Raw genomic sequence first — 72089 nt, 5'->3', positions numbered from 1 at the left:
ATTCTTAAAATTATATGTTGGTAGTTTTGCAATGAAAAGTACCATCTATCTTGTTTGCTAATTTGAGGGACAAAATATCTCTGCATATAGATATCATGCTTCCCGAGAACTTGCCTTTGCATTTCATTTTTGCATCCCTCCCACCACCCCATCTCCAACCCTGCAACAGTTCCCTGGCTCATTCCTCATTGGAAGAGGGGTTCGACAGCCCTGGCCTCATAGATGAGTTGTCTCCTCAGCCAAGTGAGTTACTGTTCCAATCACATCTCTACTGAACTCAGTATTGGAGCCAATCGCATGTGTTGAATTTTAGTACCACTCATTGTAGATAATTGTGTACAATGTACAAAAGAAGTGCATTTATTTCTGCATTACTGAGAAAAGAACATTTTATTAACCTTTTATCCCAGCTTTAATGGAAAGGTTTACACGTTTATAGATGTTTAGTTCCCACAACAAGACAATGAGTGAATTGTTAACATACAATGTGAAAAGAAAATGAAACAAAAACATTAAATAATAAACCCCAAGATTGCTGGATCTAAACCCCACGAGACTGCTGACAAAAGTAAAACAGATTTGCGTGAAACCTGTAAAAGTTAATTTAACAACATAGTACAGTATGTGAAAAGAAAGTGAGAACTATCTAAACCTTTTGTATTTGAATCGCAGCAGAAAATATGAGCAAATTGAAAGCAGAAGTGCTTTTGACAGGTAGAAAGGTGCTCCTGTTTAGCACAAGTTATTTTTAAAATATGTTATTTAATTAAGAGCATTTAAGTGACCTGGTCTCAATGACTATTCAGGGAGTCTAGATCAAAGGAAAATCTGATATTGACTGGTTTTATATTACCTGGTTGGTTGGTTAAAAACCTGCCCCTGGCCTGGATTGAGGACAAGGAACATTGTTTCAGATGCAGAACCGAGAGAAGAAGAATGTGGTAATAAAACCATGCACATCATAATAGTGTTTGTTGCATTTTTATTGCCTATTGATATACTGTACAACAAAATACATCAAGGTGATAGAGAAAGTACCAATGGTGGATAACAATAACTGCCCAGCATTTTTTTTGTTTTATTATTATTAATAATTAATATTAGATGAGACGTAAAACCGAGGTCCAGGCTCTCTGTGGTCATTAAAAATCCCAGGTCATCTCTCAAAATCAGTAGGGGTGTTACCCCAGGTGCCCTGGCCAAATTTCCCCCTGGATTTTACAAATCAAGCCCTCCTAATAATCCCCATCTATGAACTGGCTTCATCACTCTGTTCTCCTCCCCACTGAGAGCTGGTGTGTGGGGAGCGTACTTGTGCATCATCCAGGTGGGGTTGCACACTGGTGGTGGAGGGGATCCCCATTACCTGTAAAGCACTGAGTGGAGTGTCTAGAAAAGTGATATATAAGTGTAGGGATGACAATAACAACAACAACAACAACAACAACAACAACAACAACAACAATAATCATCATCATCATCACTTATGTAGCACCTTTAAAAGTAACTTCTCAAAAGCACTTTACATGAAGAGAAAAGGGTTAACAAGAAGATGTAACAAAGTACAATTCCTCTCAATTAGACTGGAATAAAAGTGTAGAATGGCTTTAAGGGCATTTAAAGTATTGACACATGATCACTGATGGGAAAAACAAGTACAATTTATCCAACTGAGACATTGGAGGAATGCTTTCAAAGTTTGATCCATGTCATTTAAATGGCCTGATTTTTTCCCTAGCAGTTAACAAATGTACTTGCTGGTGGTGCTTTCCTTTAAGACTCACACCGTGCTAATTAAATGAAACCCCAAGAACCAATCTAACACAAAATAATGTTCCTCCTCAGCCTCATTTTAATGTTCAGGCTGCCCTTTAGAGAAGCGTGCTGAATAAAAAGCTTTAAGGCAGCTGTGTCTTTGAGGTCCAGTGAAGGTTTCTTTTCCAAATGGCATGTCCACAGTGGGTAATGCTTTGATTCATTATTCAGTTTTGAAAGACATAAAATCAGAAAGGAAGGAAGGGAAGTGATTTGTAACAGAACCAAAATGTTACGCCATTAAGAAACTGAAGGTACATCAGAAAACACAGCAGGAAGTGATCTCCTGATGACAAATATGTCAGATTCACTACACATGATCTGCTAACATTTTAATGTGTGCCTCAAGAAACAATTTTATATGTTTGATTTTTTTTTTAAGTTGAACTCACATTTACTGGTCTTTGACTTTTATTGGAATAAATGCTCCTCTTATACTGTAGTTCAGGAATATTTATTCCTTTTAGAACCAGATTCAAACAGTGCCATTGAGATGGAGAGAGTGAAAAATGTTGAACTTTTTTTTTCCTAAAGTCCAATAAAGTTAGTAAGTGCATTTTTTTGTTATTTGTGCTAAAATTTCCACCCACAACTCTAAAACCCTATAAGAGAAAATGACATTTTCTTCACTATTTGGACTGGTGGATTCAATTTGTTTAACTTTCTCATCTTCAAGAAAGTAGATTTGACGTTTTTAGTTTCCTGTCTCACTGTTTCTCTTCCAGTTTTGGCAAGCTTAGTTTGGGAACAATAAGTACTTTTTTAATAACTTATTTTTTAAATTACTTGCTAATTATTATTTTTTAATAACTTAATTTCTATCGATGTTACTGAGCACTGCCTCCTTTCATCGTTTTGAGTATCTCATACATTAACCTGTCTGGGTTTTACTGAAGCTTTGCATGAACTGGTCAGTTCTTATTGCAAATGCAATCCATTAATTAATTCAATTTTTTAGCAATATTTCATTACAATACATATACTATACCAATATTCACTTAGCTAGCATTATATACATTGAGGATGAAAGATGCATGTCATTCTTTCAACTCTGTGTGTCATATTCAATGCTTATCCCACTCTGCTGCCCTCCAGAAGCAGTGAAAAACACTGACGGTCAAAGAGTTTTCTGATGTCTGTTTCTGGACAGCTCAGCCGCAGTGATTCTAGCTACAGGACCAATCAAAGAAGGTCACTTGTTGAGATGAGCTGTGTGTCCTTCACACGCATTAGAGTATGGATCACAATTAACTGCACCTCTGTGCATCCACAGGCAAAACTGGAAACTCCACACATGCTCCTAAAAATGATGCTCTATTAACAACCAAGAGTCTCCTGACACTATAACAGTTCTATGAAAAAAGGACTGCAGAATTTTCAATTGACTGTGGCTGTGATTAATACGAGACAATATGCAAATTCAAAAAGTTTTATTGGCAGGGCCACTGAATGAGTGTTGGCAAATGCAGTAACAGTAAACATCTAAACACATTAATGATGTAGTTAATATTTTCTGTATTTCCTTTGTTCTTATTTGTTTTATTCTCATTATTTTGTTTCTGCGTACTCTGCTTGGCAGCTGTTATTGAAAATGGGTATATGAACTACTGTACATAATGCAATTCTAACACCAGAATACGAAACACTACCAAATGTGCTTTTTAAATGATTTGCTCTTTAACAGTCATTGCTTCAGGAAAGCCCAGGCAGCCTGGGCAGTCACTGTATAAGTATGACAAGGCAGGGCCCTGTGAATTACATGATAAAAACAAATAATATTAAATATGATCAAGTAAAATTAAAAAAATGACATTTTGGGACCCAACTGTCTTGCAAGATTTACTATTGTGTGAAAGATGACAGGTCGTGGTCGGTCCCTGCATTGTGAATCATGGCAGGGGCTTTAGTTTAATTTGAAACGGTTGAAAATCCAGGCTCTGATTGTGAATTCAGACAAACTGTGGAGAGAGACATGCCTGGGCAACACAGCAAGAAAAATCGGGACCCTTGATAAACCAAGAGGCCTCTTGGCATTAGAGGTTAGAGGTTAGAGGTGGGGAAGGAGGAGGGTTGTTAGAGCAATGTGTGCTGGGAAATAGCAGTCCACATGTACATTCTCAAGCCAGTGAGCTGACACTGAAAAGAATGTGGGCCTGTCCTCTCTCAAAATGTTCGTTGTGAACTCCACAAGAAGTTAACACAAAGACACCAATGTTTACTTCTTTTGCAGAGTAGCTGTCGTAGGAGTTTTAAGTGGATTCTGAGATTCAACTTAACATACTGAAACTGTTTAATTGCAATCAAGCCTCAGCTGTTTGCTGGTGTGTTGGACCGTATTTCATTGTTATGGCTGTGCCTGACAGTCAAACAGTTCATGCCTCATTCATTAGAAAATAAATCCTAGCATCCAGACATGAATCAGCCAGAAATTGCATCTTCTGTTTTTTTTCACACCATATTCAGCCAAATGGAAACGTCGCTGACAGCATGACATAGTAGCTTTGTAAACGTTAAAAAAAAAACAACAGAATGCAGGCGTGGACACAAATTGAAAGTCTTGCCTGTTACAGCCAGGACACTAATGCAAAAGGCATTTAAAAAAAAAAAACTTCTTTAAACCACATAATCAGATGGTATGAAAGAATTGTTTGCTGGGAATTATTGAAATATTTTCATTCCTGTTTGCATTTAGGGCACGTAAAACTACGGAATCATACTAAATGAAAATCGAACCACCAGAGTCATAAGACCATTGGAGCAATCTTAGGAAGAATAATCCATGACGTGACTGCTCTTCATCTCCCCGAGATCAGTCAGATTAGCTGTGGATCTGAGTATGTGAATGGCAGTGTATAAATATTTCTCTTTTCAGACGCACTTCATTATTCCATCCCCTGAGGGGAAGAAGGTTCGTTGTGTAGTTTTTAGACGCTGAGGGACTATTGCAGCTAAAGGAACTGCAAGTTAGAATGGATTGTGTTCTTCATCTGGGGATCCCTAATCCTGTTACAGACTTGTTGTTCTCCTGAAATACACCGATCATACTCTGGTCATTTTTTCTTATATAATCAATTGACTGTAATGCGCAATTTATGAACCTTTCGGTTTGTAAGCATTATTGGTGGGGGGTCACACTTGCTGTTCTCTTCACTGCCTCTATAAATTAAAGTAAACTTCTGCAGATATCTCAAGGCTCAGGGTAATGGGAAAAGAGGTGGATGATTAATAACCGACGAAGATAAAAAAGAAAGATAATGTATAATAGGAGTATTCTCCTCCACGTTAAGGCTGGAACTTAACAATTTGCTCTTTGCCCTGGTGAACACTACTAATCATTATTTTAGTACAGCTGTGAGAACTGGTGCATCCTGTACCACAACCAGCACATTCTCCCTACATCTCCCACTGCCACACAAAATCATTAGTCAATCCTATATTGCTGCAATCCTAGACTGAATTGAGGAATGACCATGGGAAAAGTTTACCAGCAGAAAATGCAGGAGCTTTTCCCCCATGCCACAGTGTTTTCATTTTTCTGAACGGGGTCCTTCGCTTGAGACATGCTTAATACATGCCTATTACATATACATCTTTCCAGTCATACAGTACCATTATGATGAACCTTAATCATCTCATAGACAGAAATTGCACAGTCTTGTTGAAGATATATAGGATAAATCAGTTTATCGTAGTAGTTTGCTGTGAATTACGTTATGAAAATTATGAAATTATGTTGGTGCACTATTACACATGAAGGTGACCGCATAAAACCTACAGCTACATTTGGGGGTAGGAAGGGATTATTAGGACGTTTCTGTATCATGATGTGGAGGTAAGGTGGAAAAACCCACGACCTCTGGGCAGGCTGAGGAGCTGTGCTTGACCCCAATGAAAGCTTGAGGACGTACCAAAGCAGGCAGTGACAGCCGAACTGGATAAATGCTGTAAAGGTGGGTGCAGGTTGTCGAACAGGATTTGCAATAAAAGGGCAGTCTCCACGTTATGGAAAAGATCTTGCTGCTCTGGAATCTGCCTCTGGAATCAGAGAACAGCAACCAGATACGTTCCAGTTGTCAAGGAAATGTCCTATACTGACAGGCGGAAGTAAATATTTTTAGTCTTGAACAGAGCAGACACATTCCTCAAAGTACACTGGCAAAGTAAACAACAATAATAATAATAATTCCATACACTTATATAGCACTGTTTTGGACACTCCACTCAGAGCTCTTTACAGGTAATGGGGACTCCCCTCCACCACCACCAATGTGCAGCCCCACCTGGATTATGTGACAGCAGCCATAGTGCGCCAGTACTCTCACCACACACCAGCTCGGGGAGGAGTACAGAGTGATGAAGCCAATTCATAGATGGAGATTATTAGGAGGCCCTGATGGGTAAGGGCTAAACAGAAATGTGGCCAGGACACAGGAGTCACACCCCTACTCTTTTAAAAAAAACATCCTGGATTTTTAATGACCACAGAGAGTCAGGACCTCAATTTTATATCCTTTTACTGTGCCTGTTTACAGTACAGTTACCATACTGGGGCTTTAGGACCCACACAGACCTCAGGGTGCACGGTGCACGCCCCCTTAGTTTTTCCCAGGAGTCTCCCATCCAGGTACTGACCAGGCTCACACCTGCTGTGCTTCAGTGCACTACCAGTTGTGAGTTGCAGGGTGATTTGGCTGCTGGCAGCTACTGTACACCTGTTGGAATTCTTAAGAATCAATAGTGAAACATGAAGCAGAACTATGTGGGAGTGCATTTAAAACTGATAACAGGAGGCACTTCTTTCCACAAAGTGTTGTGGGAGTATGGAACAAGCTACCCTGCCATATTGTTGAAGCAGATACCCTGGCTTCTTTGACGAAAGAGCTGGATGGGATCCTCGGATCAAATAACTGCTAAAAAACAAGCTATCCAGAAGGGCTGAATGTTCTCATTTTTATGTTCTTAAGAATAACGTGTATTGCATTTTGGAGGGAGCAATCAATAGCCTTAACAGCCACAAAAATATTTTAATTATTTCAAGAGGGATTTTATTTTGAAATGTTAAAAAACTAAAGCTAATTCTGACATTGTTTAAAAGTATTCCCACTCCTACTAATTTAATGGATTGTAGTTAGCCAACTGTTAAGTGCTTGAAGAATCTGCCAAATGTAGGTCTGAAACCTGATAAACCATAAAATGTTCCAAGTGCTTTGCAGAATTTCTTGGTCACATTTACAAAATCGTTACTTTTCCTGTGGAAAACGTTCACTTTGTTTAGCCGTCCATATCTCGGTGAGGAGATTTAGCGTGTTTTATTTAAAAGGATTTATTAAGCATTATTTCAAGGCATTAACTTTCAGAAAACAGGGCACAATTACACAATGCGAAATGGAAATGAGGGGTGTGATCCGAGAAAGGAATGAAAAATTCAGAGGCTTCCACGTAATTCATATCAAGGAGTTTTTCTCTCTTCAGTAAAACTATTCAAACCCCCCCCCCCCCTAATAAAAACACAAAGCTAAGGGACAACATAAAACACATTGTAATATCTTTGAATATCCCGGCTAGCTATTATTCCATTTTAATCCTTTGCCAAGTTCAAAGCGTATTCCATCAGTCCTTTCTGCTTCAAACACTGTATGGTTTATCCAAACCGGAATGTGTTGCAGTGATCATGTGCTATTGCAATATGCAACACATCCATGCTGACTGGACCAATCCAGGAGACTGACCAGTTCGCCAGTGTCTGGTATAGAGATGCGGTTCCCAATCCTGGTCCTCAGCACCCTGCTACACCTCCTGCTTTTCATCACACTCTGATCTTTACTTAACTGAAACAACAAGGCACTTGGCTGGAATCTTTGCAGGTGTATTTTTTTTTCAAAGGTTGGAGATTTTAAGGTACTTTATAAACAGTTGAAAGGCCAGATCTTTTTTGTTCAGATCTTTAATGTTTAGGGGATAAACACAAATTCAGAGGTCAAATTAAACATATTTTAATATTTTAAACATTTTTGGTCTATTAAAGGGTCATAATTTAATTGAGTGTCAGGTGGAATTAACACCAGCAGGTGTGTGGGGTCACAGGACTAGGATTGGGGACCCCTGATCTATAAGGCTAACTGGATTGGGGTCACAGGACCAGGATTAAGGACCCCTGATCTATAAAGCTATCTGGATTGGGGTCACAGAAACAGGATTAGGGACCCTTGGTCTATAAAGATAACTGGATTGGGGTCACGCAAACTGGATTAGGGACCCCTGATCTATAAGGCTAACTGGATTGGGGTCACAGGAACAGGATTAGGGACCCCTGATCTATAAAGCTAACTGGATTGGGGTCACACGAACTGGATTTGGGACCCCTGATCTATAAGGCTAATTGGATTGGGGTCACAGGAACAGGATCTATAAGGCTAACTGGACTAGGGCTCCAGGTCCAGCATGCAGCAGAAATCTGTAGCCTGCTTAAAGCTTGAAAATATTCCTCTTTAAGCACCACAGTGTTGAATCATGCTCAGCGCCATATCTGAATAAATAAAAGCATTTTTTAGTGTACGTGATTGCTGTGCACATTGTGCTAGAAGCTGAAGTTTCCATCAACACCCACATGTATTTGTAACAAAGACTCCAGAACTGCGTGGGAGAAAACCTGTCATCTAGTCATGTCAGTCACATGATTCCCAAACTTTAAAAATATAATATCCCTAATAGTGAAGAATATCATCCGATCGTGCAAGATATTCTTAATTTCTAGGACAGGAGCCGTTCAGATGGTGTCTTTAGAGTTTTCATTCTGGCACTGCATATTGTCTTAGTGGCACAACTGGGAACATATCTTTTGGCTGTTTCAGTTCAAAAGGAGGGAACAGCTTTTTATGAGGCATGAAAATGCAAAGCATGTAACCTTACCCTACAGGGGTTTCCGTTTCTTTACACATACTGTTACAGTTATATCAAATACGGTACAGTCACCACTAAAAGTGAAGCTTTTATTATGATGGAGGTCTATACGCAGTGTAACAGTAGCAATTTCCAGTGAAATGTCTAATAATAATAATAATAATAATAATAATAATAATAATAATAATAATTTTTTATCGAGCCTTTAGCTGCAATACAAACTAGAACTTTTTCGCAACATTTTACATAACACATCAACTTTCCCCAGGGTGTGGTGGTGGTATAGTATAGTGGCAAAGTAGTGGCGCACTGGTGCACTGGGGCTTTCAGGTCAGTTCTTGGGGTGCTGTCTGTGTGGAGTTTGTATGTTCTGCCCAGGTTCGCGTGGGTCTCCTCCCACAGTCCAGCTGTCACGGATGTCGGAAAGGACGAACTGTGGAATGGCAGGAGAGCGTAAGAGACCCTACACGTAGCGGCGAGACGGGGGTTAGCCCGGGCTCAGCTGCTCAGGAGTGCCGTATAGAAACCTGTGCCCTCAGGTAGCGGACGTGGGGCGACCTGGTGGTAGGCGGGTCTCAGGACATCCGAACGTCAATCCTGAGCGAATTTGAATAAAAGACCCAGAAATATATAGCCCCAGAGAGAGAGAGAGAAACACCGGAAGGACAGCAAAGCACCGGAAACAAGAGACAGGACAGAGTAGGAGCACCTTCTGGCTGCAGGGGGCGTGACACCAACAGCATACTTGTGGGTTGATTGGCTACTGGGAGGACTGACCCATGTCTGTGTGTGCCCTGCTATGGACTGGCATCCTGTCCAGGGCGTACCTGTCCATGCAATCCTGTGCTGGATAAAGTGGTTAAAAACTGGATGGATGGATCAATTGTTATCATGGGCTTATCATCAAGTGTTCTGCACCAGACACTGTTTAACAATTTTGGTTACATGCACAATATTAAATAATAGGAATGGATTTAATGAGAAAGAACGGTACAAAGTCTTAGGAGCAGAAATTACACAATATACAGTATTATAATATAATAAATATATATATTGTATTAAATAGGACATACTGTAATTGCCACTTCCGGTTTGAATTGTCTTGATTCTTGAATAGCTTATACTTCATTGGAGGTAAAATAACACCTCAGTGATAACGACAATAATTAAAAATTATGTGTCTGGGTGAATGTTTAATTATGAATTCCGTGGGTACAGTGTGAAGTGCATTATTGTCAAGCGCTGTAGATGTATAAAGACATTTTTAAAAACGATGGCTCTGACGTTCACCCATCAATCAAATTCCTGAAATGGAACATAATTCGCCGATTTCCATCGCCTACTTCGTGTTTCGGTTTCGCCTTCCTCTCCAGAAACCATGTAAAACTGCACCTTTTTCATGGAAAAGAAACGCTAAACATTGATAATGTTCTCGGCACAATCCAACAGCAGTATCATGCGCGTTTTTAATATGGCGTGCGGTGGGATGATCGTTGCAGTCGACTGCAATATGAAAGATACTTCCTTGTTAATAGTCCAACACTGCCTTGTGTGCGCTCATCAATCACGAAGTGAAGACCGCTTATGCGCTCCACACTCCAACACTAACCGAGTTAGAGAGCCGAGAAACTTACTTCAAGTTTTAAATGTGATAAAAGTAATTAGATTTCCGGAGTCAAAATTCTTACAGTGGTGAATAGATGACACTAATTACCACATCTTATTATTCTACAAATGTAGTTTACTCTATCTTTATTTATGAAAGAACAGCAGACGTTCTACCAGGGGGTATTGGTGCAGTATGTAATATCGGCACATTCGAGTCCCTCTTCCATTTTTTATTTCTGTCAGTATGCATGAGGTGCTGGCTAAAAAAAAAAAGGCAAAATATATTGCATTTTTAAATGGAAACCTTTTTACTGTTTTTCATTTGCAGTCAATTTGGAATGTTGGATATTCAATTCTACTCTAATAATCACTATCCTCTTAGCATAAAAGTTTAGTGTTCAATGCTTTATTGCATTTCAATTATTTAATTTAGACATCTGTGAGGGAGATGACACGTTTCCTCGACAAAGAATGGCAAATCAAGTGCAGCAGCAGTATCATTAATAGATATGTGCTGCTCGGTGGTGCTAACAGCAGTATGTCTAGGTTTATTTTATTATTTACGTGTTGAAACAGGTACGCCTCCTAAATGGCACCAATGAACGGGTCGTTTGAGTATGGCTCAGCCTCGTCCAGCTTTTGAATCGGTGTGCGCAATGCCAGCGGGGAAAAAAAAAAAAGAAAATAACGGCGGTGATATTTTTTTATTTTGAAATCCGGGAGTCCACAGCTCTTTTCCTCTGCAGTCTCTCTCTCTCCCCCCGCCCATGTGAACGAAAAAGCCTGAAGCTTTGGAGTGATTCTCCGTTGAGGCGGCAGGGTTGAAACCCGGGAAACTCCGTGAGAATGCGGGAGTTATTTTCCTTCCACAGTCCAGAAGAGAAATGAGCTGAGCTCCGTCGAGCCCGCCACACAGCTAAGTTATTTCCTGCCAACCGGAACGTTGCCCTGCGCTCCAATACTTCAGGAATTTTTAAGCACTCTTAATGTAGCCCGTGCAAAGTCCCCGAGTCTCACACAGTGCTGCCCAGTGGACATGAATGAAACTCAGTGCAAGATGAAGCCTGAATGCTGAACAAAAAGACATCATTTGCAACAGAGGAAAAAGTCGAGGCTTGTTCGGTGCTGAACAGAGAAGAAAAGGTGTCAGGTTCCACAGCCGAAACGTTGTGTTTCTTTTCTTCTCTTTCCTGTGCAGCTGACGCAGCTACAGTACCTAGTTGAACCATCAGGTTTAGTTCTTGACTACTTGTCAATATGTAATTTTCATCATTTAATTATCCAATATTGTAAACAACAAAGCATCACGAAGCCAAAATAGCCATTAGTTACATATTTTTTGAAGGGCATTTTTTTGAGAATGTGCTTTATTATAGCTTTATAGCAGGGCTGAACAACTCCAGTTCTGAAGGGATGTACAGTACTGTTCTTTAGTATCTCCAGGTTTATTTTCCAGTCCTAAATGCCTAATCTATCAAATTATGGAGAAATATGACTGAAGTGCTTTGCTCAAGGCTACAACGGCAACAATCCACCTGGACTTTAAACCCCACAACCTTCTAGTTGAGCTTCTTGATGCCTAATAACCATTCCCATTTCTTTCATATCTTCAGTTTAACCAGAACTAAAGACTAAAGCCATCATTTAAAATAATATATTCTATCATCCAGACACACAACATTTTTCATTATTTTTAAACTTGGCCTGCCTTACCTGGCATTGTAGTGAATACAGTACATATGGAACAAGCTACCCAGCCATTTTGTGTGTACTGATACCCTGGCTTCTTTCAAGAAATGATTGATAAAAAGATCTTCCTGTCAGAACAGGAGGCACTTCTATATGCAAAGGTTGTGGGAGAACATACCTTTTAAAATTTCTTTAAAATAAAACTTAGGTAGTTTTTGGTCTTATCCAAGTAGTGGGGCATTACAGACTTTTGCGAAACAATCCGTTGATCAATTCCTCTCATCCTTTCTTATGTTCTTGTGTTAAATGCTGGACAGGACACAACAGGATAAACAAAGAAACACAACTGTGATTATTATTGTGAGAAGAACACAAGAGGCCAATTGGCCCATCTAGCTCTTTTGGTAGTGACTATATGTACTAACTGACCCAAGGAAAACATCCAGCTGTTTCCTGAAAGAAGCCAGGATCTGAATCTTAGCGTATGGTTGTTTAGCTCATTCTATACACCCACAAAATGGTCGGTAAAGAAATTTCTCCGGTTCTTAGCTTTAAATGCACTTTCACACAGTTTTCACTTGTGTCCATTGGTTTATATTTTCACTGTTCATCCTGAAGAAATCAGCTGAGTTGACCTTTTCAGCCCCTTTGAGAATTCGGAATATTTGTATCGGGTCCCCTCTTCTCTGTAATCTTCAGTCTTGTAATACAACCCAGTAGATACACCCTTATACTGTATGTACTCTCTCACCAATATATGTGCAATGAACTTGAACTTGAACTTTATTGCCATATGTAACCGGTACATGTACTGATATAATGGAAATCTTACTTACAGAAAGTCTCGATTGTTAAAAAAAAGTGTAAAAAAGTGCAGACAGTGCCTCAAGACAATATACAGAACAAACAAACAGTAGACAATGTACAAGCAAACAAGTAAACAGTTTGAATGTATACAATGCAGATGTGTAAACAATGACTGGAGATGTACAATAAATAAGAAATCATAATGAGGTAGATGGTGTATAGGTGTGGTCCGAGGGGCATGGCTAAATGTGTTCTCCAATCACACTGCTTGTGGGTAGAAGCTACTGAGGAATCTGGTGGTAAGTGTCTGTGTGCTCTTGTATCTCTTGCCTGAGGGCAGTGGGGTGAAGAGCTCATGCCCGGGGTGGTGACTGTCCTCTGTGATGGCCAGAATTCTACCACTGCAGTGGTCCTCATAGAGCTGTTTAACCTCGGTGAGACCACAGCCGATGAACTTCTAGGCCATATTGACCATTCCCTGCAGTGCCTTTCTTTCTCGAGAAGAGGTGTTGCCGTATCAAACGGTGATCCCGTTGGTGAGGATGCTCTTGATGGTACAGCGGTAGAAGTTCACCAACACAGGTACAAGAAATAAAGGCACTGCTGAGCCTTCTTCAAGATAGAGTCAGTGTTCACAGTCCAGGTTAGATCTTTAGAAATCTGGATTCCCAAAAACCTAAAGCTGGTGACTGTTTCAACTTCTGTTCCATCAATACTGAGTGGGCTGTGAGTGTGTGGCCTACAGTATGTCTCCAAAAGTCCACTATAAGCTCTTTCATTTTATTTACGTTCAAGTTGAGGTTATTGCCATGACACCACCTAAGTAGCTGTATGACTTCATTCCTGTAAGTGGACTCGTCATCATCGCTGATCTGGCCTATTATAGTGGTGTCATCTGCAAACCTAATGATGCGGTTGTTGCTGTGTCTTGCTGTGCAGTCGTGAGTGAACAGGGAGTACAACCTTGGACTCAGACAGCAGCCTTGTGGGGTTCCAGTCCTCAGGGTGAGTGGTGTTGATGTTTTATTACCTATCTGCACCACCTGTGGTCTCTCGATTAGAAAGTCCAGCAGCCAGTTGCAGACAGAGTTGCACAGACCTAATCCCCTGAGCTTTGTCACCAGTTGACTGGGTATGATGGAATTGAATGCTGAACTGTAGTCCACAAACAGCTTTCTCAAATATGAGTTCTTAGTGTCCAGGTGTTCCAAGGCTGTATGTAGAGTCAGGGAGACAGCATCACCAACTGATCTGTTGTTCTGGTAGGCAAACCGCAAAGGGTCCAGGGACTCCTTGATGGAGGAGTTGATGTGTGACAACACCAGCTTCTCCAGGCATTTCATCACCACAGATGTTAATGCTACTAGGTGGTAATCGTTCAGGCACGTCACTTTTGCCTTTTTGGGGAGTGCAACAATAGTGTTTTTTTAAGCATGTGGGGACAATGGACGGTGACAGGGAGGAGTTAAAGATGTCTGTAAACACTGTGGTCAGCTGGGCTGCACGTGTCCTCAGGACGCGAGGTGGTTTCCCATCAGGCCCTGGAGCCTTATGGATTTTCACCCTGCTCAGAGTCTTCTGCACGTCCTGCTCTGAGAGTTTCAGAACAAACTCACCCTGCACACTTGGGGTCTTCTCAGCAGTGCTTCTCAGCAGTGCCAATGATCAGGCCAGTCTCTTGTATGATAGAAGAAAATGAGATGGCGAATGGGTATGTGTAGTTCTAAATCAGTGCAGTGGCATTACAGACTTTTGTGAAGCACCAAAGAGCAAGATCAGAGTTTTTTCAAAAAGATTGTCTTGTTTGCACTTCATCATACACAATCATGACACCTACTGTAACTTACATATATTATTATATGTGTGGTTATTATGTCTATAGTAGATATGATTATAACAACAATAATGTCTGACATGTACCTCTGTCCAGATTATTCAAGAAAGATGTTAGACGTTACAAATCAACCTCCATTCACTTGTACAGCTATGTTAGTAATTTAAGTTGTCTTTATAAAGGGAACATGCACATTCATAATTTGCTACACTAAAGTATTACACTGCTATTGTCACTAAGTTTCATAGAGAAAGAGGTATGGCAATATTAAAAAGATGGTAACATGATTTAACAAATCAGGCATGTTAATTACTGTGAAGAGTTAAATTGCTGAACTGCCAAAGCCAATTAAATAAGCATGCCCATTTCTTAGCCACATAACCAGGAATTCTAAGACTTAAAGAGCCTGTGCAAATCCTTACTGTAGAATGACCAAATTAGTCAAGAAAAAAAAGCTACAGATTATTTTTCTTTTTGGCTTGATCTAGGCGCAATGATTGCACACAAGAAGGTGTGATAGGGAAAAGTGCCTGTGAAATGGCGTGTGCCACCTTTACTGCATGTGGGAGTGCTTCAGAGTGTGAAAGTCCCCACAGGAATGAAGTCACTACCTTTCAAGAGCTGATGCACAAACTGGAGTTGTCATTACTGATAAAACGGGACAGAGTTGGAAGGTGTTGGAAGTTGTTTTAGGTGAGTAAGCATTAGAGTGTAGATTAAAGATGGTTCTTCTTAATAGCTGCAATATTGTGAGTACCTCATTAATTTACATAGATGACTAAGTCTTCATGTGATGGACTGACATCCCATCCATTGTATCTTGTGCCCATTGCTTGCTGGGATAGTCTCCAGCTCCCCTGCAACCCTGTATAGGATGGATGGACTAAGACTAGATGAAGCTTCAAACTGAAGAGAATGCGGGAGTCCATGAGATTAACTACATTTAAATTTCACAGAGACTTTTTTAACTAAGAAAGGGTGTAGTCTTTCCTTACTTGAAATAAACCTCTAATTAATCATTAAGAAGCTCCCACGTGATTTATTCCCCATGCCACAATGTCTTCAACCTCTGCTTAACTCTTTCACAGTGGTCATTCAAACTCACCTGTGATCAGTTGGATAAAGCTCAAGTTGTATGAAGCCAAATTTTGTTAATACCTTAACATTCCCATCTGCTGATCATTTCATAATACAGTAGCAACCAATTATACTACTGTACTACTGTTTCAGAAGGAGAACCTTCCCTCCTCAGGGCAGGATCTGTCTCCCTTGAGGTCAACTGGAATAGCTGAATGGTAGGAATTGCTGTGGACAGGTCTCCAGTATCCTGTGGATAGATCTCCAGTGTGCTGTGGACAGATCTCTAGTATACTGTGAACAGATCTGCAGTGTGCCTTGGGCAGATCTCTAGTATACTGTGAACAGATCTGCAGTATACTGTGGATAGATCTCCAGTGTGCTGTGGACAGGTCTCCGGTGTGCTGTGGACCCCCTTTCATAACTCTGGTCTTCAAGGGCTGCTGTCCAGCAGGTGGGAAAGGTCTCTTTACATCTCCAACATCTGAAAAACAAAAAAAGTTTCAACAAAGCCAATTAAGTGAGGAGTCCAGTACAGTAATTAAGGGCTCAGAGGGAAAGTAAACCACAAACATTCAGACCATCCAAGTCTGCTGTTGTTACCTCCTGATCTAATGCAACACAAATGAAAATCACGAACTTTTATAAATTCAAATGAAAAAAAAAAACGAACAACAAAATTATATTTAAAAAAAAATAATTGAAAACCTGCTTATGAAACGCAGAGGATATCCAATTTCAGAACAGACTTCAGAATGACACTTGAGCAATACAAGGATGCAGTTATGAGATGAAAATGGATGTAGGCTGATGAGTATATTTGCATCACAGTGTTTGCATGCCGTGTGAAATGACAAAACTTCAGGCTACTGCAGACTTGAGGGTCCATATGAATGGCAATAAGAGTCTAAGGCGTTCGTTCTTATTACTGATCCTGGGGAAATATGTTTTCTAGTTGTTGCATTAAGAATGTAGACAGATTCTTAGTCACATGCTCATTGATTTCTATTTTCTATTTTATCGGTGTTTTAAAACCAGGGGTTTAGAATCGGTATCAACACTGTGCCAGTTGTGCATGAGGACTACTCTCATTCCGGCACCAACTGGACCTAAGTAGAAAAGAAAAAAAAAACTCATTGTGAGACTTCTGTTATCAAGACTTTTTTCTTTTTGTTAGAAATAAGAGAGGAAATTCTTAATTAACAAGGTGAGGAGAGACTGCATAAAGTTCTGCAAGCTGGAAATAAAGTACTTTAGCTAGGGCATTTTTGAAACCAGGGACTGAGTGCAGATAAAATCTAGACAAGCATGCAGATCAATTACATGCATCAATTAACACCAGTGATTAGCACTTAGCCCTGGTGATTAATGGCCTAGTTGGAACAAAACTCAGCAGACACAGTACTCCCCTAGGACTGAAATCCGATGCTATGTTGTTGTCAATATGGTTCCAGACATGGTAGGTCTTTCTTAACTGACTTGATGAATACTTTCTCTGCATGTGATATGATACATTTGGATTTTCAGGAGGATTTTGCTACAGCTCCTCATAAAATATTCATTCTAAAACTGAAGGATTACTGCTTGGATTAAGAACTGGATAATGCAGGTGGCTGTGACTCCAGTTTGGGAGGATCAGAAGGTTTTTGGTTTTCCTTTCATCTGACCTCTTAATTAATTTAATTCATTATTTGCTTAGCTGGAGAAGTAGAAGCATTTCTTTGTTCTTTAGAAAAGGGGATTTAAAGAGGTGTATAGAATCTGCAGGATGGCAGTACTTGATAACTTTGAGTTGGAGTAGGGTTAGTGGACAGGGTAACAAATAAATTCTCTCCCTGAGGTGAAGTAATTAGTAGAGTACCACAGGGTCTGTACTAGGAACACTGCTCTACTTAATTTATATCACTAAACTAGATTCCAGAATAGTTAGTACACTAGTCAAGTTTGCATAAGATATCACAATTTAAGTGTCACAGTTTCGTCTTCAAAAGTTTAGAAGTGTAGATGGGATGACCAATAATGATGGCACAGCCACAATAGCAAAGACGTTCAATGGTGTTAATTGCGAGGAACTGTGTTCCCAAAGTCCACACCCAACAAAAAACACTGTGGAAAACACAAACTAGTCAAAGGGAAAAAAAACTTGTCTCCAATAAATAAACCATTAAACAATCAACATATTATTAACAAAAATAAAATGTCATTACTTAATTTAAGTACATAAATATTTTAAAGAAAATACTACCCCCTCTTAAAAGTATCGTCTTACAGATCAATCCACGCATGCGCAACTCTGGAACAGGCGGTGCTAAACCAGCCCGCCTTGGTTCGTCACTGTGTGGATCCTATAGGTTGCGGGAGAAGCTATTTTACCGGTGAGAAAACAAAAAAAAAGCCGTTTATTAGGAACACGTGAGTTAAACACCAGTTTAGCCATATTCATTTAGTTCATTTCACTTATAAAACAAAGAAAAACGGGTGTTTGGTTTGAGTTAATGTTTAATTTTGACCATATGTGAACAACCTTGCTTTACTCTGTGTGTGTACCCACAGAACAAGCGAAGCTGTCCCGGAATTCCCGACTACTGTAGGTAAAGTGTGTTTACGTTTGAAACCAGATGTATTGCCTTTGTTTAGATAGTGCAATGTTTGCGTATGTGTATGTGTGTCTGGATATCTCACGAGTGCCTGGTGACCTGGAAACGGAGTCTCCAGTCACAGTACGATTTACCAAACACCGAAGAAGCTGCAATATTCAAGACTGGGTGAACTCCTGACGTTAATTAATGTAGAGAAGTAGAGAGTATTACAGTACATGTTGGGAAACATTGAGAGTAAAGATGCTCCATATGACAAAGGTTTAGTTTTCTATCTTGACACATCACTTTCATCCTTTAAAAACTGTCAGGAAGCAATACAAAGGCAAGCAAAATGGTAAGATATATATATAGAGAGTTTAAACTGTAGACCTGAAATCAAGATGCTTTATGTGCAGTGTACTAATAAGAAACTGTGCAGTATTGGTCAGCATGTTCTAAAACTGCTTTGGAATCAGTCCAGAGGAGAGCAAACAGATGCACTCCTGGGCTCTAAGGAAGAGTCTACGCTCACAGACTCACAGTGACGATCTCAAGGTGGGGTTCAGATCACACTACTGTCATCTCCTGTGTCCAGCAATGTGTGATGCAAGTGATAATATGAGATCCCTAATCAAGCCTTGCCAGCATGCGTTTGAGAAGTGAGAGGACACCTGACCACATTGGGAACATGCAGACTCCCCACAGATGGATGCCTGAGGCTGATTTCTGTGACTAAACGAACTTGGGACCCTCTGGATCTGTGAGGCGGTTGTGTTAGTTGTCACACCAATGTGAAACTGCTTGCTTCTGAGAGTCAGTTGATTAGCAGTTTTGGTTTACACAGGCTGTGCTAGTCTATTAATATTCAGGAGTATTGAGTTATTGGAGTGATCACATCAGCTCATATTCACTGGGACACTTTCAAAGAAGATGGTATTTTACAATCACTCTCTGGAATACATTTGTGTGAAATATAAAAGCATTACTCAATGTTGGTGCATAATGACTGTGTGCAGTAAACTCGCAATAAGCAGTTCACTATTCCTGCCATTGAAGAGACTGAACATACATCAGATCAAAATTACTGAATAGCTCAAGGAGGACAAGGCAAATTAATCTTCTGCTCCTGCTTCTTCTTATTCTTAAAAAGCTGAATAGTTACTTTATCACATTAGTGCAAAATCAAATAAAAATAACACGTGAGGAATGATAACAATAGACTAACTTTCATAGTTATTATTTCAAGGTAACAAAGCGACAGCATCTGGTTTGGAAAAGGTTCAAGATTCAATAGAATTGAATTGAAGGGTGATTTTAAAATCGCATGTGTCTGAACATATTTCTCATGAGCATGGAGTGAGATCTGTTAACATGTTGGAAAAACAACCCCTTCACCACCCAGGTGACTTTCCTGATAGCTTGTTTCCCGACTGCCCAGATTAACTGGCCTTCTGAGACCCACATTTTTCATTCTTTTTTAATGTTGTGCCCATACTGGGGGAAAAAAATGACTAGAGCATGAATAGGTAATTTTGCATTATGTTTTTACTAATAAATATGCGATCAATTCAGAACCTCTGACCTGCATTTCATACCTCTGGGGAAGCACCTACTTAAATTACAGAAGGTGAGATATTGATTTAATAAAGGTGATAGCAATTACAGTATGTTATATGCCTACATAAAAACAGAAAAATAATGAATATACATAATATTTGGTGTAGTTTTTTTTATTCCAGGTGTGAATACTGACTTGTAATGTCTTGTAGTACATTTCTCATTAATATGAATAGATTGGACTAATAGCAGCCCCAGTGCTACAAACTAAAACTTGTAACCAAATCAGATTGGTTACCAAATATACCATCTATGTCTGTGCATCTACAGTACATGGAATTGATTTGTATTGAGACATTGTAATTACTGTGTGCATGGGGGGGAAAAATCAATCAAGAGGGAGCGAGAAAAGTTCATTTAGTTTTAAATGTGTATTTTGTGTAATTGAACGGTTGAAAGCACAGTCTCGATGTGCCAGCTGGACTCTGAGCAGTGGAAGTGGTGATGGAGAGCAATCTGTACATAGTGATGTGATCTTGAAGATTCCTGTAAGGTAAGGATGACATTTTGAGAGGTGCATTTTGTGATACTCGATGATGCCTGTGCAAACAATGAAAAAAACATGAGTTGACAGCAGACTCTGTCAGTATTTGGCGCAGAGAAAGTCTTGCCTGTGGATTTCAAAGAATATCTGTTTCATGTGTTCCCTGTTGTCATTCTTCCAGTTCAAGTTTTTGATTTTGACGCTGGACTTTCCTAGCTATGACAAAAAGTGATTTATTTTTTTAGCAATGTAACAGATATAGACAAATCTCATACTGTATGTGCAGTGACTTCAGCAATTGAAGTACTGCAGCATGAAAAGTTTATGAACTTTTTTGTCTTTTTTTTGTCTGTATAAATGCATGCTGAAACAGCGAGTTACTGCTAAATATTGATGTTTAACAGAAGTTCAGGAGGACGTCGGATTTAAATTTTCTGCTTCCTCTCTCCTGTGTATAAATACCCGCTAGCCGCCCACACCTCTGCACTCATCTGTTCCAGCCCCCCTCCTCCATCCCATCTGCACCACTGCAGCAGCTCCCTGACTCATTCCTTGTGCGTGAGGTTCGTTGTGACAGTGCTGGTATTTGTCCAGCGCTGTCATTTCCTCAACCAGGTGAGTTGACACAAAAGTATTGAGAATGCTATCCCGTATAGATATGATGGCTTGTTTTGTCTGGCCACTCACTGTTGCTGGCCACTGGATGGGAGACCTCCTGGGGAAAAATTAAGGTTACTGCTGGAAGAGGTGTCAGTGGGGTAACTGGGGTAGCAATCTGTGTGGGTCAGAATGCCTCAGTATACAATAGTGATGAGGACAGTAAACTGTAGAAAAGGCGCTGTCCTTTGGATGAGACTTAAAACTGAGAGGTCCTTACTCCCTTTGGTCAATAAAAATCCAAGGGTGTTTCTCTTAAAGAGTAGAGGTGTTGTCCCAGTGTCCAGGCTGAATATTCACCTGGTCTTTAACAATCGTGGCCTTCTAGTAATCCCTATCTATCACTTGGCTTCATCACTCTGTTCTCCTCCCCACTGTTGGCTGATATGTGGTGAGCATACTGGCACACTCTGGTTGCCGTCACATCATTTATTATAATATAAATAAATACAGAAATATACTTGATAAAGTATATTTCTACCAATATACAAGAGTTATACGAAACAAACATTAACCTGTAAAACTATCACTGTTACCAGAGGTGAATCCAGTACAGTATCTCTACATCACCTTCCTTTTCCAGATGGTCTTTCAACTGTAAAGTCTTTGAATCGACATGGAGAACAGGCTCTTACTTTATCGTTTCTTTATAGTCTCTCTACATACCTAACATCAAGATTAGCTGCCTATACACCAATAAATTCAACAGCAGGGGTAACAACAAAATTATTGAACAGGCTGTAAAATACAATGACATTTCTAGGCCATCTATAGGAAATTAAACAATTTCTTATACAAAAATAAATGCATTATATACAAAACAACAGAAGGATGTTGCACTTCACATTTAACGCAAAGTCAACAGACACATAGGAATTCAAGGTTTTACATTGAGTCACCCATTTTGCTCACAACAGAGTAAATTCAATTACACTGACAAAGCAGGATTGTTTCACAAAAATGAAGCGTCTTAAAAAAACCTTAGCAACTGCATTTTTGTGGAGTAATGTGGGTTATTTTTTTCTAGAAGCTGTTTTAGTCTCCATAAGCTTTTTTTATATATAGCTATGGTTGATAACATAGCTCACAAAAGCAGGTGATGTGATTATCACCTACAGTAAAACGTATTTGCAACCTTGCATAAATTAACCAAAATAAGGAATCTGCATTGTAATAAAAATCTTAAGTTAAGAAAAATACCAATAAAGCAATAGAACAATGTTCCAAAAACTGTTCCAAAATTTTTATTTTTTATATAAAAAGAATTCTCATAATTATAACTATTATTATAAAAGTAAATAAATATTGTCATGGTTGGGTGGCATCTTTTACTGTATTTTTTGTTTACAAATTTGTTGATGAAATAAAGATGTCTTGAAAAACAGGGATTTATCAAATTCACAAATGCCATCCACACAAATTCATATTTAGAAACATCTATGTAAGGTTTCAGGGTTCCACTTTTTTTACAGTGTAGTGTCCCCGTCACTATACTGGGACAGTAGGACCAGCACAAGGTGAGCACTCCCTCTTCCCACTAACACCTCTTCCAGCAGCAGCCTTAGCTTTCCCAGGAGGTCTCCCATCCAGGTACTGACCAGGCTCACACCTGCTGAGCTTCAGTGGGCTGCCAGCGTGGAGTTGCAGGGTGGTATAACTGTTGGTTGAAAAAGCATTAAATGAAGCAAACTTTGAATTACTACAGTAATAAAAAGGTACAGTCCATACCAAAGCCAGAGCGCTTCCCAGATTTACTGCCATTAATTAAGCATTATTTGATTAGTCTTCATTAGGTAGACTTGCAAGTACGAGACTCCCTCCCTGGACGGAACACCAATACATCTCGGGAATAAGCCCTCAACAGCATTGGTCCCCACTTCTACGGCTGGGTAAATTGGAGCAACTGGGGTAAAGTACTACAGCAGCATCCTCAGTGGGAACTTGAACCCAATACCGGTCAGGTAAGAGCCTAACCACACTGCGCCACCTCCTTTAATACCTACAGCCTACAGGAAAAATTAATACTAGACAGAAAGTGTTCCGATAACAACAGCACTTGCTACTGGCTACAGAAGAGAAACATATCCTTTTAACCAAGCATAAGAGGTGATCAGGGAGTCTCCCCCAACATGCTTGGTTGATGCTGTCTGTACGGGGTTGTGGCCTTGTCTTCTGCTCTGTCCTTTGTCCACTGCTGTACAGGTAGGTCTATAAACCCCAAATCACGTGATTGAAGTCCACCTGGTCCACACTTGAAGTATGACTGGCAGAACCATGAGATGTACCACCATGCATTCATGACGTTCATCACAGGAAGTGACACAATTGATCAGAATGCACAGGACAAAACTTCAGAGCACAGACTTGACGGCTTGTTCTACCATTCAACCAAATCAGCTCGGTGAGCATGACTGCATGCATGCAGCAGGAATCATTTAGTGATTTAACTAATAAAGAACATATAGAAGGGACAAATGCAAAGCTCTTGGAGTAAATATAATAATATTAGCATTATAATTAATATTTTAATGATAGTATGGGTACAGGAAAATAATACAGCGGGGCAACCAATGGTAGTCGAGAAAATAAAATGAAAACAACAGCTATAATGGGAAAGATAGGGGTAAAATTTTCCGATAAGACCCACACGAATAAAAACAAGAGCAGTGAGAGCTGCACAGGCTCTCCGGTTGATACCAGCTGAGCTGTGGGCACTCTGACAGTGCCTGCTTCCGCTTTATATGGGCAAGTTTCTCATTCCCCGCTTGCAGTGAGCCTGGCATATTTACAAATATATAAAAAATGAAACTGGCGATTCCACTTTAAAACAACGAAGTGTGTGAGGCGGGGGGGCGAAGGGGTCCTTCATTTTGAACCTTGCTGGAAATAGTGAAGCTGAATATGTAGGCGGCTTTTGTTAAAGTGATGTTCGTATCAGCTCTAGGAAATAGGGGACATCTATTTTGATGACCCGCTGATGAGAAAAGAAAATTGAATTTATGAAAGAGGGGAATCAGGTGAATGAGTCAGAAATTAAATTAAAAATCCAAAGAAAATGAATTGGTATGAAAGCAAAGTTGTAGTCATTAGCAATGCAGAGTGTTGGATCAGACTATAAATTAACTACAGTAGCTTGTGTCCATTTACGTACAGAAGGAATTTACATTCCTATAATCTCTCTTCAAAATGAAGGGCATCTGGATGATGATGAGTAAGCTTGAATGTGGAATTATGTAGAGATCAGAGTGTGAAAGAATCTTCATTTCGGAATAAGAAATTTGATTTTGGTTTCAAAGTGGAAATTCAACTCACTGTACATGAAGGTCTATCACAATTTGTTTTAATAAGAAACCCTTGTTTGTTTTTGGAACGCAAAGTCTGAAATAATTATATAATAGAAGTATAATAAAAGAAGTACATGTGTTTAGAAGGAATCTAAGTAAGCTTAAGAAAGCAGGACATGATCCACGAGACATTTTTCTCCTACTGTATGTTTCAGAGTAGAGCACTTTAAAGAAAGACTGGTCAGCCTTACATTGGGCGGGTGGATACGTTATTTTTCTTGTTTTACCTGTGATCTTAATTACACAATCCAACTCAACCCCTCATTTGTAATTGGACATAGTTAGAAATGAAGCCATTTTCTATCCTTCAACCTGATGGAGATCGAAAGAAACATATACTGTATTTGTGTCCTTCAGGGAGCAGAACTGAGCTCTGAAATGAAAATGTAGAGCTGCCAGACGTAAAAAAATAAAATGAATAACCTCTTTCTCCAAAATATTTTTTGTGGAAGAATTGCAATAGCAACAGTACAAATGATCTTTGGGTAATTCACCATTTTCACTTTATTATCCTGATGGAAGATTGCTTCTGCTCACAGACAGATTGCTGTACTGGATATGTATGGAAAAAAATGTGGACTTTGGAGCCTTTATTTCACTTTGATGGGTCACAAACAGCAATGTGCACAGAGCCTTATTCCAAAGGGGCACATTTGCTTTATATTGAATTCATGCTATACATACTGTAACACTGATCTTTAAGCAAAGAGGCAGAACCCTTCCAATCCACTTCAGTGCTTTGATACAACCACCTCCTTAATTGCAGTATTGATCCTGCGGATTATTAATTAAGCAACTGAGAGGCCAACTGCAGCAAAACTGTGCAATGGAGTAGATGAGAGTTGCTGTCCTGGATTATGTCATGATATATTTGCATCTAAAATTCGATGCAAACTCTATGCGGCAGTCTTGGACATTATATTTCAGGGACAAAACCAGTTTACAGAGAAAAAAGGGTTTATTCTCATTTCTAGAAATGTAAGAAAGCGGTTTATAATGTAAAGCATTTGGGAGATATTTTCAGATAAAAGCACATTCGCCCGGGTGCTTTACATTGAGTGTTTTTGTTTATGTTAAAAGTTCGAGCTTGGCGATACATTTGTTGTAAGCACTGGTCGCACTGGGGTGTGTCAATCCTGCTGTACTCCCTGGTGCAGGGTTGCACTGATAGGCTGCAGGATCTGGAAATGACACTGTCACTTCCTAACTTCAGAGCACTGGCAGTGCCATTGTGATTGCAAATAAGACTAAAAATGTCCCTTTTTCTGAGATAGTTCTGTCTTTACTGTTCTCAATCTCCAGCACTCAACAGCCACAGATTCTTCAAGATTTCATTTAAATCAGCAGTGGAAGCAAGTGTTTGCATAGTTGGAAATGTGTAACTTTTCACAGATGTGAAGTAGGCAGTTCCTTCCTTTCATTTTCATCAAGTGCTTAGTCCAGTACTGAGCTGCGGTAATCCAGAGCCCAGCTGGACAGGCAGCGGTCACGATGTGGCATCGGTACTCCTGAATGGGATGCCTATTCAGACATGCAAGTGACTAATACCAGACTCAAGTGCAGAGCTGCTATAACTTGGTTGGCTGCAAAAGTAACGGTTAATTCCATGCTAATAAAAACAGCTGTTGAGTCTTCTTGAGGTGTGAAAGAGATCTCCCTTCACCTGGACAACCTTTCTCACCTGTGAGTCCATTCTCACCTACCACCTGCTGTGGCAGGAAACCAGAGCACCTAGAGAAAAAAAAGGAAAGCATGACAACTCCGTACAGAAGGTATTTTAGGCTGCACCCAAAAGTTGTGAGGCAACATTGTTAACCTGCACCACTACCACTGTGCTTCCCTACAGCAGGTACAGTAATTAAGATCAGTGAACGCTGCAGAATTGAGGCCAATAAGCAACAAGGCTGTAAATTTACTTAGGGTCACCTTGTTTGATTATTATTTTGATCTAGACCAGTGGTTCTCAATCCTCGTTCTGGGGGACCCAGTATCCACAAGGCTAATTTATTTCAATTTGCTACTTGAGGCTTTTAAAAAAAAAAACTGCTTTCAACTCTTAAAAAGCTGAATGAGATTTGGAATTGGCGTGAGCCCTGTACCAATGAGTGAGTATCAGGACTCAACTCATTTAAGTGTGTGAGAAATATAGCAATTGGACTTAAGCAGAAGGAAAACACTGACTGACTGTGGGCCAATCTGTTTGGTTCTCACTCGTGTTGTTTCCACTGTAATGTAGTTATTGTAACAAAGTGGGAGTCAGAAGAGCACTGGTAGAAGCCGATGCCCTGTCTGAGTGTAAGGTTAGAGATCCCACCCAAAAAACAAAAACAGAAAACAGAAAGGGGGAGAAACCAAAAGGAAAAAAGAAAGATGTGCCTCTGCTGCTTTGCAAGAGCGGCGTCCAGGTGAGAGTTACCCTATTTACCCTTGTAGAAAAGGGAGCGTGTGGCCCATAAAAAAGAAAAGAGGACTCAACCTGTCCCGGTGGAGATGCAGGGCAGGACAGGCACAAAGAAAAAGAAAATGAAATGAAAGAAAAATGACGGCCTTACGCTCCCGTCACAACCCCCTCCGGGACTGTCGCTGGAAGGTTGTCCCCTTGCGGGGGTTTGCTTGTCCCTGCAGTAAGGTGCTCGGTGTGTCTTAAAGGGCCCCCACAGCTGCGGCTCGTCCTTAATCAGCCAGGACAGCTGTGGTTGCTATGGCAACACATCCCCGATAATCCAGGGCTCCGCCTCTACACCGAACAACCCCCCTCCCGTAACGACACAGTGTGTCTGATACAGTGTTGTTCCCACTGTGGGTGTGTCTGATACATTGCAATTCCCTCTGTGGGCACGTCTGACAGTGTTATTCCCAATGTGGGCATGTTTTATTCAGAGTACTTTACACTGTGGGTGTGTCTAAGTGTCATTCCCACCTGTGTCTGTTCATCATGAACTGATGACCTATTAAGAGCGGTTTTGTCAGAGAAATAAGAGTAAATGCTTTATGTGGTTTTGAATGGTAGAGCTATTGGAAATAATACACTTTACACTGTTTTTTTTTTAATTCAACGATTGAGTGCAGAAGAAAGTGTAATCCAATAAACAGATCAGTTTAAATTTGTACTATAAAAATCCATATATGCAAATTCACATGGCAGAGTACAAGCTGGACAGGACACCAGCCCATCACAGGGCACACACAAACACACAACAAGTTGGTTAACCTGCCAATATGTGTTTGGACTGTGGAAATCCACCCAAATGCAGGGACACTGTACAAATTCTCTGTAGAATGCACCGCTGGAATTGATCCCAGGACCCCAGCGCTGCAAGACGGCAACACTAACCACTGCACTACCATACCACCTGTCTTTCTATTGAATAGTCACTACTTACCAAAAGGCCTGGGTGCTCTCCTCTCACATTTCTTATGATCTGGTCTTCTAATTTAGTCAGAGGTAATGTCTGACCGATGTCACGCTAATTTTTATCAGAAAAGTGTGAACTCCTCAGTGTACTCTCTCATATAGAACACACACAAGCAAAAGAGGATCCTAAGAGATGTAAATAGTTAACAAAGCTGTGATCTGCTGGCAGATCTTGACTATATTTTCAAACACACTCAGTTTTGTCAGCCCACACTGATTTTAAACTTCATCAGAGCACATTATAGCTTTTTTACTCACATACATTTTGGTGAATTATTATAGGGATTAAACACATACAAATGTAACACATAGCAGATATAATTATACATCTGGGCCATGAACAAGCTGAAAAGTGGAAGTGCTCTTTGGTTCATGAAAAATAAACAAGTTGTTTTGATTATCGGAACATAATGTTATAGCTGTAGATTCCATTCGCATTCACGTGCAAGAATCTAGGGTTTGGAAAAGTTAAATGTGTCGGAAATAGATCACAAATAAATATAACTACAACTCTTAGCAGTAACCTGAATATGCTTTTTGATCATGACATGCTGTTTTGCTTTGTCCTTCAATAATACATGAGTTTAATTTTACAAGTACCACGCAGCATCAAAATGAATAAAAACAGAACGCACCAACAAATGTGTTGCTCACACATTTCTTATAGACAGGGGTGGGGACACCTTATATTTCAGGCAGCCTGCACATGTTTCTGCTGAAATTCCCCTCTTTACTCTTTGTGCCGAGTCCAAGGTTCGCCTGGTGAGCCATCTTAAAGATTTTAAAAACTGCAATCGATTCACCCTCAAGTTATCTTTGGTTTAGGATTAAAAAGGGTCATGTTGCTTAAGCGTAGTAGGTCATATCTTTATGCATGAGCCGATAAACCATGGTTTGCATCCTTGTCAGTGCCACATTTAATTTTTGAAAACACAGTGCAGTTTTCTATGTGACTCATCAGTATGGCTTTTTTTGGGGGGGGGGCTGGCTAATTTCTGGTTACAGCATACTCTGCTTTTGGACTCAATGCCAAACTATTACTGTATGAGATAATAAATAATACAAGGGAAATATGGAAGTGTTAGGTATTTGCTGGTATTAGCATGTAATTTACCATTCATTCTGATTGCAGGGGCTCCAAGGAATTATTCTTTGAGTTCTTTTGTGGTGTTTTTACAGTGAGCAATCTGTCATGGTGTGGGTAGTGACTGTTTGGAAGGGATGAGTTGGAAACATTTGATAATTTCTGTTTGGCAGACGAACTATACGGCGTTTTTTAATAGCCAAACATGTTCCAGAAAGGACAGTGTTGAATCTTAATGGTGCTCCATGTCTTACTGTTTGTGCAACACAGAACATAGAGAACAGAAAAACACCATCAAGTACAACGTCTGCCCAGTTCGAACTCAGGTGTATGATTCATAACTCTTTATAGGCTTAATAATACAATTACTGTATATAGGGATGGAAAACAAAATTAACAATTTTGTCACTATTTTACACTAATGTGGGTTTAATTAGTTGCAACAGCACATCTACAGGGACAGTGAAGCTAAAGTTTTACCTTGTTTCCAGCTGTGAAGGTTTCTATTTTAAACCCTGATCAAATGAAACCAAGCGAGATATTTAAGATACGGGAAAAGCTAAGGTGATTTGCATAAATGAAACAATAATTACATCCTCAGTCAAAGAGGGCTTTATCATGTTGGGAAAATTTAACAGAACATTTTGCTTAAAAACTTGTTGTTTTATGACTTGCCCTAGTTTATGGTATTATAATTTCGATGTCCGGCTACACAGACAGGACAAGAGCTTCTGTGCAAGAGTGCCATGTGAGCAACGGGGTTTTTACAGATGCAGTCTTTCGCTTTCTCCTCCCGATTTCTCTGCACTAGTTCCAGTACTCTGTACTGCTACAGTGCTTTGTTGAAGCCTAGTAAAGGATCCCAACTTACAGGGTAAAAATAAGCCCGCTGAGACACAGCAGATTTTTGAGTTCTTATAATCCCCCTCCCCAGAGATTCCTTTTGATGGTGCTGTCCCTACTCTGCCCAGAAGCCTTGGAAATGGACACTGAAGTAGGATTCACACCCACCTCAGCTCTGTTGAAGACTTTTATGATCTGAAGAAGTCACAGAATGGCTGCTGAAATGTCGGGGTTGCCTTTAATTAGTTTGAGACTCGGAGCTCCATTTCCTGGCCTTCGAATTGCCAGACTTAACAGACATCAGCTTGCTCGGATGCTGTTGAACGTTTGCAGAGTGCTTGGCCACTCTAGTCAGGGAACACCTTTGATATCGGCTCTCTGTGACACTCAGAATCTCATCTTAGTTCACTTGTACTTAATTAGGCCATACTGAATGCCAGCTCTGTATGGGAAAGCTACATAGTGGTTAAGATTATATTGTATGGGATAGTGCTCAGTTTAGTCCCAACCTGCCTATTTCTTACTGTTTGCAATATAAAACCAATATAAAGCCCAGCTGTTCTTTTGAAGGATATTATTTCAGTGCCATTGTCCTGTTGAGCTCTGCAGTCAGCCTTGGTTAAGATGCCCTCTGTTTGATGTTGCTAACGTACTCAGATGGTGGAAGCGCCTATTCAGCACAGCTTCACTGTGAACGCAGTGACTGGCCTTTGAAGTCTGATTACTGCATGTGGACCGTGCTGTGAGCTGTTGAATGGCCAGAGCCATGAGCAATCTGTGACACACTGACACCTGGCAGGTAAGCCTCTACAGTAATTCCTCTTCATGTGGTTTTGCCCTTTTGTATGTCATGGCAGTGTTTTCAGTAACCTCAGATGACACTCGTGAGATAGCTTTATGCTTCTCAGAGCAGGCTTCCTTTTGAATGCTGTGTTTTATATGACAGGTGTTAATGTAGAAATTAACTGTTATCATGGGATGTAAACAAACAGGTGTGACCCGTTTTTCACAAACGTCTCTTCACTGTAATGTTTAATACCACAAACTGTGTAGGAAGAAAGAAACTACAGTTTCTAAAAATATTAGTTTTGATCCACAAGGTCATAATATCTGGCAAGACGCCATTCTTGGTTCATAATGCAACAGCAGCCAAACAATCTGCATGATCCAATTGCAAGCAGCGGAGATTAACGTGATCCGTCTTCTCTTGTTGTGACCACCAATTGGCTCCTCTTTAAGAAAATATAAATTTCATTCAGATTTATTTTTAAAACACAGCACACTGCTAATCAAGGAAGTAACAAATACCACTGAGTAGGTAGTGAAGCAGAGCGTTGCATTTTTCCATTTCTGTCAAAGATGAAAAATTATTTTCTTCTCCTGGGGCTTTAATGCCATGGTATCTCATCCCTAGGCTGGCTGACACTAGTCCCCTGAGAGCAGAAGGGATGTAAAAGCAATGATTTTATGCCTCACCATGGATTTTATGTCTCTTTTGTTCCTTACATAGAGGAATAACAAGCTTTAAACAAAAAGTACATTAATGTGTGTCACGAGTCTCTGTTTAGTACCTGAATAATGCAAATAATCGTGCAGACGAGACAGACAGAACCCCCCAAAAAATGTCTCATGGTGTAATATCTCCTTCTGAGACATTCTGACCTTTCAGCGACACCTCTGCCTGCTCTCACTTGCTTTAAGAAATGTAGCACCTACAATCATGTGTTAAGCTAGAAAATTAAAACCCATTAAAATCATATAAGTGTGGTGAAAGTGCCAAATGATATCCCAAAGCACAGATCAGACAAATACGTTCCTTATTCATTGAAAAAGCATGAAAAAGGTTGCCTCCTTTCATTGTGTTTGTTTCAATAGTTTAATTAAAAACAATAACAGCCTCTCAGAATCATAATATTTTCCTTGTCGCTTGTTAAATAATAGAGTGTGTTTATTTTTCTAAGTGTGGTAATGAGGATGAAGCTACTGTCACAGGCAAGGAACAGATGATATGTAGATTTTCAGTAATTGCTAGTTAAAAAAGGCTGTCAGCAGAGGTTAAATTTTCCACCGTCAAAACACTTATGGATAAAATTATTGGAATGCATGCTACAGTGCATGTACAAAAATGATTATTCAGAATCAAGAGAAGTACATTTCCAACAACACTGCACACACTGACAGACAGTGAAGTGCTAGCCACTTTTTGGAAAAGCACTTTTAGTTTTCACACTTCTAAAGTTTCTATAGCTGTGCAAATATTCTGGCTCGTTCGGAGCATTAATTAAAGTCGTAAAAATACCTTTAAAAAAATAAGAGATGATCAGTTAAGTTATGTAAATATGACTGTACACTTAGATAGATGCTGTTGGATTATCTTTTGCAAACGAAGACGTTCAGTTAATTTAAAACTGCAGACAATGACATTTGTCACCCTGAATTTGCCACAGAAGACAGTGATCCTGAGACACTGCGTCAGCCAAAACAAAAATAGTAAAAAGGTTAAGAACATGATTCTGTAAAAATAGTTATATTACAAATAATTCACTTGGTTATGTTATCAAACACTTGAATGGTAATATGGAATTTTATTTCGTTATCCACTGTGACAAAGCAAAGAACTCAGTTAAGATGCATATACAGAGTATGTACATACTGGTACATGGATTCATACCCTGCGTCTTAAAAAAACACTTATTTCTGAATACATATCGGAGGTTAATTTATTTATTAGGTTATTTAATACATTTCCTGATGTAAGCAGATGACTGTTACTGTGAGATCATGTAATTAAATAACAAATTAGATAGTTAATCAAAATGAAAAAATCTTATGTATGAAAATGTATGGATGCAGGCACTAGTCATGGTCTCATCATTCAGAAGGACATGCCCATATGACAACCGTGTTGCTGGTGCCTATCTTCAGTGGAAACAAGCTGTTCAAATGCTGAATGTTTAGGTGCTATAGTATTGGCCTGTGACTGTGCCCCTGACAGACAGTCAGAAGATACTTCTCCACTTGTGATTTAGACTCGGTTTAGCATATCTGTCTCTCAATCAGGTTAAATTGGTTAAACCTCACCTTTCACTGCAGTGTCTTCATATAACTCAATAACCACATTGGGGCCTTTGTGATTCATAATTGTTCATTGGGGGAACAATGCCAATACAGTCACAACTCTGCTCCAACCTGTCTCACAAATGCCTGCTGAGTGAAGCAGCCTGCCATGATATTATTCATATGGCCTGTTGACCACAGGGGCTCAGCTTCCCTGGAATTCTGTGCAAGCTGGGTTGCATCAGTGTTACAGTGATGCAAGGCACAGCTTCTTACACAAAGACCAGCATGTCCCTGGCAAAGAGTCTTTGTAGCCAGTGTCTGGAGAATCAGCTGGAGATATTTGGAGAAACCCAGAGATATCCTGTTCACACCTGTAGCTCTTGTAGGGAGGTGACTGCAATCTGGGCCTCTCAGTGTCCAGCCTGCTTCAGCACTCTCTCTACGGGCTGTGTAACCCATCTTATGGGTCCTTCGTAGAACTTAGAAGTATACTTTGGCATGGGAAGGGTAGCAACAGAATTCTCACAGAGCAACCTGTAGAATTAAAGAAAAGAAATTTGGAATGCTTCCACATTTCTAAATGTTTATGAATAGTTAAAAGTTAAAGTCCAAAAGTATAGTACAAAGTATATTGCAAAAGAAAAGTGACTGAATGTTGAAGCATTTAGTTCATAGACGCGTCCTCATTATAAAGGTGTTAGTGATTTTACCTTCTGCAGCACTCCTTTATTCCCCAGACTTGCTTTCTCACTACAAGCCAGCGTCTTGAGAGCCAGGTGGAGATACTTGTATAGTGAGATACACAAAGGTTTTCTGTTCGCACCTGCTGCTCCTGTGGAGAGATGACTGCAGTCTCCTGGTCCTGTCTGCTTCAGGACTCTTTCTGCTGGCATCAGTGGCTCGTCACCGGCCTGCCTTGATGATGTGTGTGGAGCTCCACTGCTGGGATCAGCGGTGCCACTGGGGGAGAGTGAAGGGGGCTTACACAATCATCCTTGTTGCAGAAGTGTTTCACTGGAGCCACTTGACCTATTTTAGGGGTATTTAGGTAGTTACTTGGGAGGGAGTGGAAGATGTACGAGGAAGTTTTGTGTGGGATGGGGCATGCTTACTCCTAATTGTGGGATGTGTTTTGTTGTGTCTCAAAAATCAGAGAGAGAATGGTGAAGCGCGTTTAAAACCGAGAACAGGAGATACCTCTTTACTCATTGGGTTTGGAGAGTATAGAACAAGTTCCCCAGCCATGATGTTGAAGGTGATACCCTGGTGTCTTTCAAAAAAACATCTGGATGAGATCCCCTAGTCAAGACAGGGTGCCCTTTTTTTCACATAGGGTTGTGAGGGTATGGAACAAGTTATCTGTAATGATAACCTGGCTTCTTTCATGAATTGGCTGCAGTACATGCACGGATGTTTTTCACACTTGTAACCAAATGAGCTAGATGGGCTGAAAGGCAGGAGAAAGAATATTCTGGCTTCTTTCAAGAAATGGCTGGATGAGATCCTTGGATCAATTACTGTAAGTGCTAGCTACCAATCAGGCTAGACGGGCCAAATGGCTTCCTCTCATTTGTAACCTACAGTATCTTATGCTAACAAAAATTTGTTTGGCATAATGTAACACTCGGCACACGTTTTGAGTTATAGCCAGCCCCCACAACATATTGAAGGAGCCCGCTAACCTTCCGCCCCACCGCCTCACATCCTAGATCAGTCATCTTGGAAACGAATTTTGACACATCTGAGAGCATCGCATGTGACCAGTGAAATGCTGCAGATGCCGTGTTAACCAGTGCAGCAGATGGCTGTGACCTCCCTGTGGTTTAATCACAAGACAGATTAAAGAATAGCACAGGAAGGCAGTGACAGGAAAACAAAATAATGCTGCCTGGACGCCTTCATTAGAAGACCGAGCAACAGCGCAGCTGCATTTACCCCTCATAAAACACAATAAATTAAGAAATGGAAACCAAACCTGCAGCGGGATTCAGTCATGGTTTAACTTGTGTCACCCACTGAGACACTGCCTGCCACTGTCCGAACCCAATCCCCTGGGGAGAGAGGAGGATGGGTAAATAAGGCAGCTCACACATGCAGCAGACTGCTGTGATTGTGATTGCAGCCTGACTCTTGGCTGTGCTTCTCTAAGGTTGGCTACAGTATATCAGGGAGCCCTGCTATGATCGGATCAGAATGCCAGTAGAGCAGTGGAATGGTTAAAGGGCTCTCAGATTTGCTTCATGCACTTGACTGATCAAAATGTGTTGATGGGCTGCATTCTGAGATCTGTTGTCTAGCAGCCTAGTGGCAAGCAGGTCCTGACATCATCTGCATAACGTACCTTAAGTGCATGAGACATTTCTCATCTGCTGTTATCAGGAGTGACTGGTTCTGGGCTATGGGATATTTCATTCTACTGGATCACTCTGAAGGCTTTCTATTCCTATATTGATTGTAGTGTAGTGTTCTGTTATGAAATCAGGGGAGTTTGTATATAAAAAGAGGTGGTCATCAGGAGAGACCTTAACTCACTTCACATAGAGTGGGAAAAAATACCAGGGATGTCAGCAGCCAAATTGAAGTCAAATTGATGCACGTGGCTGACAATTGCTTCCTTGTCGGAACAGTGAGCCTACTACTGGGTCCATATAGATCTCGTGGTTTCCAGCAATGTAGACAGAATAAGAAAAACAGGAACCTTTGTGAAACTGTAACCTACGATATGAAAATGTATTGTGATTTATATATAGAGACTGCAGGTTGGGCAAAATGAACGTTTAGAAATTCAGAAAAGCAGATTATGGAGGAATGTTGCAGTGCTTAAGATAAGCAGAATGGGACAGGATAGATATAGAATCAGAGGAGAATGAATGGAAACAGTTTAAAGATATTCTGCCTGAAGCACAGAACAGATTTATCCCAAGAGTGAGTAAATCAAAGGCTGGAAAGCAGTGGTTTAATAAAACGGTTAAGAAAAATACAGGGAGAATGAAAACACTTTTTTCAGTGCTCTCTTTATATTTAAAAAGAAAAGCATTTGGTTAAAGAAAAGGATTCTAATGACCTGCAAGCACAAGTATAAAGGATGTTAGAATGGTGAGACAGAGACAGAAATGAGTATTGTAATGGTGCAAAGGATCAGTAAATTACAATGTATGCGAAAGATAAAGGCTGGATATTTCCAGATGATTAAAGGTAGATGGCTGATGACTAAAAGAGCACTCAGGTTCCTCACAAAGGAAACAATCCCAAACAGTCCTCAGGCTGAGGAAAGACAAAGGTTTATATTAAATAGTATTGTACCACCTGATGCCAGGATCACTCTGACACTCTGAGATAGGACAAGATTTTAAAATTGTTCAAATAAATGTTAATTTCCATTCATTATTTTTTCTCATAATCATAATCACATTACTTTTGACACCCGCTTATCCAGTTCAGAGTCACGGTGGTCCAAAGCCTATCCCGGGAGGAATTGGATGTGAGGCAGGATACACCATGGATAGGATGCCAGACACACACACACACACCAGGCCACTTTTACAGAAGCAAACTAACCTACCAGCATGTCTTCGGACTGTGGGAGGAAACTGGAGCAGCCAGAGTAAACCCATGTAACCACGGGAAGAACATGCAAACTCCAAGCAGATAGCACTCTAGGAATTTAACCTTGGGCCCCAGCGCAACAGTGATACTGTCAATGGGATCCACTACCATGCCACCCTTGTTTTTCACGCCTTTAATTATTCTCCTGAAATGCGAACAAATTCCCAATGTTCCAGCAGTGGAAAATAAATCACTTAGCTTATCAATATTACTGATTTGTTTGAACGGATTGGGTTAGGTGGGGTAATTGGATAAGGTTTGATAGTGAACAGCTGTTCAGTATTATACATTTCCTGCACGTTGGCATTTAGCACTAATTTTCATCTCGGCAAAGACGTCATGCTGAATTGACTAGGATTTTAACTGCACTTTTAAAATCCCATCCCTTCTCATGTTGTCACGCTGAGGCATATGGTCACTCGGGTTAGCAGAGATAAATCTCCAGGGCCTGGCAGTGCTCTACCGATTGTACTTAAAGAACCAAGAGATGTGATCTATAGACCATTAACAAAACTCTTTCAACAGTCACTCAACATAAGGGCAATATCCATTGACTGGAATATAGAACCAGTCCATAAAAATGATGATAAAACCGAGCCAACAGTTACAGTCCAATAAGTCTTCCTTCTGTAGCCCTGTAGAAATGTCATGCTGCACCCCAGTGGCGAATGTTAGATATTCTTAGTGGAGTTGTGCAGGAATGGCTCTAATCAGACTGAATATGTGGAAAGAGAGGCAGGATAGAGAAATAAGGAGAGGGAGGTTTCATGATGTTGCTCAAGTCCTAGCCCCCCTGAACTTTTGTCTCTACGCCCACTCCCACAAATACACGTGGTTTCCATTCTGCAAGTCTTTATGTAACCAGAGAGGAACAGTCACAGAGTGTTACTCTGCCAGTCTTTCTGTATCATTTTAGTATGTGGCTGGCCTGGGATTCCACATGACCATGCTTAACATAATGTCTGGTGATGAGAACAGAGTGATGGCGGATCTCCAAGCCAAAAAGGACAATTTCCAGTCCAAGGTTCGACAACTAAAAACAAATTGATCACTGAACATCACCTTGGTAGCAAATATTACAGTACGTTTCTCAAAGCAGATAGAAGGCTGCAGCCCTTCTCCAAGGCATGGACTTTCAGGGGAGAGAGTGGTGGTTGTTGTTCTTCATCTAACTGTGGGATATAAGCTGTCAATCTCTCCAGTCTCCAGACCTTTCAGCACAGAGGAGGTTTACCTGACCACCACCCATCTGTGTAAGTTACCAAGGTAGAGACAGGAATGTCCTGCTTCTCCTCCTGATTGCCACTGGTACCTCGGCGATTAATGTGACCGGCACTGCCCGAGCCCCAGACACAGAGCTCACTATGCACCTGGAGGGAAGTAGTGTTGGATTCCTTTCATCACCCTGGCTGTGCCTGAGTGCCTCACCTATTACAATGAAAAGGGCTTCTGGAAAATAGGAAATCTGTTAATGAACTGGACATAGCCCCTGTTATCTCACACAGATACAGCCTGGTACTGTGGATGAGTTTGGTTTTCCCACAGGGACAACTGCAGACCTCTGCATGAACTATACATTGGGACATCAGACAGTCACATCCTAAGGAACCCTGATCTCTGCACTGTTCCGTTTTGGATGTCTGGTGCAACCACCCTGACAGATGTTAGCAGATACGATGTCATCTTGACTTTGAGAACAGAGAGATTGCTCCCACCCACCAGCTTTGCTTCTGCTGTATCTGCGGGTGGGAGCTTTCAAGCAGGAAAGCACAATGCCATGATAAACACAGCTGGTTTTTGCTGCCTGGAAGTTTATCTGTGCCAAGAGCTCCTGGCATCACCTATGCATGTTCATGTTCTGACACCTGAGACATTGTTAAGCACTTTTTAATTACCTAGGGTACAAAACGTGACTTAGCTTTGTCTGATGGACTGGTTAAAAAGCAGGACACACTGTACACATAGACTGACCAGTCTTAGACTGGTACTGGTTTGCATGTCTGTTCACTGCCTGGCATGACTAGATTTGACTCTCTTTCCATTCTGCAATGTTCAGAATATTCCTGCCCATTTCAAGGATTATGTACTGTACTGAGGTCTATGAAACAGCCAATAAAAAAATGGGCAAATAAAATAAGATAAACACAACAGGAGAGAAAAAATAATGGTGCTCTTCATCTTCATAATCGTCCATTGAAATTTGATTGTTGATACTCCTTTATGTATTTCTGCATAGCTGGCTTTTTGTGCTGTCCTTCTCTATTTGTTTCCTGTAAAACAAGAACGGTTCTTTTAAGGAGGAAAGGGGAGAAAAAAGTAGTAACATTATACTGCCTCTTAGTGGATCCCTCATGTTTTGAAATTGTGTTTTCTTTTTTTCTGTCTCTGTATTACTCAGTGAGTAAAATCACTACTTAGCAGAAATACTGTATAATATTAAATGTGAGGTTGTGGAAATGATCATTAAAACTAGAGAAGTAGATTGTGTATGGTTATAAGATTCTAGGGAATAGTCAACAAGGATTTAGAAATAGTATGTCTTGCTTAAATAATGTTTTTGAGGGCTTTAGACAAGAGACAACAGTAAGGGAGGCAAAGTACATGATATGGATTAAATAAACTTGTAATTAGGTTTTTAGAAGTATTGTGAGAGCATTTCTCAAAACAAATATTTCTTCTCAAATTGCAGGCAGTAGGCATTCAAACAGATGCATGTGCTGTACTTGGATTACTAACTGGTTTAATTAACATAAAACAGGAGGAGTAAATACTGAGATTGAGATCATATAATTTTTGGAGTACCTCAGGGATTTGTATTAGGGCCACTGCTCTTTAAAATTTATGTCAATGATATACAGTAGATTCTTGTTTAGTTGGTAAACAGTATTGGGGAAAGTTATATTTCTAAAAGAATCCATTACAGTTACTTGTGTAAGGGATTGTTTTTTGAATTAATAAATCTTTATATAAATTGCTGTTAAGATGTAATATAACTTTTATATTATATAACTTTTAATGTAACTATACACAAATTACATAGATTATAGTAAGTGATGAGTTTTTAAAAAATCCTTAAGCTTCAAGTTGTTTTTAAAAAGTAATTGCTTACACTTTTTTAAAAAATCACCAATACTGAAATGTAGTCAGATTTTCAGATGATACCAAAATCTGAGGAATAGAAGGCATTGAAGTAGAAACAAATTTTGAATGATTTTGAAAAAAATTCTGCGACGAATGGGAAAAATCATGACAGATTGCAAAACAAATACAGAGTATGACATGTAAATAGCAAAAAATCTATCCATAAGTATAATATGGAAAACACTTAGCTTGTAGAATCTATCTATGAAAATGATTTATGAGTTAAAGTAGACAATTTTATATTCTAGACAATTGGGGAAGCAATAAAAAGAGAGCTAGGTTATAGCGTCAAGAGTGTTAAATCAAATGATTTTGTTTAAATTGTACATTTATTAAATTGTGTGCAATTTTGTTCACCACACAAAAAAACAACACCTCAGAATTAGGTCATAGGAGAACAACCAGGTACATATATTCCAGATCTCAAAGGAATATCTTTCATAGCCTTCCAGCCTTGAACAGAGAAAACTAGGGGAACCATAGCAAATAGTTTAGTTTATAGTAAATAGTAAATAATATATAGTAAATAGTTTATATATTCAGATGAGATGTTAAACACAAGTTCTGACTTGCATTTTATAATTATATAAAACAGAGTTTATTAAAGTCTAGCCATTCCATGGTATTTCCCCAAAGAGGAGTATCACTGTGCTAAGTGATCTCGAGAAGTGATGTCACCACCTTCTGAAAGCTAGACGAGGTGAAACTCTGTAGCACAGAGGACATGGTCTATAGGCGTGGTGGAGTTATCTGCTGAATATGGAGTGGTGCTATACTGCACATGCTCAGAGGCCACAAGTGGCTGGGTTCCTACAACGGCAGGGGCAGAGAGAACTGCACTCATCACATCTGTAAGTCAATCCAGATGTGCTGTTTTTCCTGCATCACAGTGCCAGAATACACATAGACTTTCTGGCAAGCAATTTCAAGGTCTTCCAATTCTGGTGGATTGGAGTTTTGTTTTCTCCAAACGTCAATCCAACAGAACACTTGCTTGACCAGCTCACCAAAGCCAATAACAAAAGCGTCTTCCCAAAGTTTACAGAGCTGGAAACATCTGGAGAGGATGAGTAGCATGATATTCCACAGTGGTTTGTCCAAAAGCTAATGACGTCTATGAGTCAATGATGTCCCAATTGTGCTGGTCAGGTCATATCAGACTGTAAACGTATGATGACTTTTTGATTCATTTTTGGTCCACATTGATTTTGTATCATATCTCTGTCTAAAGTGCTTCAATAAACATATCAGAGATGTACTATGCAGTATGCATCAGAATACATTTCTAAAATTTTGAGATTACAGGAACAAAGTACTCTGGTCATTTGCTGCTTTTTACTGAGTAATTTAAAATTGCTGATATAAAAACGTTCCAGCATGATGTGCTCAGAGCAAATGCAATCTAACATCATTGATTCTGCCACGCTTCCAATCTATTAGACTGTATTTAAGAGGCCAATGCAAAGGGGAGGAAAAAGCATCTAACTTCAATGATTTGAGTGAAAAAAGTTACCGGACCTTTTTTTCCCCACTCGGATCAAGATGATGCACCGCTGATTGTGGCCTTCTGCTCATCACAGCCCCTCACTGCTTTCCAATCCACCCCACTGTAGAGCCTCCAGATCAGTGTTGTTAAACCTTATCCTGCAGTCTATTAATACCCCTTTCATAAGCTGACTTCTCAAACAAAGCTTTGAAGTCTAATCCCTCTCTTCTGCCAGTAAAACCCTTTGGCAGTCACACGATAGGCATATTCTTACACAATCATAGGAGATGACTAAAAGTACCTTCAGATATGTATATATTACACAGTATATATGAAATCCTCATGTCTTCTGTCTCAAAACTCATGGGCTTTGGGTAACTAGTGTCAAGTCTGAGGAAAGTGGAACATGTTTTCTGTCAGCAGTACAACAACAAAGCAACAAAGTTGAAAACTTTGATGCGACCATAAAATGCCTTAAATCACGAATTGCAAAATTTGTTCACCAAATCAGTTCAGCTTCATAATTGTGTTCAGAGGAAAAATCTAAACTCTCTATGTGGAAGCAGCATTATGTGGAAACAGTGGAGGACTAAGGTCCAGCAGTTTTTGTTTTTGTTTTTTCAATTAAAAGTGTTAAAGAAGTCAGGTTAAACTAATGTTCGGCTTGTTAAGATTATTAAGAGCAGAGGTAAAAAAGAAACCCAAAAGACTAGAGTTCGGCCCCACTGCCTTGAAGACCCGTTCACACTCGTTCGATCGCAATGTGGATGTCTGATAAAGAATCACACCAGCTGTGCAAAGAGCTGGAATATCACAGAACTGTGAGGATGATATGTGTAATTCTGGGGCTGCAGTGTTTTTTACACTGCCACAGTGAATACACAGACATGTTAAACTGTGCAAACTTTCAATAATGGTTAAGACACTCAATATTACAGATGATTGTAATTAACATACTGTATATAAACAGCAGCTGATTCCCTATTAACATTTGCACTGCACTGAGATATTTTTTGTCCTAGTCCTAGGATGAAGCCTGTTTGGTAGGGGTGTCTAATCCCGGAGAACTGCTGTGTCTGTGAGTTTTCTTTTCAAATGAGTCCTTATTGGCTAAATTAGCCTTTAAGTGTCTTAATTAGACCAGATTACCAGCTTCTAGCAGCTCCTGTTAAAGGGTTTTTAACCACAGACACACAATATCACCATTACTAAAATTCACATTAACCAGTTATCATCAGGAATCCTACTGTCTACAGCTGATGCACACAGTCATGAGTCATCTCCTGATCAGACAAGTAAGTAGCTCTCATTTAGTAATTCACCAACAGACACATGAAATGATGATGCACTAAGAAGGTGGCGTCATTAAAGTTAGCACAGCAGTCAATCTGCCTGTAGGTTTGAATTCTCTCACTAATCTCCAACCACGTACTGTAGATTCATTTCTACAGGGGAAGTGGCAGTACAGATATTGGTCAGGTATGTTGCATTTAGAAAGGTTTGCTTAGATGGTAAGTGTGTCTTGAAATGCCTGGAAGGATGGGATGTAAAGCCAATGAAATAGTAATGTAAAAAACATGTACAGTATTGTGTAATAGACAAATATTTGCATGAGTTTTCATAGCTGAATTATTATTTATGGAATTAAATTTCCCCCCAGATTCCAAAGGAGAACATCACCAAGCTATTAGTTTTAATGAGTCTTTTTAAGTTTAAAAAAACTGTATTCCGGAGTGTAGTTCTGAATGCTTCAACTGCTACGCTCCACTGATTATCTGATATCACCCAACCTATTCATCTTGTTGACCTGTACTCTTATACTAGTGCTCCCTTGTCCTTCAAAAATAATAAGGTCAACTTTATGCTTAGAGATTTGGATACATTTTGCACACGGTGAGCAACCAATTTAATACATACTGTAGGAAAAAGGTTCCCTCAGTGTAGACATTATACTTTTGTACCAGAAGAGAAAAAAAATCTTTATTATAAGACAAAAGGAACTAGCTTGTCTTCTTTGGCTCTTTTGACTCTTGGGCTTTGATCTCTGACCTCCTTCCTGCTCTCTTCCTCTTTCCTCCTCTCTCACAATCCAGCCTTCTTTTTAGTTTAAAAATAAAAGAACAGGCTGCTTCTGTTCTTACCTGGGCTCAATAATAACTAATACACATCAGGTGCCAATAGGATAACCACATTACCTTTTTAATTAACTAAAACATCTTACTGATACCTGGCCAGGTATTGTTGGAAGATACACTGTAATTAAATCCACCAATTAGACAATAATTTCAAGTGCCAAAAGTTTTTTTTTTTAATTTTATGGCTACTGCCACAATGCATGTATCTTTTAAGGAAAATAAATTTGCTGAGCTGCTCCTTCATGATTGACTGTGATATAATCACAAGGGTTAAAATGCTGCATAAACACTGATCCAAGTCATTAGTGAGAAGAGTGATTGGGCACAGGTGATTTTTTTAGCCTGTTGAATCTTAAACTTGGTAAAAATGAAAAAAGAAGCATCAAGAAAGGATCCATTATGCCCTCTTGTCAAGGGAGCAACACCTTAACACTATTGGCACATTGTAGGAAAAATTTGAAAGAAAACATTTATAAAAAATATATGGTGATGCGTTTGTTTCCGAGCAACAGACATCACAGCTCATCCCACAGATGTTTGATGAGGCTCAAGTCTGGTGAGTAGGGCATCCTTGGCACAACTGTGACTCTCATTTCACAAGAAATTCTTTGTTACTCGAGCAGCAGTGGGACGTGTGCTGTCCTGCTGGAATGGGCATGATGTCGCATCAGGACGAGCTCACAGGCAGGGCGGAGAGTGGGGCCCCAGGACCGGATCAATGCTTTGATCAGAGTAGCGCTGTGCAGTCAGGTTGCCCTCAGTCACAGCTGGTGGACCTCTAAAGCGACTGGACACTCCTGCCCAGGCCATTGCACTTGGGCCTTCCCATCAATCTTGTGACTCTTGGTCCTGCAGATCGTGGCTAAACATTAATAAGCATATGCAAGTGGGGAAGAGTGTTGCATTATGTTCGCAAAATGCCACTGCATTGTTGTGCATTGTCTGATTTGTGGAGAATACAATTCACTGAAGGACTTCATATTTAGAAATATGAATCACGAGCGATGGTTGAAGCATAAATCCAGTTTTAATTTTGGGGGGACTAGTGGAACAATTACTACTGTCAAAGCCTCTTTTTATCTTTATTTAAGGGTGTATAAGGATAAATGTAATAGAGTTTCAGATTTAACTGAATTGCTGAATGTAATGTGTGGTACCTGTTTATCTTTTGCAGCTGGTGAACATGGGAAAGCAGATTTGTTATGAACTCATTGACACATTAACTCATAGAGGATACTGGAGTGTATGTGAGGGGTAAATGCCAGTGTACAGTACCTCAGCCAGACCATCCTGCTGAACTCTAAGTGCAAAATAACCTTGGAAACAGGGCATTAGAAATGCAGGGCTGTACTCATAAACTCTTACCTCCATGCTAATTTGCCACCTGTTCTTTTATTTTTAAGTGGGAAAACAACATAAAAGGAAAGAAATGCGTTACATAAATCTTTCAGGCTTTTTAATTTAAGGTTTACTAAATTGAGTTGGTACGTTTCTTTTTTTTAATTTTGGAACATCAGTTTATTTTGCCCATTATCAGAAAGTGGCTTTCAAGTCACAGTTCCCAGGAAGATGTTAGAACTTTACCTGTAAACTACAGGCCCACCAAGTGGTGTCTGTGTGCAAATTCATGCCGAAAAAGTTTTACAGATTACATATGGAGGAGGGCATGTTGCCATGTACTGTACTTTGGTTCAGTCTTTGTTCAGTTTTCAGTATCGTGTACAGCTAATGTACTCCCGAGTCTGAGTCAAGTATTAATGCAACAGATTGAGGAGAATGTGTGATATGTCCTTAAAATATCTTTTGGAAACACCCACAAACATGGAGTGTGCCAAAAAGGAGCCAGCCCACTTAATTACGCTGTAGTTAGAAACTTTGGCCAGTTGTCAGTAAGTATGCAGTACAGAATAACACCCTTTCTATAACCATTCCTTGTAACTGTATTATGTTTTACAGTATTGTGAAAATGCTGTTGTCCGTGTATAAAATAGTATTGATTTTTGTTTCTATAGTTTATATATCCTTCGATCAGTCCGTCCAATATATAAAAGATTTAAAAATGTTTCTGGACGCTCTGAACACAAATATCTTGAAAATAATAATAATAAAAAAATGAAATAGAATGTGGAAAGTTGTGCGTCCAAATCCCTGGTAAGACACTGCTGTTGTACCTTTGAGCAAAGTACTTCACCCGAATTGCTCAGGTTGTACGAGCCGGTTGCAGTGCGGTGACGGTAGCGCCCGCTGCTCCTCTGCGCCTCACAGGGATGTTGGTCGGACGGGCTGAAGAAGCTCTTCTTTAGGTCAGCCGGTAAGACTCCTGTTGAGCGACGCTGGAGACTCGGGTTCGAGGTGGGGGACGAATCAGGGCAGGAGCGGCAAGAGCAGAAACCCCAAGAACAAGCATTCGCTACAATACCCAGCTGTATTTGGTGCAATTACAAGTCGCTTTACATAGAAACATCCACCAGCTAAAATAAATGTATCTGCACTCGTTTGTGTGAAAACTTTTTTTATTAAAGGTAAATTTAAGATCGATTCTTTGTTCATTATGCTGCCTACGGAACGCAGAGAAACCAAGGACATTTTTGTCTTGGAAATTACATTACAGACACAGACACCTCTACTAAAGTTAATACAGTAGTAATGATCCTTTCCCTGTTGTTTCATAAGAGCAAAGGTTATGCCTCAGTGACCTCCCCAGCTATCGCAAATTGGCAAAATGGTTTTAAATTTCAACGGCATACGACAGCTTTCAACATATTTATCAATTTTTAAAAATAAAATATATCATATTGTCTGCTGCTCTTCTGTGTTAATATCTGCCTTTGATTGCACATACAGTTATAAAGCAGCAGCACAGTAGCAATTGAATCCTATCAACTGTTTCGAATGAGTCTTGTCTCATTGTGGTTATATTATGTCATAGGCATTTTTATTTACAAGGCAGGTTTTAATTTAGCTTTTATATTTGTTTTATTTCAACGTGGCGATAGTACCGAAAATATTAGTTTTCCTTCTTGCTTAGGATGCAATGTTTAATAGCGTGACGTAACGTAGTTTACCATTTCTAAGTTTCAAAACGTCTTTACGTGCAGAAGTGAAAATATACAGCCGTCCCAGAAGTGATATTTTCCTAACACAACGGTTTTTTCTTTATAAGGAAATACAAGAGATTGCCTGTTAATCGCAGGGTTGTACAGTATAAAAAGGAAGTCACTTGTTTGGCTTTCTAATTTGGTTTAACCTTTCTGAATTTCAGAGTAAAATTTGCCCTGTTTTGCCGTTTGATGCTTTGCGCAGTGCATCCCTGCAGTAACTAGTCTTTAGAGTCACAGGGCTGGGTCTGATGAGAAAGCTGAATGTGAAGGTTTCGACACTTTTTTTATAACTTCGTAATTGTGTTTTCTGAAAACCGGTTTTCGACTGCAGATTTCCTAAACCTGTCTGGAGTGAGGAAAAAAGGCCGACGAGGATATGTATTCGTGAATCAACCTTTAACTTAAGCCATCACTGTTTTACACTTGTGTAACGCAACGGGGGCTCAGGCGGGCGCCCTTGCCGCATCTGGTCGGCCCCATCCCGACTGGAGGCTCGAACCCGGGCTGACCAGTGGCGAAACCGGTGTACATAGTCGCGAGATCACCCGGACAGCTAAATTTCCCATTTTCCCTGGTTTTGCACCTCTTTTATACATGTACCAAATTACCACCCCATGCTAGTGAAAATGTACCCGAATTGACCCCAGTGTGTTGTAGAGTGTTGTGGTTGTTGTGCCGGATGCACGTCCGATTAATAAAGAGTGCTGTGTGCTTGGTAAACAAGTGCCCGAGTCCCTGTCTCTATCCCGTCGGACTACGATCCCGTAGGCAATAGGCAGCATCATGCGTTTAACAACTGAAGCTGTTAAAAGCATTCCATATTAATACAATCTGTCGCTGTCTTTCTCATTTCATGGGAACAAGTAGAGTTTTCTTCCAATGCCGAAAAGAGAAAAAAAGAAAGAATGAGCCTTCTTCAGGTGTGTGTGAGAGAGGAAGACCGGCAGTTGATGAAGCTGGAAGTGGAGAGGAGGCAGGAGTAGGAGAGGATCAGTATGGACACTCAGGTGGTGTGAGGTTGAGAGAGGTGAAGAGAGGTGTGATGTCAAAACCTACCAATGAATAGAGAGGATTGGAAGGGAACAAGTCTGTCGTTCAGAGAAGGTGGAAGGTTTGATCCTATTTTAAAGGTAATTTTGGTTTCGATGTCTTTCTGCAAAAGAGATCAGTATGATCATGGATCACAGGTGAAATGGGAAACCATGGGCTTGGAGAGATCTTTCATCCTCACAGCCCTGACATGTTCCTGAAATGGTCTCCAAGTCTCCTTCTTGTCTCACCAATGTAAATAGCTGGGCATTTTCTGCAAGTGATGCAGTAAATAAGGTTGCTGGAGGTACAAGATATCATCTGAGTGATCCGAGAGGCCTTTAAAATCTGTTCCCACAGGGCAGGACGAGGAGATGGCCTGTAGAGTGCATGTACCCCCGACAAGCTGGCTGATGTTGCTATACCAGGACTGGCTGGCCCATTACACAGGCAAGACCACACGTCACCCAGTCTCTTCCTGCTCTCCTAGACCAGGACACCCAGACGAGCAGGATCCACCCACATCCTTGGTTCAATGTCCAGCAGCTCAAGATCCAGCCCTAGCACCACCCAGGCCACGCCCGAAGCACAGTTCACAGCTCTTCCACTGCAGGAGGTGATGATCAGCCCACCAAGTGTTCCTTGGTGAACGAGGAATCTAGAGGAGAGGGCTGTCTAGTGTGCTGTTCCCCCCTGATGTTATTGACTATTTTTGTGTTTTGTAATTCCTAAAGCACTGGATCAAGAAATGGTTCTCTCAAATAATTGTTTGATATTTGCAGATGGTACTGCAAAATTAGCAAAATTTTCCTTAAGAGAGCCCCAGATGAATGACAAATGATGTTATTTTATATCTGCAGTAATTCAGTCCTCTTTTAAGATTCCTCTTTGCTCTCTGTAGATTTGTTCTCTGTATTTTGTGAGTGGCTGAGTTGTGTAAGTTCATTCTTTTCTTTTGGATTGGCAGACTTTTCTTTCAGGGATGCAGGATAGGGAATTTCATGTCCTTGAGGGAATGCTGACACATTATGCCTCATGAAGCAGAGGTTTTGCCAGCAAGAGGATATATATTTTGATAATATTGGTAAGGGACTGAATTTAATCAGTTGTGATTGTTCAGCCCAGCCCCCCCACAGACTTTATAAATGAGATACAATTGTCTTCCCAAATCAAAATAAATGGGTCACAAAAGGTTCTCATATCATCAAATGTTTTCAAGACAAAAGCCAGCTGTGCAATATTGACTGAATAATTTAATCCTGTCATTGCAGAGTTGATTTAAAAATAATGTATTTCAGAAGCTAATGACATTATAGAAGAACTCGCCTTTTAGGTATTTTTTGCATTTTGTTTCTGAACACGGCTTCAAACCATTCTGAACAAATGTATGCTATTTGGTGGCTTTGATATATTTTTTCCCTAAGCGTTTATGAGAAGTATGTGTGTGTATACAGTGTGTGCAGTATGATACTGTATATACTGCATGCATATTTTAGGTAACAACTTGTAATTGATTTGGGGGCACATAATGTATATTATGAAAAATCCATTTTCAGAGTGAAGAGGAGAGAATGGCCAGAGGCAAATGATTGGTCCACTCTGTCAGGGCTGGTAAGGCTCACCTTTGTCACTTAGTCTTTAGCTACACAAGAGGTGTTCTTGCTAGATGCCTAGGTATGATTTCTCCCATTGGTGCCATATCTCCCATACGTGCCACATGGTAAATGGTTTGAGTGGATGGATGCATCAGAAACATGCACTCACAGATCCTCATTCTCCACAATGAAGCTAAATATTATTAGTTCTCCTCACTGTTACTACTCAATGGTTTGGTCACACCTGCTCATTTGTGATGCAATAGAGGCGTGATTTGAATTAGCAGGCTTGGTTGGTGGAACTGGCCTGGCTGTGGAGAGTGATGAGTGGCCAGCGAGGAAAAGGCTGCCAGAAGCTCACCCCTCCCTCCTTCTGATGAAGGTGACACGAGCACAGGGCTGCAAAATGAAACACACACGAGTAAGGCAGAAATGTGACATATTCTAAAGATGTTTGTGTAGGGAGCTGCGTCAGCATGCGTAGACTGCAAAGGAACAGGTAAAGGTTCATTCCATGTTGAAAAGTAACACTTTTCATTGGGTCTCCACAGCCCGAAATACAGTGTTACTTCTCTTTTCTTTAACTACCAGCATGGAATGAACTTTTACCTGTTCACTTATACATCAGCATTTTTGGATGAGATTAGGGTGTGGCCTCCTCCTGTCATTTTGTTTAAAGCTTTATTTTTTTATTATCATGGCTAGCATTTGCTGGTGGTACTAGGTCAGTTCAAGACCAAATATATAAGCTAAGGCATTTTTGCATACAAAGAGAAAACTATATTAACAGTGACAACAGGTGGCATTTCTTTGCTCCAAAGGGCTGAGACACCGGAACAAGCTCCCCCACCATGTTGTTGAAACCTACAGGCTTCTGTCAAGAAACAGCTGGGTGAGATCCAGGGATCGATTAGCTGCTAACTAATAAATGAACTAGATGGGCCAACACGTCACCTCTTGTTTACAACGTCTCTTGTGTTCTTTTGTTCTAATAATTTGGCTTTTTAATGTCGGACAGAGCCAACATAGATCTTGCTGGTATTACTCAGCATTGCAGGAGTATTTACTAAAGATATGCGCGAACAGCTTCGCTGGTGATTTGCACTTATTGATCAACACAATATTTCATGGCATAGGAAGTCCCTCAAACAAAATATAGAAATAAGCAAGCAAATGAAGGAACAAAAGACTAACAGTTTGTGTAGAAATGCCTCAGATAAATCGAAGGAGCTGGCAATAGGGGCAATTTATCCACCTAACGTATCTCTTCCATGTAGCTGGACTGTGCTGTAAAAACAGTACTGCATATTGTAGATTATACGTGCACTGGAAAAATGGAGGCTGTAGAAGAATAAAGGGAGGCATGTTAGCAGGGGTGATGGATCTTGTGCAAAGAAAGGCTTTGAACTTGCCTGGAATATATGCCATTTAAAGTGCTGAAAAGAAATGTAAATCAAACATTGCAGAATAGTCAGAAGATTTAGAGGAGGGAATTAGCTGTCAGCATGTGCAGAGATTCAGTGGAGGTTCTCTGTCATGCCTGGAAAGAGAGACAAGAGCTGTATAATAAACAGGATGATTTTAGCATCGCAAAACATTAATTAATTCATGATGTTGTAACCAGATGGGGATCAACCTACTAGATAGAATCTCATTTTCTCTAACATGAGGAGGGAGGATGTGCTTCTCTTGCAAATGACACAGGACCTTGTGTCCACCGTTAATGAGATGACAAATCTTAAAGATGTTGCACAGGTGCTCCGCTCTCTCTGGGTTTTTACAGATTCCCCAGAGGATGGATTGCCTGTGTGTGTCTCATCAATCCAGCCCAACCCAGACTGAATCGTATGGAGTTTTATTTCATAACCTGCGAACAAGCGCAGATCATTCTTCTTCGGAATTCTTTATTTTGAAATGAATTTAATCTGCATAGAAAACACTATAAAAGTGATAGAAATATTAGGAAGACATCATACATAATGGTCTTGGTGATTCTGGGACGAGAACTTAAAAGAAAAAAGGACCTTTAATAAGAGTAATTATTGGCATGTCAGATACATTATGCAGCCTATTTAAGACTTCCTAGCTTTATCAGATTAGAATGAAAAATGTGAACGTTTTAACGGTGTCTCATGTACTTGGAAAAAACACAGACAAATTAGTATTTTAAGTAAGAATAGCTTTTTGTTAAAAGGTTGATGAAGACAAATAGAAATGGGCTTTAGTGTCTGCAAATCAGAAAGGCCTGGCAATTTTTAGTCTTTTTCCAGGGCTGTGCTGCTTTCCTCTGATGACCTCCAGCTCTGTTACGAATGGGATCTTAGCAGTTTTCACAGTGCTGCTTCCTGTGCTGTCTTCTGACACCTGCTTTTTTTGCGATTGTGCAGCTAAATCTTCACTGTTTCCCACTGAAGCACTGCTTGCTGTCAAACTGTGAAATCCCCCTCAGGCTTAGGAAATGAGCAGCTTGTTCTTGCAACCTAAGTCTGACGACTAAATTCTCAGTGCATTTTTGGAAAGTTTGACAGTTACACTATTTTAAAAAGTTTTAAATTTCACAGTTATGGCATTTTGAATGGGAAATTCCTTAGTGGTGTAACAGAATATGTACATGTTTTTGTTTTTCAAAAGAGATGGGAAAATGTTTTTTTTTTTCAAATTCTTTCCATACCATACTAAAAAATATATTTAACAATGATGGAAAATAACAAGAAGATCCACTGGTCAGGTTTGTCTTAGAAATAACAATAGCAATTAAAGTAATAGTGCATGAACTTTGCAGTGCTTTACTACTAACTTCAATAAGACTCTTTAGACAGACTGAATCTTGCTGAACAAGTAAACTGAAAAGGAAAACCTCCCTGAAAAAGGCAAAATGCTGTTTAATCAAAGGCAAAGACTGTAAAGAAACAAGCAGTGGTGAATCCCATGCTCAAAATAAATATTTTAAGCAGCTTTTTTGTTTTTTTCAGCACAGAATAAACCTTTGTGTCTGTTCTGCTCACATGCCAGTGCTGCACCTACAGGTCTAACTTATAAAGGCTATAATACTGTACACTTTACAGCAATAAAGCAGTAGAGCCAAATCAGATATTGCAGTATTTGCTCTCTGTGGTATCCATTACATTTGGGATCAACTAACTGTCATACAAAAGTCAAGGGAAATTAATCAGGCTGTCTTCCTGCTAGTAATAGGCCTTTTGAAGCATCCAATATCTGTCTTAATTTCTATTTGGTGTGTGGGGTTAATATTATTAAAAGCGCTGAGCTTAAACTCTTACAAAACCGTTTATCGTAAAAACAAATTGCCAAACAAAGACCCTTTTTACTTTTTGAGCACTGGTAATCCCTTGTCTCTAACTAAACACAGTTATCTATATTGATCCGCCATCACAATCTTTAAAACGTTTTTTTTTTCCAATCACTGCATCCTGAATTTCCATCTCTTTCTCGATGTTTTTAATGCAACACTACTTCTGAATTCTCATAAGCAGCAGAAATTCTTTCTAAACCAGGCAAGGAGTTCAAAAGAAAAGAAGAAATTTCATATATGCTGGAATAATTACACAAAGCGGATATATTGAAGTATGAAAGTGATAAAGAATTGGAAAAAGCTGTGTATAAAAGTACAGCAGGGTTCTGGCTGGGTTAATGTGTATTGAGTGGCAAGCCAAATCATGATTTACACATCTTTCAACCATTTTAAGAGATGTTTAAATATTTTAGGCTCTATAAATAAATAATAAACAATTTAAGCACCGTCAGCAAATGCACTGGAATGACCAACTTTGCATAGCAATTGTTAAAAACAAAAAATCATAATGTCAGCCTCAATACAGTTTAGCTCAAAAACATTCTGATGCATTCTTATCCTATTATCAAACAGGAACGAATATGATTTAATTTGTGCATAAAGTCAGCATAGTAGTGAAACCTGAAGTCAGTGGTGGTAATCTGACCAGGTTGCAACATGTGTGCTAAATGGTAAAGGTAATAGCACAGGTCCCAGGAGAGAGCCCTGAGGAACACCATGAATAAAAATAAAATAAAATAAAAACAACATCAGGTTTAAAACAAACAAGATTTATGAATTGGCTCCTTTTGTAGCCCAAACTACATCAAAAATCATAACTTACCCTTAAATAAGTGTCTGTATGATTACCATTCCATTATTGACCATGTGAAAAACCACACTTCAGTTTAGAAGCAGGAGAATATTAAGTCACCCAGCATCAGAAACTGTCAGCAAGTCATTAACTTCAGGTTTTCCTTTCATTACTCCCTCTTTTATTGTCAAACCAAAACTGGAGAGGAAAAAAGTATAGTTAATTAGTAAGCACCCTATTCAGTAGTTTTGCAAGAAAGGGCAAATTGGAAATAGGACAGTATGTATTAAGCACTAGATTATTTTTTTTTAATTAACACTGATGTAATAGCAGTGGACTTTAAGCCTCCAGTTACAAGACCAGATTTCAAAGACCCATTGATGAGCTTAATAATAAATGGATAAAGAGCACAGAAACTCACACAGGGAGCATCAGCAGCAGTAAAATGAGAGAACTTGTGAAAGCAGCTATGAGTGGATCTGACATGATTGCAGAAGGTGAGGTCAGCAATGGGGTGTTAATATTGGCGGTTATGTTGTGACAGAATTGCTTGAAAGTGTTGCACTGCTTGGCAGAGGGAGGAATTTCTTTAATGCTTTCCTTACAGTAACCAGATAAGTCACTGAGATCAAAATCTCATTTACAGTGATGACCTGAAGAGCCTCCATTTCTGCTGCATGTGCTTTTGCTATTAGAAGCTTAAATTATCCTGAAACTAGGCACACACCAGCAGTTGGCAATCTGCTAATTCCATTCTAACTTCTCCTTTTGTATCCGATTTCTGCAACTCTTTATCTGGAATGTGTTTCCCAGATTTCCATCTCCTTAATCCTTTTTCACATTTCCCTACCCATTTTCCTGTTCTTTTCCATTGGTTCTCCATACCCTACCCTATCAGGTCACCTTCCTGCCACCTCCCTCACTCCCCGTCTCACCCGAAGGGACAGACATGTTGTGTTTCTTCGTTTTTACTTTTCAGCCTGGAATGAACCTCTTGACTATTTCAGCCTCCTTGAAAAGAACGTGAATTGTCATGGTGGCTGGCTATTGGACTGTGCCAAGCTGAGAAGTAGCAATGGTAAAATACTATCTGCTATAGTGGTCCAGTCTGGACAGATTTAGGGTTTAGAACAGAAGAAATCAAAACAGCACTAAAAGAAATCATAAAGATAAAGCTTGCTACATAATCTATGCCAATATAAATCCAGCAGCAGCCCTGTCGTGGAGCCCTCAGAGGTCATAATTCAACCTGCACTTATTGTTAGCTTTGTCTCAAAATACACTAGAAGAAGAGAGAATTGCTCCGAAATTAGTGAAAATGTACACAGTATCTTCTTTTATAACTTGATTGAAATTAAACTGAACAAAGTCTACCACTAACAAAAGTGTACCTTTTACATTTCTGAAGAAAAGTGGAAAAAGCAGACATTAATTGCTGAAAGTGCTAGAACGTTCTGAAGTGGTGGACCAGCTAGAAGAATTGTGCCTGTAGTTGCAGAGTTTTATCAGGAGGAACTACTGGTCCATGCTGTAGACCTCACAGAACTGTCCTGAATGGAAGAATGGACAGAGCAGAGACTTTGGGAAGGCAGGATCAGGACGAAAAGTCTCCACCGATTGTAAAGATGCTCTGTGGCCTCGCAAAAAAAAAAAGAAACGCTGTGTAAAATTCGGAAGGCTGGGAAGCTGCGAGCTGTGGGTGAAGAGTCAAATGCACCTGTAGAGGAAACGTGTGTGTCTGCTGAAGAGTGGCAACCATGCTGTCTGTGCCTTGTCGCATGGCCTGCGGCTAGGAAGAAGCCATGATAGTTAGCGGCCAACTCATTCAGAAAGATGATCAAAGGCTCGGAGGTGTGTTTCATTCCATGGAATGAAGCTTTAGCTCAGAAATTAGTCTTTCTGAGCTGTGATTGGTTACTCACATAAATCATTTTTTTAAACAAAACTCCCCATGAAATATATATGCTAACCTTTTCCTCAATACATATTTGAGGAAATGTAAATTCAAGTGTAAAAAGAATTTTTCATTCAGACAGCAAAGACCAATAAACCCTAAACTAGCCTTCTTACGTTGCCTTACGTTGTTGGTTTACTGCTTACTGTATTAAGAATCTGTGAGATGAACCTGACAGAGCAATATGAAAAAAGAACCCTCATATTTCATATTACATCCTGCTGGTAATAAATGTTTTTTGAGGGAACTCTCAACTGCTCAACGTGAACCTTTAATTCAGATGACAAACAAAAGGTTATTGTCATACTTTGTTCATTGTGGCTTGCTGTATTTGCACTGAAGGGATTATGGGTAATAGAAATCCTAGCAAACATTGTGTGTTTGTTGTCTGAAAATAGATGTTTTGACCAAGAGTAGACAAGGTTATTGACAGACATTTTCACACATTTTTGTCCATTAGTTAACACACATACAGTATATTAATTTCCACACAACATCAAAAATGACAGATAAAATTAAATAGAAATCCACATCACATTATGCAACCACCATTTCAAATTGCACATTATTTGCAAATGTAAAGCAGTTTCATAATTCCTGCAAACAGTTTCACTACAAAAAACAATTTAATGCAATTAAATCACATTTTTGTGTTTCATATTCTCACATCTTATCACAGTATGTGCCAACAGTAACACTTCTTATTTCTGTGCTCATTACTGTTTTGGCACAAGGGAAGAAATAATCTCAGTTTTAATTATTGATTCCCCTTACTTTCTTATGATATGGCGAGCCAAGTTTTGCCAGCAGTGCCATGTAGTTAAAACTGTTCATTTTGATAACTGTAAAGTGCCCTTGCAACCCCATTCACTTGCAATCCTACTGCTCTGTTCAGCTGCCACTTCAGGAAGGGCAATGAAGACACAAGTGTTTGAAGTGTAGTGACCAGGAGATGGAGTAACCACCTATTTTAATAAACTGCTTGGTTGCTCAATCCATCAAGCAGTCAGCATTGGCCCCTACCACTATTTGTCAGTATCATTCAATGTATTTCCAATTCTGTGTTTTTTTTCTCCTTTTTTGAGCAGTTGCAGCAGCAAGCCGACTTTTGTGTTAAGCCTGTCTCATCTTCCTGCAAATTATATCTTTTTCCACTTCCTGACCCGTAGCATTAAACCTTTCTTTAAAGAATTAAATTGCATTGAACTTTGTCACCTCTGCGCAGGAAAGAACTCACTCCCTTATCAGTTGGCTTATAAGGGGATGTTGCCTCTTCTAGAGTTCTTGCGAAGAGATCTCAGTACTTTCAGAAAATATCACCACATACGCCACAAGAACTCCCAGCTCACAACGTGAGCTGCCGTAAAGTTTGAGTATCGAAGTCAAAATCCTATTATTATGTCATACTGTAAATTTTGATGTAACTCTTACTGTAAATGAGAGGTAATCTTTAATTTGAGTGAGTGGAAGAGGTTTTTTGGTTTTAACATATGAGTTTATTTCAGATACTTGAAATTGTCTCAATTTCTTCAGCAACACCAACATTATCAACCTGCAGAACACCATTCATGTGTAAACAAAAGAACGGCCAAACTGAAGTACATGGGTAATAGTTAGGGAATTCCATATTAAAGTTGTGTTTCTTGCTCATAAACCTAAATAATTAAATACTCAGGCAACAGTTAACATCTCATCTAAATATTGAATGATTCAGCTTCCCATGAAGTAACACATCCAGTAGGAGCAGATTCTGATGGCCTAATCCCACAGTATGATCTGTGTCTTGCTACTACTCTCAAGCTCTGAAACATCAGTCAAAACAAAATTGTAGATGAATACAAGTGCTCTTTTTATGTAGTCTCTGGAGAAAAAAATAGTTTAAGTAACTGGGGCTGGGACATATTTTTCAGAGTTCTGACAGTTAAAAATCTGCTAAATTAACTGATCCATAGCAAAATGCACAGTAGATTATTAAATGAATGCAAAGAGAAGGCTAGCATGTAATTTCTGGAGTCGGCTGCACTGCTGAAATCGGGTGATGTGCAAACCTTTGTTCGTAATGCTTCTGCTGGCAACACAAACACGCTTGCTCCCCGTTTCACTGAGCTGTGGAATTCTTGATCCACCCTGGAGAGGCTGTGCATCTTTTCTATTAGCAAACGTCTCTGCGCATGGACTCACAAACCCGTTTCCTACCTCATTACTCAGGAGGTAACAATGAAGGCAATTGAACCCTGGAACGTTTCTACACCAGACACACTTGTCAGTACAACATGTTGTCACATTCCACCAGGTTAATAATTGAGAAGCACCTAATTAATATTTAGTGGTAGCATTTATTTTCTGAAGTGGTGAGCATAGTTATAATAATCTCAGATCTAGACTATCACTGCCTTTGTTCCCTCCCACATCCTCTGTGTTTCAGTTGTTTTTGAAAACCTATATAATGATAATATGTGAGCAGAGAACAGACCTTTTCATTATCCCCATAATGCTTTGTTGTTCTGTATTTCCCAGATCATCACTCCGGAGTTTGCAGCTTGATCTCCTGGATAATTTGCAGCGTTCTCTCCAAGGAATTATTGATCTCCATTTGATGAAAGAAAGCCTGGTACAATGATAGTTCAATTATGTTTTAAGAGCTGGATAAAGCACAATAATGCTTTCTTGATCACCCTGGCAAGTACATTAACGGACATTTGCTTTACATCAGTTATTTTTCCCACCCTTCAAAGTCAGATTTGTGGGCTTGTTTTAAATCGGACCCCTCTACAGTGTATTAAGGACTCTTCTAGCATTAATTTATAGTCTTGTGCCATCCCTCTACACTTCCATAAGATGCATTTAGTTCTTGGTTAAAAACACTACGTGGCTTTATTCGCTAAAGGTCTTTATAGGCTAAAACATCTTATCCACAGATAAGATCAGAGGATGCACAGTGTATGAACTCTGTGTTCATCATCCACAACAATATGCTTGTGAAAGCTGCGCATTAACACACTTGCCTTAAAAATTAGAGGATGGATTCATTAGCATCTGTTAAATATGCTAAATGCATGCCATTGTATTCCAATGATGTGGAAAGCTAGCACTAACAAGGATAATTATATGCATACAGTATTCACTAAACTGTGCTAACCAAACGGCGCTCCTTAATTTACATGTACAGTAGCACTGCTTTAGAGAAGGTACAGTATTATGAGCTGTGATCTTGTGAAAATGCCTTTTAGTCAAGCTTTTGTTTTGCTGAAATTATCAGAAGAGAGGGAGAAGAAGGGTACAGAGCTTGAAGGACAGCAAGATCTGGAAATCTCATTGCAACACAAAGCATGCTGGGTTTGTCAGTGAACAAGAACTTTACCAGGTAACAGATTGAACAGAAGTACAGTCCTGTCTTCTGAATGTGTCATTCAAAAGCTTCCTTGCCTGTGAAAGCTAGCCTAATCTTGACATCTCAGTGTGCTGCACATCAGGATACAGGGTCGTAAAGTTCAGTATGAGGTATACTGATGTGTGCAGGAGTGAATTCTGTTTGTTTCTTAGAATTTTTGGCTGTTGTTGATGGATTCGAATCCCCAAAAAAATGTAATTTACCCCTTTAAATAACAAAACAACTACAAAAATAATAATCTACTGTATATGTACTTTTAAAAAAACATGCATATAATCACACAGAAGAATCAGGGGTCAGTCATCAATTAAGAAGTTTTTTTACAGTTAAGTGGCTGAACAACAGGCTTTTTTACTGTTTACAGGTGGTGGTCAAACTCCAGTTATAGCTGTATTTAATCTTTCTTTTATACAATTTTATGCATTTTATAAATATTCTAGATTTATCATTGAGTATTGGTTGTATAACGTAGGTGTTATAATTCAGGAATTTCTTAACATTTATAGTATTTACTAATCATTGAATTCTGCTTCTGTCCCGAATTATTCAGATCTGCAGTCTGATGTTGCTGAACTACTGTAAATCATCTCTCACTCTGGTTCCTTGCAAGGATTCTTACTTGACAGCCAATCACATAACTAACTCAGAACTCTTCTGGCTACACGTGACATCTATAAATCACCTTCAGTTTCCTCTGATTTTATTGGCAACAGGTAGAAAATCAAAATAGTGTGCAGGAAAAGATTCATGGACTGTAGATTTTTTCGTTGCTGGGATATCCCCCCTCATGAGCTGCACATTTTGATTTCCTATTAGCTACAGGAAGGGGTGAAATCTGGAAAATAGAAAGCTTTGTAAGATTGAAGTTGATATGACCTTCAGACTTCCAGGTACAGACTGTGTGCACTTGTCCTGACTCTACAGAGCCTCACACAAAGTCCACTTGTGAATGAAACCTTTGCTCTTCATCAGACCAGCCTTCAGCACAGTTTCCCAGGAATCGCAGGCTTCATTACAGGTGAAGACCAGATCTGCCATACAGGACATCATTGTTCTGACTGAGTCTTGAACATAAGGGCTTGAGAGCCTCTGCAAGCGCATTTGAGAGAAACCGCCTCAGGGAAAAGCACTTTATGTTTACAGTTCTACCACTGGGGTCAGTGCTTCCATATAGCTTCTCGTTTGGATTATTGTTTCGGCCATCACCATCCCTCAGCAGTCTCTTTCCCCCAGGAAAGACTGTCCCCTGACTCTCATTTGGGGGTTTTATTAACCGGTTAGATGAATGAGCACAACTTCTTCTGGTTCTTGATTTCTTAGATTCAGAAACATGTTATACTGTGGTTCCCCCCCCGTCACCAACTGTACCAGGAAAAAAAACCCAACAGGACACCGGAAAAAGATACACATTTCTACTCAGCCAGACAATAGGTTCAAATGTACTTTGTGGGTGCATACACAGAGTAACATAAAATTCGCAATGAAAACAGAGGCTGTAAAGTCCTTTAAAACCATCTCAAGCTCTTGTAATTTTATGATTAATGATTGCTTATTATTTCCATTCTTCACCTTAGAAATATTGCTCGCGTTAGGCAATTTCTATCAATGTGTGATGCTGAGTGCTTGATTCAGTTGACCACGGATGTTTAAAACATCATATTGATGATTAATGTTTGAAATATGTACAGTATAACATAATGTACATAATATTTATGAATGGTGGTGGTGGAGGAGGGGATGAGCTAGACACGTACAGTATGAGGGGATGCTGTTGGGAGCAGAGGAGAGAGAGTGTTACAGAAGTTAATAGCTGAGGACCCTGAGCAGAAAGCAATCCAGAGACAGAGGTCGTGGCCTGGCTAGGGTCAGAGAGGTAGATTCCAGCGGGCGGTAGTTAGAGGGCTGAGACAGACTTGGAGGCGAGGAAGCGGGCGGGGTTCAGACCAGAGGGCTCCACAGGGCGCAGTCCAGGAGACAGGAATTAGAATCGATAACAAAACTGGGTCATTAACCAAGAAGACCGGGAAGAGGAGGAGGAGGGGGAGGTTAATATGGAAGGTTTGTGATGCCAAGTTAATGTTAGTGTCCTTGTTTTTTTTTTGTCTGGCCCACATGATTTGCTTCTGGATTTTTGGAAAGGAAGCGATAAAATAAATGCTTTTGTGATGAAGGGCTGCTCTGTGCTTGCCTTTGTCAGATTTCTCTCTGGGGCCTGCTGGCCTGCGATACCCTTTCTGAAGAAGGTGGTGTGATATTGAATTTACCTTATAAATTGGCTCGGCAGAGCTTCTCAGTCAACTTATTAACCACTACTGCTTCAACTGAATCAAATGCAGTAGATTAATATTCTGTCACTCTCACTTTATGATTTTGGGTTTTGCAATCGATCTGTTGGTCACCTCAGTTTCAGACATGCAGCTGCAGAGGAATTGCCCTGTTCTGTCAAAATTCTGTCTAAATCCACTATTAAAAAAACACCTCATGCTTTAGTTTATTTAAGAACAAACAAGGCCATTCAACCCATCTATCCCTCTGTGATCTGGATATCAGTCTTATCCAGCCATTTCTTGAAAGAAGCCAGAGTACCTGGCAATAACATGGCCTCTGCAGCCTGCTCCACACTCCCACAACTCTGTGCGTAAAGAACCGCCTCCTGTTCTCAGTTTTAAGTGCACTTCCATGTACTTTCCACCTCTGTCCTGAGTTGTGTGTTTTGCTGTTTATTTTGAAGAAGTGCACTAGGATGCCTCTGCATTTTTCCTTTATAGCTCACACAACATCCAAACATTCCATGAAAAGTCATATGATATATGAATTCTGTAAATTTAGCGTATTTCAAAGCACCTCTGAATTACCACAAAGATAATATTCTACACACACTGGCAATCACGACAAATATTTTGTCATTGAACGGTAACAGCTTATCACAGATTGCTGCATTTAAAGAGTGGGTAAAGTGTTCACTGACATATTCTGTACGGGTCTCTGAAAATATTTGGTAATTGTCTGACAGACTTCATACGAATGAAAAGTTACCACGTGGAATTCAGAACACACATTGTTATTCTTGATCTGTCTGGGAAGGAGCGGTTCTCACAGTATTTTCCTGTAACTAGTCTTATACAGCCAGCCATGTCGTTGGAGACAATACCCTGGATTCCTTCAGGAAAAGGATCAATTAACTATGAGCTGCTAAAGGGGCTGGGTGGGTCAAATGGCTGCTTAGTTGTACAGTACAGTACCTGCTGTTTTGTAGAATGTATTCTGCTTTGTGGGACAGGTGTTCTCTTCAGTAAATTTTCTCTTTCTGCCACCAATTCTTACCAACTCTCATGGCAAATTGAAAGACTGCAATGCGTGACTTATTCAGGTGAATACATGGTAACACACGTGTTTTAATTTCTTGGTTAAATGTTAAACTATTCTTTCCATACAGAAGGAAGAAGAACTGAGGGGCTTCAAATATCCACACGCTTAGCCCTGAATATGCAAATGTTAGTTTCCAGAATACACAGTAATTAACTTTTGACAGATACTGAATTGTGATTAAATGTTTCAACTAATATCAGAGCACAGGCCGCAACACAGCACATTTTTCAAGCCATGTGTCTAAGGTCTTGCATTAAATAATAATAATTACTGCTAGAACAATAATAAGTCATATTAGTTACATTAGTACTGGTAACAGCAGTAGTACTGAAAACAAAAGATCTTTAGAAGCTTATTTATTCAAAAACATTTCATATAGCAATAGCATGTACACTCTATTATCGTATTAGTTGAATTTGAAACATTGTATTTTTTTGCACTCAATTTTGAAATGTTCTAAGTTGTGGCAATGTGTGACCCATACTGAGAAAATAACATTTTTTAACCTGTTAAGGGGCTCTACAACCCAAACAAAAATGTGGAATTAAACTGGTTTAAAAGTACTCAGATCTTTGGGGTGATTATTGAAGACATAGACCCTTGGCCACAGACCAAGTTTTTTTAATGGGGCAGATTAATATTGAAGGAAAAGCTTAAAATTAAACAATACCTGATTGTACAGTACTTATCACAACTAATACTTCCATGTCTTAAAGCAAATGCAAGAGAAGTCCCCATGGAGGAAGAGAGGGGGATTTCAATAGCCCCATTCCTTCTGTGATTGAGACTGACACTCTTTTCATCCAGTGACATTATGTTAAGTTAACTAATTCAAATCCCACCCTCGACTCCACCTTAAATTAGTGTGTGGACAAACTACTGAAATATAGATAAAAGAATCATACTGTAAAGTTTTCAGTATGAAGTGTGACCCTGTCAACATGATAACGTTACTGGTTTTTGTTGGGTATGACTGTGTCCTTGAATTAAAGGAGAGCCTGCTCTTAGTTCATCACACATTTCACCCGCAATGCAACAGTCAACATAACGGCTCACTGTGAAACCTTGTCCACATATATTGTCTTCCCTTATGTACAGTATGTTGGGGGCAAAACAGCATTCAGTGGAGGATAAAACAGTGGCAGTGACAGTGGTCAGCCTGTAAGCCCTGAGTGGCCTTCACATTGTGGGGAATTGTTTTCACGCTGGGCTAATCATTCAGTGAATGTTCATGTTATTTCATTCCTGACATTCCTAATGCTGGAAATGCCATGGCCCTGGGCTTGATTCAACCCAAATCCCCAACATTCAGCACCTGGACATTTTCTTCTGAAATTGCTTGACGTCAGGTCAGCAAATCTACAGTATCTGCTGTTTATAATATAAATAACCTTATGTACAGTATGCATTTAGTGAGCTACTGATGTGAAATGTAGACTTTTACATTGTAGAAAGAGAGGTCTCAGGAGATGCCAAACAGATGTCCCACTGTGTTGAGGTCTGCTTATGAAATGAAGGTATTCTCTAGCTCTCCTTTCATCATACCAAGTCTGCGACTTGCTAAATTGTCCTGAGAACAAGAGAAAAACTGTTTTTCATGACGTGGAAAGCCAACAATATCATATGTCTGAAATCTGAGCAAATGTCACATGTAGGACTGAATGGAAAGTGAAGGGAAAAGATAGAACACATTTAAGAGAATCGTTCATCACATTTGATTTACAAGTTTTTTGGACCTCTGCCTCTGACTCCTAATGCTTCAGTTGTCATACAGATCCCACTCTGAGTCACATTGTAAATGCTGTCAGTGTTCAGAGAGGATTTGTACCATCTGGACTGCTCTTTGAAAGGTATTTCTTATTTTGGATTTTATTGAATTATATATATAATAATGATTCAAAGAGGAACTGATTTCTTTCCACCTCTTTACATACATTTTTAAGCAGACTTTAATTCATAGTGAACCTATTACTGTAGGAATAGGTACATCTTGTATAGTTATAGTCAGCACCTGCTTACTATTACTAATAACCAAACCCCTAGACGGACTGAATGGCTTTTTCTCATTTTTGACCTTCTATTTTTATTTTTAGGATAGAATACAGAGAGTATGTAACATGTTTTTTATGTAGATGTGAATGTAGATCTTTGTGGTTACAGGGAGTTCTTGGTGCAATCATATATATATATTTTCTGATCATCAGAACACCCCCCTTTGTTAGGAATGACAACTGCGAAGTATTCAGGGAACCCCGTGGCTCAACCCAAAACTGCAAATCATCATCCGTTTTTGTTAATCTAATCTGAACTATATTATAGAGAAGACAATGTATTTTTTTCCTTATCAGGTTTGAACATTTCAGTAGTTTTAAGGTCAGAGTACTGGGGAGGCCAGAAGCTCATCTTAAAATGCTGTTGCTCTTCATGATATTGGTAGTATGGTTGAGTCTGGCTTTGAATTTAGGGTCCCTATCATGTGGAAAATAAATCCCTCACTCAGACAGGGCCCCAGCTGCTGATTTTAAGAGATCTCACTTGTGAGTGATGAAAGTAATGCACTTTATTGCTCGGAGTGAAACAAATAAAAAAAAACCTCAGAACTATGTCTCTGTGTGTGAGCACCCATTACATACATCTCCTTTTAAATTGAAAGGAACAGGAGAGGCTGTTAGTTTATGCCCACTTGTGAAGCACAGGGATTGGATAACTCACCAGCTGACCTCTATACACCCTTTCGGAAAGCTTTAGTTCAATGTGGCTTATAAATAATGGCACATTCATCTCTGCAAAGCACATGCACAGTTCATTTCATGCTTAAAAAGTTCTTAGACCCTCTTAACCCAGGTCGTTGTTGTTTTTTAAATAATTCTAGTTTGGGACAGCCTGTAAGAACCTCAGAAATTAAGATGGGTTTGATTTGAGCGGAGGTGCTTGGTATTTAAGTAGTTAGGTGATACAAGTATCTCTGAAAGAAGAGAAGTCAGGGTACTGGTTTCAACAACATACTGTAGGTGGGTACTTTGTTCCACACTTCCGCTCATCTTTGCATGAAATAGTGCCTCCTCCTCTTGGTTTTATATTCACTTTCATATAGTTTTCACTTGTGCCATCTGGTTTGTGTTTCACTGTTCATTCTGAAGAAAACCACTGAGTTGACTTTTGAGGATTTTGAATACTTGTATGAGGTTTCATCTTTTGTTATCTGTCCAGGACTGTTCTGCCAGTATAGGACATTTCTTTAAGCTCTGGACCATATGTAGTTGGTCTTCTTTACACAGATTCTAAAACTGTGATTACAACTGTGCACAGGGCTTTGTAATGCATTATACAATTTCAGCACAGCATTCCTTACTTTAAATGATGTTTTTCACTATATACGCTAACACTCTGTCTTTAGTATTTCTTCCCTCTCTGTCTAGAGAGGATATAATATAATTTGTCAACAGAGGTACAGTACCCAATTCTTTTTAATAAGCAGTTTCTTCAAGCTCATTGTCTCCCATTTCGTATTTTTACAGTTTGTATTTTGTATTGAGCAAGTCTTTGCTCTTTGCATGTAATGTACCCTACCGTACATTGAAAAATTGTTTGCCAGATGTTAACCAATTTTGAAATTTTCTTAATCTTTTAGAATTTCACCTTCTGCCTCTTTAGTGTTTGCTAATCCTTTTAGTTTATTAATGTCTGAAAACTTGACTAGTTTACTAACTACGTATATCAGCATCTAGATCATTGAGATAAATTAGAAGGAACAGTGGTCCTATTTCAGATCCCTGCTGTACTCCACTCATAACATCACTCCAGTTTGAGCAGTCATCCTTTCTATACTACAGTATCTGTTTTTCTATTTATTAATTAATACTCAATACAGATGCACCCATTTCCCTGCATGTCAACAGCCTGTAATCTTAGAACTTATCTTTAATGGAAAACGTTATTAAAGGCCATCTAAAAATAAATCCATATCAAAATATTTGTGTGTATCTATTGTTGTTGTTGCTTATTCAAAGAAATCTAACTAGTTTGTTAGGCAAATAAATCCACGTTCACTATTCCCAAGTAAATTATTTCCTAGGTGATCCCCTAGTATAGTTAATGTAATTGTTTCCTTAACCTTCCATGTAATTAAAGTCAGACTGATTGGGGTGTCATTACTTTTTTCAGTTTTCTCTCCCTTTTTATGGATGGGCCATACATTAGTAATTCTCCAGTCTATGGGTCCCTCCCTTGTCTCAAGCTAGTGTTGTAAGAATGGTGTTGATGGCTTCTGAATAGAAAATTGAACACTGAAAGAAAAATAAGGCTTCCCAACTGCATCATAACCAGTTTCTGAATTAGTAGTGCTCTGTTGTGCATATGTGGTTTATTTATAAACAAGTCAGCAAAGAATACCAGTAAACACACTTTACTGGTGGCAATCTTTACAGTGCAGGGTCTGTTTATGACTCGGTTTACGACACTGCATAATTCAGCATAATATTAGCAATAAATATGCAAACAAACTCTTGTATTAACATATCTTAAATCAGAACAATAACATTTGAAAAATGAGCACAATCTTAATACACCTCCTGATCTTAATCTAAAAAATAAATGCTATGAGCTTCACGGGACAGGGATCGCAGCCATAATACTGTAGGTAGTGCATACAGTATTCATTGGAAAATCATTAGAATTCAATTAAATAACAATAGACGGTACCCAGCTAAAATGAAAAAGAAATGCAACCCATTTTTCTATATTCCACCCGTCTATCCATTTTCTAACAGCTTTGACCAATTCAGTGTCATGGGAGCCTATCCCAGAAAGCCATAGCTGCAAGGCAAGGTACGGTCTGGATGGGACACCAGTCCATTGCAGGGTACACACACACAAACACACACACACACACACATACCAGGGCCAGTTTCCCCAGAAGCCAATTAACCTACCCGGTATAAAAACGCGGGGAGAAGCAGTAGTGCTAACCACAGCTCCACTGAGCTGCCTCTTTTTCTAGGTTTTGACATGTAATTACTTTTCAGAATGTTTGAGCATTTTCACTTGGAAATAAATGTGTGTTACTATGTACTATGTACTATTATTTACTATGTAAATAAAGGTAAAATAAATCCTGATTTTATAACCTTGATATCAGGCTTTAAGAATGAGTTTCTTTGGAAAGGGTAGACTTTCTACAGGCACCGTACTCTCTTTCTATATACAGTATATAATGCTACAGTAGGTCTAAATACAGTAATCAAAATCTTAACGGTTTTAAATAATTTATAGCATCAGTGCAACCACAAAGAAATGGGCTAATTCTAGATCCGGCTAAATTGTACATTTAAAATTTAATGATTTCAGCACCTTCTTACTTTCTGTTATTCACTGAAGCCGCACTCCCCCACACATTCTCACACACCACTTAGCCACCTGTCACATTGTACAATTGTCAGTTCCACCTTGTAATCATCCTATTAATATCGTAATGTGCTTTTCTAGATGCCATCGTTAAACTGTTATCCGAATCTCAGTGGCATCACAGGGGCTGGGCTAATTTGTGACCCAACAATGCCAATTTCAATGCCAGGCCATCCTAAGCACATATTGCCTCCACCAAGAAAAACAATATATGATTTTAGAAAAGATCGTGAAACAGTTTTCACGATTCCTCAATAAAATAGGTTTAAACAGTAGAATCGTTCTACGTCTGTGCTCAGTGTGAATAAGAGGATTCATTCCTGCAGCTTTAGGTTCCGACAGTCATTCAGGCTACGCTATAGGCCTCCTCCAAGTCTGAACCCCTAAAGAAAACCTGCCTCTCCTTTATTTTTCTTCACTACTTTCATACTGTGGGACTCACCACCCCTCATGTGCCGATGCTGTGAATTCCCTCTGCAGGCACACCGTCTTTGCAGTAAAGCCTTTGTTCCAGCATTTACATTCAGCAGAAACATTGAAAACGGAGCCCCTAAACAGTGATTTCATTTGCCATAGCTAGGATGGAAAGTAGAATTCCCCTGCTGTTGCCTAAGAGTCTTGTTATAGCTTACACTACATCCACAAATGCAGGCTTAACCCTGGCATATCCGATAGTCTGCCTGTGGTTTATTTAGCACTGTTATACAAAATTAGACAACTACAGCATCTGCTTATATTTGATCATTTTTTGATTTTCTAACTACAGACCTTACAAACTCAGGACATTCACTTGAATCTAGAACATTTTGTAATCCACATTTTAGGCATATGTTAATGAGGACTGGAGGCAGTTCTTTCCCTATAGGGTTGTGGAAGTGTGGAACAAGATACCCAACCGTGTTGCCGAAGTCCTGGCATGTTTCAAGAAACAGCTGATTGAGATCTTTGGAAAAATTAGCTACTAACTACCAAATGAGCTAGATGGGTCAAATGTCCTTTTCTCATTTGTAACTTCATATTTTCACATAGGTTACAGTATACACACCATTCTGTCTCATTGTGTCAAATTAGTATGGTGCAAACTGAGGCCGAGTCTAATACAACTTTAACTTAAGTAATAATTAATTAATAATAATAATTGCTTACACTTATATAGCGCTTTTCTGGACACTCCCCTCAAAGTGCTTTACAGGTAATGGGGACTCTCCTCCACCACCACCAGTGTGCAGCCCCACCTGGATGATGTGACGGCAGCCAGTCAGCTCTACTCACACCAGCTCTCAGTAGGGAGGAGAGAAGAGTGATGAAGCCAGTTCAGAGATGGGGATTATTAGGAGACCATGGTTAGTAAAGTGATAGGGGTAGGGGTAGAGGGGTAGGTAGAGGGGTTTTCAAGAAACGCCCTGGGATTTTTAATGACCTTATAGAATCAGGACCTCAGTTTTGCGTCTCATCTGAAGGACGGTGTGCTTTTACAGTATAGTGTCCCCGTCACTATACTGGGGCATTAGGACCCACACAGACCAGTGAGTGCCCCCTACTGGCCCCACTTACACCTCTTCCAGCAGCACCCTTAGTTTTTTCCCAGGAGGTCTCTCATCCAGGTACTGACCAGGCTCACACCTGCTGAGCTCCAGTGGGTCTCCGGTTGTGAGTTGCAGGGTGATACAGCTGCTGGCCACATCAGTGTGCATAATGCATTGAATAGTTTCTGCTAACCCTTTCCTTTAAATCTCATCCTCTAATGAGGAACCAAGGCATCTATTATCTCTCTACAGTACATTTGAACAGGCCAGTCTTCTAATGTAACAAGCAATAGTGAACCCAACATTTAGAAAAAGGCTAGAAGAAGAAACATCAAAAATTGTAGATTCAAAGTTTCTATCTTTTTGACATTAAAATCTGTGAGCTGCTGCATGAAGTGGAGCTGGACTGCAGTGACAGCAACTGTTTAGACATCAGACAGAGGCAGGCTGACCTCATCCTGACAGTCGCTACAGCAGGCAAAAAAACATGAAGTGGAACAATCTGTTCAGACAAACATTTCCTTTCTTTTAACTGAATGAAAACAAAGATAATTAAGAAATGTTCTTCCTTGCTATGACAAACTAAAGGATTTGCTTTAGGACTGTCCTAAAGCAAATGGTGAATGTCACGCTAACAGGACAGGAACATCCTATTTCAAGCCATGCTGCCCTTCAAATCAGTCTGAACTGGTTTCAATCAATTATCTATGCTCAGACCCTGTAAATATATATACAGGTGGGTAGCTGCGTCAGCATGCGTAGGCTGCAAAGGAACAAGTAATAGGTTTATTCCATGCTGAAAAAAAGAAGAAAGAGAACACAACGTTTCGGCCGTGGAGCCTTCTTCAGGTGTGGATATATATACATATATATATATACAGTACAGTACAGTACAATATATATACAGTACAGTAATACGCAATCAATATATTATTCTTTATACAGTTTTTTGGTAATTGCATCCAGTCTTCTCCAAAAATATTGGGACAATAGTCAAAATGGTTACTTTTGCTTTGCAGTTAAGCAGTCATAATATGATGCACATTTTACTGTGGGCCAATTCCACACATACAGTACGTTTGATCATATTAGAATTGTTCTAATATGACCACAAGCATGAAAAGTGACCACAAGCATTTAGATTTTGCTGCTCAATGCCCTTTCTGTTCTTGCCCATTCTTCGGGGGTCCTGACTTCGATACTTTCTTCTACATGGAAAATTCTGCTTAAATAGTTTCAAACCTGGAGACTGACACGGACCGTCTGAGATTTTCCACTTTTTTTCCCCACTCAACAAAGTCCTGGCATACATTGACAGTGTGTTTTGGGTCACTGTAATGCTGCCTGGCGAGGTGCCGCTCTATGGAAATATGTTCTCCTACAGTACCTAAACAGACACTCTTCAGCATTCATTCTCCTGTTGCCACCGTAAGTCATAGCAACAATATGGATAGGCGAGCCAGTTCCATCGGTGGCCTGCATTACTGCTACAGTAGGTGCAACTTCTGGAAATGAATGCAACCTGGTGCAATTTAGTAGTATCTCAGCATCCAGCATTTCTCATACAACAGATGTATAGGCTGCAGTTTGAGGCCAGTACATGCATTTTTTTTAAATACCAGTTTACTGCACAGTATTTACAATACTAGGCTTCTGTGAAGTTTTAAACACACCATGACTGGAGTAATCAAATCAAGAATATTATAAATTCAGCAAAGTATGCAAAATATGCTTCAATTCTTGAAGGATGCTTGAAGTGTTTGAAGGATATAGATATTACAACACTATGAGCTTAATTTTTGACAGTTTTAAAGGTCATTTATACAATGGGTTACTTGCTGAAAGTGAGACAAACAAAATTCCTCTCCTGCAGAAATGATGCAGATGATCTGCCCTTAGTGTGCGTTCGTAACTTTAAACAGTGGGGCTCTACCAAACTTTTTCACATCTAGCGAAATACGTTTAGCATTAAAGATAACCAGATCACTGTTATTTCTGTCATTTATCATATGTGGGGATTTTCACATCAAATAACGGCACTTAAATAAGTATTGTAAGTACATGAAAATGAAAAGGTTACATTTTATCAGCTGAAGACAAGTAAAGGGGACCTCTGTAGCTATGGGAATCACAGTGAACAGAAAAAGGCCGCTTGCAGAAGTCTGCTTTTCACATTTTTGTTCATTTGCCAGGTGAGCAGCCATTACAGTCTTGAACATGCATTTGCAATCAGGAATTTAACTGGGGATTTCCAGACAGGTAGCATATGAAGATAATCCATATTTACAGTAAAAAGCAGCTTGCCGTCTAACAGGGGGGTTTCTGACTGGGAGGTATGGAGGACGATTGCACAGCTGTCATCTTCAAACAGCACACCACAAAGGACAGCTGCTTCTATATTTAGATCCCAAACAATTAGGTGAGGGAAAAAAAAACTCACCTAATTGTTGTTTTGGGAGACAAAGTCTTTCCCCGAGAAATAGAAAATGTGTGATTCAGGACAAAAATAAAATAATTAAACTTTAATAGTTTTCAGAAAGCATTTTATCTCCAAAGCCACTGCCACATCTTTATGTAATAGTGCCATTTGTAAATCTGTCCTTAAATAATTAACAAGTCTTCCCAGCTATGGGACAAATAGTTCAAAGTATAAAATCATGAAGATTTAGACATAATCTTATAGATTCACTGTTTATTTCAGTATGAAATAATACTGTGTACTGCAGAAAATGTACAGTACTTTGTATTTAAAAATCATTTCCACAGGGGAGTATACTCAACCATGCTATCATTTTTTTAAATTTCACTGTATTGTGAACGTCCCTTTTGAATTGGCTTTTGCTAGTAATCATCTTCAATATTTCTTCAACCAAAAACAGTAAAGTATTTATGCATTACATAATTTGTGCTTTAGAAATGATCTTAACATGAAAATCATCCATATAAACAGTAAAAAGCAGATTTCTCAAAACAGCAGTTGGCCTTTTTACAGTACATAATGTTGGAATGTTCTATATACTGTACTAAGGTGTATAAAAGTTCATCGGTTATTATTATTACCATTTAATGGCTTTATTGTGGAAGTTCTTTTTGTAACATCTACTTTCTGTTTTTAAGCATGTTCATGCACTGTATTTCATTGATTGTTTCTATAATATGATTGATGGAGGATGGATGGATGGACTGATTTGTTGCTTGATCACAGTTTTATGCACTTATTGACAACCTGATTGACTTTCATTGATAGATAAGGTGGAATTAATATTTTCAACATTTTTGGAAAATAGTCTGAAGGTCCAAAGGATATGCCAGGAAAAAAATCCAATATCTCAATCAACCACTATTTCTAAGGCACGTTTGTGGTTATTTTGAGTCATTTGAACTATGCATAGTTTGGGGTTTTAAAATTAGCAGCAGCAATGTACACGAATAAT

General features: G+C 39.5%; 2 long non-coding RNA genes across 2 annotated transcripts; both read left to right on the top strand.

The window, feature by feature from the left end:
• The first annotated feature begins 18078 nt into the window (after window positions 1–18078).
• Window positions 18079–30546, top strand: LOC107078131 (uncharacterized). The gene is made up of 6 exons (XR_011189829.1): window positions 18079–18105; window positions 18284–18321; window positions 20345–20419; window positions 20880–21025; window positions 22851–23468; window positions 30411–30546. It is a non-coding gene; the product is annotated as an uncharacterized lncRNA (long non-coding RNA).
• An 18662-nt stretch (window positions 30547–49208) lies between these two features.
• On the top strand, window positions 49209–49859 carry LOC138239371 (uncharacterized). The gene is made up of 2 exons (XR_011189828.1): window positions 49209–49327; window positions 49728–49859. It is a non-coding gene; the product is annotated as an uncharacterized lncRNA (long non-coding RNA).
• The last annotated feature ends 22230 nt before the right edge of the window (window positions 49860–72089 follow it).

Source organism: Lepisosteus oculatus, chromosome 6, assembly GCF_040954835.1.
Source record: "Lepisosteus oculatus isolate fLepOcu1 chromosome 6, fLepOcu1.hap2, whole genome shotgun sequence".
Lineage (NCBI taxonomy): Eukaryota > Metazoa > Chordata > Actinopteri > Semionotiformes > Lepisosteidae > Lepisosteus > Lepisosteus oculatus.
Note: the sequence above shows the minus strand (reverse complement) of the source record. Positions and strands in the feature narration are given on the sequence as shown.